This window comes from Corapipo altera, unplaced genomic scaffold (genome assembly GCF_003945725.1).
Source record: "Corapipo altera isolate COAL_440 unplaced genomic scaffold, ASM394572v1 61553, whole genome shotgun sequence".
Taxonomy (NCBI): domain Eukaryota; kingdom Metazoa; phylum Chordata; class Aves; order Passeriformes; family Pipridae; genus Corapipo; species Corapipo altera.
The window spans coordinates 6,918,665-6,988,322 of NW_020884918.1; the positions used below are offsets into that span (position 1 = coordinate 6,918,665).

The 69,658-nt window shown below is 47.9% G+C and overlaps 3 protein-coding genes across 3 annotated transcripts in view; 2 read left to right on the plus strand and 1 right to left on the minus strand.

Moving 5' to 3' along the window:
• The window catches only part of CFAP53 (cilia and flagella associated protein 53), an 18,510-nt gene extending 14,004 nt beyond the window's left edge, over positions 1-4,506 (minus strand). Inside the window, 4 exon segments of the mRNA XM_027656050.1 lie at positions 216-392; positions 2,662-2,891; positions 4,245-4,437; positions 4,439-4,506. Of these exon segments, the coding sequence (XP_027511851.1) occupies positions 216-392; positions 2,662-2,891; positions 4,245-4,437; positions 4,439-4,491 (653 nt within the window). The 5' untranslated portion in view covers positions 4,492-4,506.
• Positions 4,507-15,604: 11,098 nt separating this feature from the next.
• On the plus strand, positions 15,605-34,411 carry LOC113953173 (tetraspanin-36-like). Its single transcript, XM_027656057.1, has 7 exons — positions 15,605-15,736; positions 29,232-29,423; positions 30,009-30,083; positions 30,377-30,472; positions 31,073-31,225; positions 32,157-32,240; positions 32,989-34,411. Exons 1-7 carry the CDS (start codon positions 15,677-15,679, stop codon positions 33,073-33,075), a joined length of 747 nt encoding a protein of 248 aa, XP_027511858.1. The 5' UTR covers positions 15,605-15,676; the 3' UTR covers positions 33,076-34,411.
• A 1,450-nt stretch (positions 34,412-35,861) lies between these two features.
• SKA1 (spindle and kinetochore associated complex subunit 1) lies at positions 35,862-51,135 on the plus strand. Its single transcript, XM_027656055.1, has 7 exons — positions 35,862-36,075; positions 36,769-36,872; positions 37,556-37,680; positions 38,625-38,716; positions 42,231-42,368; positions 46,417-46,586; positions 50,671-51,135. Exons 2-7 carry the CDS (start codon positions 36,773-36,775, stop codon positions 50,817-50,819), a joined length of 774 nt encoding a protein of 257 aa, XP_027511856.1. The 5' UTR covers positions 35,862-36,075; positions 36,769-36,772; the 3' UTR covers positions 50,820-51,135.
• Positions 51,136-69,658: the final 18,523 nt, after the last annotated feature.

Here is a 69,658-nt window from a genome sequence, read left to right on the forward strand (position 1 = left end):
CTGATTTGGCAGGTGAAAGTGCAGGGATGCTCACACGGGACAAGGAGGACACACTAGACTTGCAAGAATTAACTGCTTTAATTTTTTTCTGCCTTGTTGTTTTAATCACATTCGTCTTTCCTTCCTCAGTTTATTACTGCCACGTTCTTGTTAAATTGTCCCTTCATATTTACTTTGGGCAAATTCTCTTTCCTAAGATACTCTTATGGCAGTACCTGAATTGCTGCTCTCGTTTTTCAGCCACCAGTTGTTGTCTTTCTTGTTCCCTCTTCTCTCTCAGTAATTTTGTTTGTTCCTTCATCTTTGCTTCTTTGTCCTGTGCCTCCATTGCTGCAAGTGTGTCCATCTCAGCCAAGTACCTGATCTCCTCTTCCTCCAGAAGCTCACGAAGCCTGTAATGAAAACATTTAAATAAGGGCTAAATAAATCCTTCTGTTGAAGGATAAAGTTTGAGTTTATTTGTTATTAGCGCAAAAAATGGGTACTGGGCTCCTTTCAACACTTCTTGCAAATGCCAAAGAAGGGAACATCAAATTTTAAGTCGGGGATCATTCCAGTTGTGTCCACGGGGGGAATCTTACAGCACACTATGAGTGATTCTGTCCAGGCACAGTTTAAACTCCTTATCTTACAAACCCACTTTGTTGCTTTACAACTTCAGTCCCCCACTAAATAAATTCTTCTCATTTTCAGACTACAGTTGTCACCAGTTAATAACAATTTGATTTTGTAGTACTGTTATCCTTCAGCACAGAATCATGGAATCTCCTGAGTTGGAAGGGACCCACAAGGATCACCAAGTCCAACCCCTGGCCCTGCACAGGACACCCCACCAATCCCACCCTGTCCCACAGTGTGTTGTCCAAACACTCCTTGAGCTCTGTCAACCTTGGGGCTGTGACCACTGCCCTGGGGAGCCTGGTCAGTGCCCCACCACGCTCTGAGGGAAGAGCCTTCTCCCGATATCCCTGCCTTTTCTATGCATCTATAATTGTATCTTCTCTCAAACTACCTCTTGTTATTTTAGCATCACTCCATAAACCGCTTCATCCTGAAATATCCTTCATGAGAAAATTATGTCAAACTGGTGATTTTTAAACGCGCCATCATTCACCTCTCTATTAAACCCAGCAGTGAGAAACCCGGGGCTACAGAATCGAGAGATTACCAATCCCAGCCCAAACGCCACAGTGTCTCTGCAGAAAAGGACTTAGGGGTCCCGGCAGACAAGCTGAGCACAAGCCGGCAATGCACCCTTGTGGCAAAGAAAGCCACTGGCACGTTGGGCTGCGAGAGGAGGAGCTCTGCAAGCAGGGAGGGCATCCTTCCTCTCTGTGCTGCTGAGACCAAATCCGGAGCGTGGGTCCAGTCCTGGGCTGCCCAGCACCAGAAACACGCAGCCCGAGGGGAGGGAGCCCAGTGGAGGCACACTATGGGACAGCAGAATCTCTCCTAAAAAGACAATCTCTTTCTCTCTCCTGAGACGGCTGCGACTGTTCAGCCTGGAGAAGAGAAGGTTCAGGGCGATCTTATCCATGTACATAAATACCTGAAGGGAGGGAATGCAGAAAATACAGCTTCTCCTCAGCAGTGCCCAGTGACAGGACATGAGGCAGTGGGCATGAATTAAACACGTGGAATTCCACATGAACACATGAAAACACTTTTTTTTTTTTTTTCCTTTTTACTGTGAGGGTGGTCAGATACTTGTCAGGTTGCCCAGAGGTAGTGGAATCTCCATGTGTGAAGATAAGCAAAACCCAAAGGGACACACACTCCTGGACAACCTGCTCTAGGTGGCTGTTTGAGCAGGAGGTGGACGAGATAATCTCAGGAGGTTCCATCCAAACTCAGTGTTCTGTGGAATCCATGTACAATTCCTCTGGGGACACATCAGACCAGGACACCAAACTGATGACCTTCATGGCTCCAAAGTAACTTGACATGAAATAGTAACTGAGAAATTAAATCGTATGATTTTTTCCTACGACCAGTACATCATGATTTTGTTGTTTACAGGGCAGTAATATGCCTCACCTTTAATATTTTTGAAAGACTTCTGAAGCATTTTAATTTTTCAGTTGACTGTGCTGCAAAGTGTTACTTGTAGGACCTAAACATCAACTTGATAAGATTGCAACAAAAATCCTCAGTTAAACCCAAAAAATAGAATTTCTGACTCTCTGTTACCTGGAGAAGCTGTGGATGTCCAAGCAGGTGGGTTAGAACTAGATTATCTTTAAGGTCCCTTCCAACCCAAACCACCCTGGGATTCTGTGATTCTGTTCCCCATCCCTGGAAGTGTTTAAGGCCATGTCAGATGGGCTTGGAGCAACCCTGGGCTAGTGGAAGGTGTCCCTGCCCACGGCAGGGGGTGGAATGAGATGAGCTTTAAGATCCCTTCCAACTCAAACCATTCTGTGATTATACCAAGGTACTCTTAATTATCTTTAAAAATCAAGCAATAAAAGTGCTATACTACTAGTTTCATCTTGCATTTGGCAGACAAGGAGGCTCCAAATGCCACCTAAACAGCACTAGTTACTGCGTTTGAACACCTATCACTAGTGCCTGGCTCCCCAGGCACACCCACGCCCTCTGAGCACACGGTGAAGTTGAAAACAGCAAGGCAGCAGCTGGTATTAGCTACTTGTTTGCTACCTGTCTCTTCTCACATCGATCTCCTCCAGATAGTCCCGCATTTTTGCCCGGGCCTTCTCCTCGGCCGCCCGGTGCAACCATTTGTGCTCCCTGCTCTTCTGCCAGTCACAGACGTTTCGGTAGTGCTGGAACACCCGCAACTCACGAGCGTATTCCCGCCGATCCCCCTCCCTCACCCTCTCAGCCAAGATCTCCTCTTCAAGGGTGTTTTTCTTATAAGGTTTGGATATCTGTAAGAGGAAGAAAATGGAGAAAGAGAAAGCGTGGAGACCTCACAGCAACCTTCCAGGATCCAAAGGGGCCTACAGGGGAACCGGGGTGGGGGGGACTCTTGAACAGGAACTGTAATGGTAGGACAAGGGGTAATGGATGCAAACTGAAAGAGGGAAAATTTAGGCTAGATACAGCGAAGAAATTCCTGGCTGTGAGGGTGGTGAGGCCCTGGCACAGGTTGCCCAGAGAATCTGTGGCTGCCTCTAGGTGTGTGTCCAATGCCAGGTTGGCCAGGGCTTGGAGCAACCTGGGATAGTGGAAGAGGGTGGAACGAGATCAGCTTAAAGGTTCCATCCAATCCTTAACATTTTATGGCTCTGTGAAATGTCAGTGGTGAAAATGTAATCAGTCATTCTGGGTGGTTTTTCAGTTGAATTCACAGCACCGGGCTCCCCAGGGCCCCATCCCACGTAGTACTGGGCTCCTCCAAGACCCCTCCACAGCACTGGGGTCCCAGGGATTCCCATCCCGCACAACACCAGGCTCTCGGGGACACCCCCCTTCCCTCCCCCCAGCACCGGGCTCCCAGGGACCACCACACACACAGCACTGGGACCCCCCAGGAGCCCCCCCAGCACCGGGCTCCCCGGGACCCACACACACAGCACTGGGATCCCCCAGGAGCCCCCCCAGCACCAGGCTCCCCGGGACCCACACACACAGCACTAGGATCCCCCAGGAGCCCCCAAAGCACCAGGCTCCCCGGGAGCCACACACACAGCACTGGGATCCCCCAGGAGCCCCCAAAGCACCGGGCTCCCAGGGACCCACACACACAGCACTGGGATCCCCCAGGAGCCCCCCCAGTACCAGGCTCCCCGGGACCCACACACACACAGCACTGGGATCCCCCAGGATCCCCTACAGCACCAGGCTCCCAGGGACCACCACACACACAGCACTGGGATCCCCCAGGAGCCCTGGGACCCCCATCCTGCACATCGGGCTCCCTGGGACCCTACACTGCACTAGGATCCCGAGGACACCCCTACACAACACTGGGCTCCTGGGGACCACCACACACACAGCACTGGGCTCTCTGGGACCCCCATCCCACACAGTACTGGGCTCCCCCAGGACACCCCACAGGCAGCACCGGACTCCCCGGGACCCGCATCCCGCACAACATCGGGCTCCCTCGTTCCCCCATACGCAGAACCGGGCTCCCGGGGACCCCGCTACGCTGCACTGGGCTCCTCCAGGACCCTCCCGGCTGCTCTTAAAGGGTCCCACCCCACCCGACACCGGTCTGGGGCTCTCGCTCCAAAGTTCCCGCAGGTCCTCGGAGCAGCCCCGGCGCGGCCCCTCACCACCGCCACGACGTGCGGCATGGGGCCGGTGACATCCCGGCGTCGCGGGAGATCCGACTGGGGCTGGGGCTGGGGAGCGGGCTGGGAATAGGGCTGGGAGCGGGGCTGGGAACAGGGCTGGGAGCGGGGCTGGGAACAGGGCTGGGAGCGCGGCGGGGCCGGCGCCGCCATGGTGGACAGACGGACGGACGGAGGCGCCGCCACAGCCGTTGCCGAGGGGACGGGCGGGCGGCGGAAGTGGCCTCATGGCGGCGGGGTCTGAGGGGAGGGAGGGGAGCGTCGTGGAACCGCGGGGTCACGGAACCGCCGGGGCTGGAAGGAGGCTCAGAGGTCGTCCAGCCCAACCTTTTAACCCCTGCGCTACCGCTGTAACCCCTGAACCACCGAACCGCGTCACCCCTTGTGGGTGCAGGCGCCTCTGGAGCGCCTCCGGGGGGTGGTGACTCCACCGCCTCCCTGCGCAGCCTGTCATAATGCATGGCCACCCTAACAGTGAAAAATGTTTTTTTCTATTAGCTGCTCAGAATTTCTCCCGTCTCAGGTTGAGGCTAGTCTGAATTTCCCCTGTCTCAGCTTGAGGCCATTTCCTCCTGTGCTCGTACTGCATGCTGGAGGAAGATTCACCCTTCATACCTTTTTAAAAAATCCCATTACTTCCTCACAGCATTTGGGATGTTAATACACTTAGCAGATTTTTTAGCCAAGTAGGCCAATTTCAGTGTAATGAGCTGCATTTTGGTACAGACACTGCCTTCCATCCTAAACAGGCCAAACACTGCTATTATTATTAGTTCTATTTGCCTTACAGACAGCAAAGAAGTACTTGTGCAAGGTTAAAGTGTGTTTCATTCCCCTGGACGATCAGTGACATTTCTGTAATCTAAAATGTGAAGTCCTACATATCCTAGATATGAAACCTGACAGAATAATCTTTTATTCCCATTCTAAGCAACAATTTGCATGAGTGAGCGTTCTCAGGATTAGTTGCATAGTTCAAAAATGTCCAGGGCTTGTTTAGCACAATAGAACAGACCAACCTCCACCTTGCTACAACCTCCTGTCAGGGAGTTGCAGAGAACGGGAAGGTCCCCCCTGAGCTTCCTTTTCTCCAGGCTAAACAAACCCGGCTCCCTCTGCCAACCCTCATAAAACATGTTTTCTAGGGCCTTCACGAGCCTTGTTGCCCTTCTCTGGGCATTGACACTCTCAATGTCTCCAGGGGCTCAGGGGACGGGCGGCTTCCCACAGGATTCCCACATGATTCCCGGAGGGCACCGCGGCCTTTGTTCTCAGCCAGGCCCGGGACACAGCTCAGCTGACTCATTTATATCAATAAATAGTTTTGCTTCGATGACTTTGTCCTCTCTCAGTTTCATCGATAAGGAAGTATTTCACATATGGCTATGGAGAAAGTTGCCAACTCTGTACTATTCTCAAGTAAATACACCTCTTCTGGATGCGATATAACTTTGCCACACACAAAGAAAGCAGACCACGAGGAGCTGTGTGAGTTTAGGACTTATTCCTGTCCATGTCCCGGTGCTTCATGTAAATGGCAAGGCTCTCTGGATGCTGTAATGCCACACCTGGATGCATCAACATAAGTTGATTACAACACTGCAGGGATAAGACAGAGTGTTCCTGGCTACGGATGTCAGTCTTCCTGGTGCTGTGGACTGGGTTATGATGAAGTCTTGTTTTGGCCTCCATTTCTTGTTAGTGTTGGAGAAACAGAAGAAATATGATGGTGTGAGAAACGAAATAATGTTTTGCTTCAGCCATAAGACCTCGTGGACACAAGGGAGAAGGGGAGGGAAGTTAACTTACGTTCATTGCTTAAGTGCAAAGAGGTGTTAGGGCCAGCAGGAGAGGTGAAACTGAAGACCTGCCCTTGTTCTCGTGGGTGACTTTAACCTGGCTGGGAACTCAACACAGCAGAGAAGAGGCAGTCTAGGAGATTCCTAGAGTGTATAGAGGATAATTTCCTGCTCCAGCTGGTAAATGAGCCTACCAGGGGTGGGGCCCCACTAGATCTTCTGTTCACAGAGAGGGGCTGGTGGGAGATGTGGTGGTCAGAGGCTGTCTGGGAAGGGTATCAACGAAACCTCTACCCTGGACTTTTGGAGGGCAGACTTCAGCCTATTCAGGAGGCTGGTTCAGAGAGTACCTTGGGAAACAGCCCTTAGAAAAAAAGGGGTCCAGGAAGGATGGACATATTTCAAGAAAGAGATCTTGAAGGCCCAGGAGCAGGCTGGCACCTGTGTGCCAAAAGGTGAGCCAGCAGGGAAAACTATCAGCCTGGCTGAACAGGGAGATTTTGCAAGAACTTAGGGGGAAAAAAAGAGAGTTTATTGCCTTTGGAAAAAAAGGCAGGCCACTCACCAAGCATTTAAGAATGTCGCTAGGTTATGTAGAAAGAAAATTAGAGAGACAAAAGCAAATTTGAACTTAATCTGGCCACTTGTGTTAAAGATACCAAAAAGTGTTTTTATAAACAGGAAAAGGAAGGGCAAGGAAAACCTCCATTCTTTGTTGGACACAGGTGGTGGTGGGGAAAGCGTAGTTACCAAAGACAAGGAAAAGGCTGAGGTACTTAACACCTTCTTTGCCTCAGTTTTCAAAAATAGACAGGTTGTCCTCAGGACAACTGGCTTCCTGAGCTGGTAGACAGGGACAAGGAACTAAACAGCCCCTCTGTAATCCAAGAGAAAGCAGCTGGTGACCTGCTGAGCCACTTGGATCCTCACAAGTCTATGGGACCAGATAGGATCCATCCTGGGGTGATGAAGGAGCTGGCAGAGAAGAACTGGCAGAGAAGAGCTCACCAAGCTGCTCTCCATCATTTATCACAAGTCCTGCCTCACCGGAGAGGTCCTGGATGACTGAAAGGTGGCCAGTGTGATGCCCACCCACAAGAAAGACTGGAAGGAAGACCTCGGAAACTCCAGGCCTGCCAGCCTGACCTTGGTGCCCGGGCGGTGTTTGGGTTCCGGAGGGGGTTGTTACCCCAGGGGGCACAAAGGGGGTTGTTACCCCAGAGGGTGGACCGACAGACAGGGATTTATACCTGGCTGTGAGGGTGGTGAGGCCCTGGCACAGGTTGCCCAGAGAAGCTGTGGCTGCCCCTGGATCCCTGGAAGAGTCCAAGGCCAGGCTGGATGGGGCTTGGAGCAAGCTGGGCTAGTGGAAGGTGTCCCTGCCCATGGCAGGGGGTTGGAACAAGATGGTCTTGAAGGTCCCTTCAAACCCAGATCATTCTGTGATTCAATTAAATGAAAATTGATTTTAATGACAGGTGATGGAGGTGTGTGAACCCATAGCTTTAGCTCCTGGTCAGGATTGTCACAGAGACCTCCTGCAGTACATGTCCTTCTGATGGACAGACTCCAGAGCTGCCCGGGTTGGAGGAGAATGGGAACTAAAACACTGGCTGTAGATCAGCGATTGCTTCAAGCCCATTGCACACGAAGAAGTCACAGGGAAAAGCTGTTGCTGAAGCTTTGAAGCCCTGAAACACACACACACTGCCAGGAACTTTGCTTTCTTGCACATAATCAGGACTTGGCTGATAAGAAGTTGAAAAAAATTATGCCAGGGAGGAAAGGTCAATGTTTAATGTGGCTGTAAAGCTTGTTCTCTTCCAACTGAAAACTGCACTGCAGTTACATCAGGTGTCAGTTTGATCCTTGCATGATCAAACAAAGCAGTTTAAGAGATGGGATTTAGACACTACAATATATGTTACACCACCATTGTGGTGCTTGAACTGGAATCTCTTCAGTTTATTTCAGTAGAGAGTTGTGCTGTCATTGTATTGTGACTAAGTCTTTGAGATTTTGGGGAGAGGGAAACAACTTTGAGCAGAGAACGGTGCCTTTTCCACTGAAAACTCGTATTTCAGTGGAGGAAGGGATGACTTTCTTGGTATATTATTGTTTTGTCTAGTATTTTATGGGGTGTTTAATGAGAAATGGTGCCTTAGTCTTAACTTCTATACAAAAACAGAGATCAGTTTTATGTACACCAATGTGCAGCACTGCCATCTGTTTGAAATCTAAAAATAAACAGGGCTGTGTGGATCCTCTAAACCCTCTAGTAATGCTTTTTGTGAAGTCCCTCTACCAGCTTTGAAAATATTTCCTCCTGAAAAAGCTGGTTTTAGTCCAAAGACATTAAGGATGTCATGTCACTTTGAGTTATTTTACATTAATGTTATATGAAACAACAGATTCTCCTTAACTTAGATGCCAGAAGGGATCCTGGTCACTGGCTTTCCTCACTGGGGATATGTATAGGATGTAGGATATATGAAGGGGGGGGAATAGGATGTATGTAGGATATGGTCTGTGGTGGCAAAACATTGCAAGGACAGAAGGGCCTTTCTGCTCTTCAAGGAAGTATGAGAAGCTGATTGATATCAACTGATGAACAATTCCCTCTTTGTACAAGAGAAACCTTTAACTTCTCCTAGAAGAAAAATTAACTCGATTTAAGGGAACCAAAGTCCTTCCCGCCCCTCATAAAAGACATTTTTTTTCCTACAGTGGCTGCCTATTCCTTTGGTGTGGGATTGTGGTGGCTGCTTGGTCACACCAAGGCCCCTTCCTTCTGCAGGATCAAACGTCCTCCTGCCCCACATGCCCTGGGCTTCCCATGCCAGGGCTCTCAGACGTTGCCAGTTCCTCTCCGGTTCTGAATTCCCCTGGGGTTTCCTCACTGGTCACACTCCCTCATCTCGGGTTCCTCCAGCCATGCTTTCTTCTGACTCTTCCTCTAGGCAGTCTTCAAAGTACTTGCTCAGGGAAACCACGACTCTTGTTTTTTAGGTCTTTTGGGTACTTTTATTCTGAGGGGTTTTTTTGAAGGATTTGCTGTTTGCTCAGATCCACATGACTGGCTGAGTCAGAAGCAGGAGCAGAGAGTCACAGGAATACGCCTCCAGTGACGTGCTTTGCATGAGTAGCAGAGCTCAGAACTTTTACTAACATGCTTTAAAAATACAAGTTAAATGTAAGTCCTTTCCTTCAGCTGTGAGTCACAGCCAGTACCTGCCAGCTGGCACCATGTCCTGGTACAGAGGCCCAGCTGTGGCACGACTCAGAGAACCCTGGAATGGTTTGGGTGGGAAGGGACCTTAAAGCTCAAGCAGTTCCACCCCCCTGCCATGGGCAGGGACACCTTCCACTAGCCCAGCTTGCTCCAAGCCCCATCCAACCTGGCCTTGGACACTTCCGGAGATTCTGGGGCCTGTGCCAGGGCCTCTCCACCCTCAGAGACAGCAATTCCTTCCCAATAGCCCATCCAACCCTGCCCTCTGGCAGTGGGAAACAATTCCCCCTTGTCCTGTCCCTCCAGCCCTTGTCCCCAGTCCCTCTCCAGCTCTCCTGGAGCCCCTTTAGGCACTGGAAAGGGCTCTCAGGTCTCCCTGGATCCTTCTCTTCTCCAGGTGAACCCCCCCAGCTCTCCCAGCCTGGCTCCAGAGCAGAGGGGCTCCAGCCCTCGGAGCATTTCCAGGGCCTCCTCTGGACTCGCTCCAACAGCTCCATGTCCTTCTGATTCTGGGAGCCCCCAACATAAATGCAGTTTTTGTGCGTCTCGTGAAGTTTCCCCTGAGAAAGCAGCCTCACACCTTGTCTCTCTCACTGTTGTGGTTAATTTAAATTCATTCTGGTACTAAATTCTGCAGCCCAAGAGTCCAACAGATGTCTTATCGTGCAGCTTCAAGCACCGTTCAACTCTCAGCACTCATCGAGGTGTCTGTGATACAGCACATGTTTCTGTTGCACTCCCCCTGGAGTTTAATGGCAGAAAAATGCAAACTTCTATCATTGGCACATAAAATTCAGGTAATTCCTAATATTTATTCAACTCTGAGCTTCACGGGAGGGCTGAGAATTTTGAGTTGGAGGCTGAAAAGAGCTCTGCAGACTTTCTGAGTGAATAAAGGCAGCAGCTGGTGGGACAGGTCTCCTTTGGCCCAGGCTGGCAGTGGTGTCAGCAGCATGCACGGGTCGTGCTGGGTTTTTATGGTCCAGATGTACAAGTGCAAAGGTCAGAGTCCTTCTCCAACCACGTCTGAGCCAGGCGCCACCAGGAAAATGCTCTTTTTATACCCCAAATCCACACAGTGGAAGGGGTGAGAGGGAGGATCAGCTGCTTTTCTCTCTCCACACCCATGGGCAAATAGAGAAGATGCTTTTATCCTTCCTTCCTTCCCTCTGCCTTGAAAGAACAGAGAGTAACCACAAAAAGGGAACAGTGTGATGGAGGGGTGAATAATCCCAGCATGAGGAGATCACGGACAGGGAATCTTAGGGCTGCCCCACTGGTGGATTTACAAAGTTCAGTGGGTCCAGCCACTAAAACTGCATTTATTTCTGTAAAGCTGCCTGTGGTCCTTCCCTACCTTCCTGCCCCAAGAGCTGATCTGCCTCAGCTCTCTTCAGCAAACTTCTCCTTATCTCCCCTGCGTGCTCCAGGTTTCTCTGGGAAGACTCTCTCCACCTGACAGGGCTTGCTGGTACCCAGTGCTGTCAGCACTGCTGTCCTGTAGAGCTGCTGGTTTCAGTCCTGTGCTGGATGCAGCCCCAGAGCCCCATCTCATGTTAAGTGCTGACATCTCTTCTGCCACTGGGATCTGGAAAGCAAACTGTCTTCGAGTTGCTTTGTCTGTATCTTGTAACTACAAGGGGACATCACAGAAAAGCTCACCCACATCCCGCGTGGCTGTTCTCAGTCACCAGCTCACCAAGTGGGTGGGACCAGTGGTGGGGTCTAAACTGCCCTCCCAGCAAATCAGGGTCCGTGTAGCAGAGCGGATCATCAGGCACCAAATCCCTGCCGGCACAGCTGGGGGGGCGGTGCAGGATGACCTGCAGCGCAGTGCTGAGGTGTGTCAGAAATCAAAACTCCGTGGGAGTGCCACAGCAAGGAGCGCTCCAGGGAATGCTGCTGCTGTGGTGGGCTCTCTGCTGGTGTAGGACAAGAGAGCCATGCAGAGTCCTTCCCTTCCTAGTTCAGCTCCGGGCAGGAACGATTTCCCTACGGTAAAAATGAGAGCATGTGAGTATTAGTTGCTGGGAAACACATTTTTTTCACGCCGGGGACAAGAACTGAATGTGTAACCCAGCTGGAATGTTTAAAGAGGAACTGAAAGTATTTGAGTTTTACAAACTTCGCTGTTTGCCAATTTTGTGATGTCAGTAGGAGATTATTTGATGGTTTTAGCTGGAAAGCTATCCCTGCCGACTGTAAGTTTCCCTTCCTGTTATTTTTTACGTGAGTCTTTTCAACAGAAATGGTTCCAAGAAACAAGGTCATGTACTATAAAGATGCCTCTGCATCATCCTCACATGCCAGTCACAGGAGGCTGACTTTCTGTCCCCATTGCGGCACCAGTCACCAAAACGTCTGGCACAATCAGCAGCTGGCACAGCAGAAAGCAGGGATAAAGGGTTAGAGTCAATGGGAGAGTGAGGAAAGGACAGATCACAACGAGGTTTTATAAACTGGTGGTTCTCAAATGAACTTGGTGTGATGGGCTTTATCCCAGAGGACTTAAAAAGTGTTTCCAGCCCTCTCAGAGCTGTTTGCAGCAGGGGTTTTGGGCAGGAGGCGAGGTGGCTGGCAGGCTGAGAAAGAGGGAACACAGAGTCCATTTAAAGAACTAAAAAAAAGAAAAGAAAAAAGGAAAAAAAAAAAAAGAAGGGCTTAGAAATTACAAGCCAATTAACTTCAGTTCCTGATAAACAACATCAAAGGGACCATGGAATGTGTAACTGGGAAATCGTTTGTAAGGAAGGGAGAAGAAAATGCGGAGACAAAAACCAGCCATCGTAAATTTGTCAAGGGCAAATGGTTTCACGTTAAGCTCATTTCCTTCTGTGGGGTGTAAAAGGCCTTGTGGGGAAAGAGGCAGTAAATATCATACGATAAGGCTTTTAAAACACCCCACAGCAGCTTCGCTCCCACAGCAATCTCCATCCTGGGATCTTCTACCCATGGTTTGGTGTCACCTGCGCTGGAGCATCCACCCCTTGTGGGTTTAAATTTCAGCAATAACCTGGAGGAGACAATAGGGAATTTATATCCAGAGAGCATGTGGCAGTAGTGAGGGCTAGGACTGGGATAGGGATGGAGTTTACCAATGATCTTGAGGATTTGGAGGAAAGGGCTGAAAAACTGGATGTGGCACAGAGAGGACAAGGGCCTGGAAGTGACAGGACAAGGGGAAATGGCCTCCCACTGCCAGAGGGCAGGGTTAGATGGGATATTAGGAAGGAATTCTTCGCTGTGAGAGTGGGGAGGCCCTGGCACAGGTTGCCCAGAGAAGCTGTGGCTGCTCCTGGATCCCTGGAAGTGTCCAAGGCCGGGTTGGACAGGGCTTGGAGCAACCTGGTCTAGTGGAAGGTGTCCCTGCCCATGACAGGGGGGGTTTGGAATGAGATGGTCTTTATGGCCCTTTCCAATCCAAAGCATTCCAGGGTTCTGTGATTCCATGACACCAGCAAGGTCACTCGCTCAGGCAGGAATAATTGGGAGAAGGGGAAGGGGAACAGCAGACTCAGAAGCGGTTCCTATGGCAGAAACAGATGATCACAAGCTGGGAGTGAGTCAGCAACACCACAGTGCCAGAGAAGCCAGAGAGCCGTGGTGGCCTCTTTAGCAATCCTCAGGGAACACGCTCCATGTTTTCAGGCACTTCTAGAAAAGTTAAAGGTAGTGGGAGAGAATGAGTTCTGGAAAGTACCAGAGCTGACAAGTTGTTTAGTCCAGCAGGAAGAACACTAAAGAGAGAGATTTTCAGATACGTGGTCATATGTGCAGAAGGCAATTTTATGTTTACGTCGTTGATGTCTGGTGGATAAATGGAAATGTTGCTAAATATGCAATAAAAAAATCAGTGGGAAACCTGTTGTTTTTCCACCGTGTTTCCTAAACCAATTTCAGACTGAAACCCAGCAAACCCAACCAATTTATCCAGGGCAAGACATCCTTTGGCAGACAGCACCTCTGGAAACAGAGCCTCCCTTGAGGCTATCACTTTGTTATTGGGTTAGATAGTTTTAATTTCCTTTTTTTCCCATTTCCCATCTTTGCAAAGCTGACTGTGAAACTTCCAGGTTACTGCTGTTTTAAAATCTCACGTTCAACAGGAATCTCTCGATATTAATATTAATTTGGTGGAGAATGGTGCAGAACATCATAACCAGGGCTGTCTGCGGGCACATCCTTGTTCTGGCAAGTTTCTTTCTAGATCAGCTTTAATAAAATGTCAGCCATCGTTGATTTTAATAACACTTTGTTCTGCAACAGGCAGCATACAGGTGGTAACATTTTGATAAAGAACACCATTTCATTTTCACTGTGAAACTGCCACTCTTTTATTTTAAATTAAAACAGCGAACTAACAAGCGACAAAAGTGGAAACATTATTTGGATATTAAAGAAAGGGGGGGTTTGGCAAGGGATTTTTTTTTTGTGGGGTTTTTGTTTTGTTTTGTTTTGTTTTGTTTTTTTAATTTCCCTTTCATTTTAAATCGAACCTCAGAATTTGCCCTTTCATTTTCATTCGAAGTATTTTCCCCAAAATACCAATCACTCCTACAAAACTAGGAAGATAAGTGGTTTCTAGAAGATTTTTTTCTTCGTTAACACCTCACCAGGAAAAGTGAAAATGCTGGCTTTTTTTTTTTAATTAAGAAATACTCCACAACTATACACTCTGTTAATATTTAGTACTGTAATGGAAATTATGATGGCAAAGACAGGCTTGCAGACAGGAGGAGATGTCAGCCAGTCTTTGAAGGTCTGACTTTATGCTGATCTTTACTCTTAAAGGAATTTAATTTTGGAGGTCAGCTTCACCCCATTTTCTGTGTGGGGATTTCTGTGTTTTCAGCAGCGACACGGGCTGTTCTGGTGCCTTTTGAATCAGCTGTGGCTTAAATTCATGGGCTGCTGGCAGAGGCTGTCCATAATCTCCATTTCCATGATTTCCTGCTGGAGAGCTGCTTCAGCACATCCCCTCCAAAATTCGTCTCCCCCCGAAACAAACTGGCTCTCAGCTATTTTTGCCAGGAAGGGGCAATGACAGGAAATTTGTTATCACTGCATCCTGCAGGCCAGCAGAGAGGTGGGTTCAGCTCAGTTCACGCCGACAAAGGTCAGTGCAAAATAAACCCCTTGCTGCCAGTCCTACACCTTCAGCTCGTTTGTGAAAGCACAAAGCTTGGCTGATGGGAAAAAAAGTGACGTTTGCAGACCTCTGCAGTCGCTAAATTAAAATCCTTCTCCCTGTGGCTATTCAGCCTCACATTCCAGCGGCTGGGATGTGCTGTGGAGTGTCCAGACCAGTGCTGGACAGTGACTGAATACCAGAATGGTTTGGGTTGGAAGAGACCTTAAAGCTCATGCAGTTCCACCTCCCTGCCATGGGCAGGGACACCTTCCACTAGCCCAGCTTGCTCCAAGCCCTGTCCAGCCTGGCCTTGGACACTTCCAGGGATCCAGGGGCAGCCACAGCTGCTCTGGGAAAGCTGTGCCAGGGCCTCACCACCCTCACAGACAGCAACTCCTTCTCAATATCCCATCTAACCCTGCCCTCTGCCAGTGGGAAGCCATTGCCCCTTGTCCTGTCCCTTCAACCCTTGTCCCCAGTCCCTCTCCAGCTCTCCTGGAGCCCCTTTAGGCACTGGAAGGGGCTCTCAGGTCTCCCTGGATCCTTCTCTTCTCCAGGTGAACCCCCCCAGCTCTCCCAGCCTGGCTCCAGAGCAGAGGGGCTCCAGCCCTTGGAGCATCTCAGTGGCCTCCTCTGAACTCTCTCCAGCAGCTCCACGTCCCTGTGCTGTTGTTCCCAGGGCTGGAGGCAGCTCTGCAGGGGGGTCTCACCTGAGGGGGCAGAGGGGCAGAATCCCCCCCTCCCCTGCTGCCCACGTTGTGGGATCAGCCCAGGACATGAGTCCAGTCGTTAACCCAGCATTGCCAAGCCCACCACTTATCCACGTATTCCCTCTGTTCCTGGAGCATGTGATTGAAAGGATGGGCTTCAAACAGAGCCAAAACAGACAGGCTGGGAAGGGCTGGATGAAGGGAGACACTCTGCTGTGGGTTAGCTATCTTGGAAGGCAGATCTGATGGAAGCCTTCACGCTGCTTCACGAAGCTCAGTTTAACCACGCTGAAAAGTCGCAGAAGTTTAGACAAACAAACAAACAAAACAAGACAACAACACTCCACAAAGTCAACAATAATTTGCTTTGACATTTGTTCCTGGCACTCCCCACCCCCCCTGCTTGGAAATGTGCCCTGCTGGCCACGGGGAAACGCGTCCCGTGGGTGGGCAGGGCTGGGGCGGGCGGTGGGACGGGCTGGGGGCGGCCCCGCGGGGGACCCACGGCCGGTGCCGCTCACAGCCCCAGACCTGCTCCCGACATGGACTGCGGAGTCATCACCTCCAAGACCGTGCTGCTGCTGCTCAGCCTCGCCTTCTGGGTACCGCGGGGGTGATGCGGAGGGTGCCCCGGGCGGGGGGTGCGATGGGGGGGGCTCTGGCAGAGGGAGACGGCGCTGCGGGACGTGTCCGTGATCCCGGCGTTTCCAGAGTTAGACGGGCGTTTAGCTTACCTGTGTGCAGGTGACTCGTACTTTTCCGTAGGAAACCTCGCTTACATATTTTTAAATAACAGGAAAATTTAGAGGTTGAAGTTTCTTAAAAGAAAAAAAAAAAGAAACAAACTAGTAGTGTCGGGGGCTTTTTTTTCTCATCTTTTTTCTTTTCTTTGTGAGATGTTTTTATTGTAGTAGTTTTTCTGCTGGTGTTTTTAATTAAAGCAATCTTCAAGCTCGTTTTGTGATCGGGAGCAAGTGGAACCGTGTGGGGCAATGGGATTTACGCAGGGGCTGCGCTCCACGTTTGGGGCGAGGAGCGTTTTGGGGCAGGAAAATGGCTGAGAACTTGGTCCCGACTGTGTTCCTGGCGTACTTACAGCTTTCCGAATCACTTCCTCGATGATTACTTACAATCAGGGCTAAAAACCCGAGGGTGCAGTTGTGTACTTTTGTAGCCTAATCCCCGCTGGTAATTTAGGGGAGGGTCTCGGCACCGGGCGCGGCCACCTCGTGACAGCGACAGCGGGGCTTGGGGTGGGTGGCTGTGCAGAAAAATAGGTGTTTTTTTTTTGGTTATCGGCCTTGGGCTTTTCCCCTCTGTGGGGAAGTTTGGGAAAGCCCCCGCACCACCGCCGCCGTCAGCCGGGGAGTTGAGTGCTGCTGTTGAAGGGCCCCTGTTGAACTTCGTGTGCGTGTCAGTGCCGCGGTTTGGGGGTTCGCATCCGCAATGTACCACCGGAGTGTTTTCCAGACGGCGTTTTGTTCGCATCCGCAATGTAGCACCGGAGTGTTTTCCAAACGGTGTTTTGCCGAGGATGCTTCCAGTGGTAGCCTGGGAGCGAGGGATCGGGAGTTGCTCAGCATGGCAGCACCCCCTGGCTCTGGGTGAAACGGGGAAGGCAGAGGGCTTTTTCTAAAGAAAAAAAAAAAAAGAGAATTAAAGAGAAGAACCGGAGTATTCCCAGACAGAGAAGCTACAGGGAAAAGAGGGGGGGGGGGAAGGGCAAAAGAGGAAAAACTACTTGAATAAAACCCTGAGTGAGGTCTGGTGGGGTGTGGTGCCCTGTTTTGTAAATATGGGACTTGGTGCTGGCTGTCATGAGCAGCTTGTCCCTGGGTCCTGTACCTCCTTTCTGGAGCTCTGCACCATTTATTGCTCTGTGTGCTCCAGGTAACTTTTGTACCACTGGCACGAACAAGCACAGCAGGCTGTGTTTACTGCTGCACGTCAGGGAACATGATCTCACCACGTATATTTGTTTTGTGGTGTGGGGTTTTGTTTTTTTAATAGCCACAGAGAAACACTGGAGCATCACACTCGTTGTATGTGGAAAGCCCCTGAGCTTCAACTCAGGTGAAACTCAGGTTAACATTGTTGTTTGTCTTCTTAAAAATGAAACAACAGCCTTATGTCCTCCTAGGAAAGCCCCTGGTACTTTTTTTTCTGCTACAGGGGAACTCTCAAATCATGATTGAAGCTATTAGGTCATCTGTATCCCTGGACCATCACAATTATCCTTCTGCATGTCTGTAGCATCTGAGTTTGGGGTGACCCAGACCAGCCCTTTGGGTTGTTTTTTAATCCAAGGAAGAGCAAGGCAGCCCCAGAGCTTGTGACATTTAGATGCTGCTGCCACCATTACATGTGGTAGTCACATTCCAGCAGCAGAACAGCCGAACCTGGAATTCAGGTTTTAGGAGGGTGGAGAGGGAGGGACTGATTCTTTTATTTTCCTTCAGAACATTTCTGGCAGTTGGAGCTCTGTAAGTACAAGGTTCCAGATGATTATCAAAACACAAGATTTGCAAAGAACTTGGAACCCTTCTCTAAGGAGTAATTCATGTCCAGGCATTGTATGCTGCAGATCTTGCCCGGCTTGGAAGTGATTATGGAAAATAATTCACCACCTGCGTATTCAGCAGCTGGTGCAGCTCAGGTTCTTTGGCAAAAGTTACTACTTAGGAATATCCTAAAAAGGCAAGAAATCCTCTTTTGGCTTTCTGATCTTAATCGTTGTGCAGGAGTGAGGGAAGTCAGATATTCCAGAATGACAAATAGAAGCTCCCTAAATGAGGTGAAAAAATCAGCTTTTCTCGTTATACCAGGCTCAGCATCCTACTTGCAGGTCATTCCGTTGGTGGAGAGGCTGTAAATGTGCCTAACCCCCAAACAAGGCATTGACTGAAGAGTTTGCTAATTACACAGTTGCCATTGGTGGTGCTTCAAGCTGTGGGAGTTCTGTCGACCTCCAGTTCTGCTTTTTTAGCACCTACTAATTAGGCCCGAGTGCATGGTTGTTTTGGTGTGTGTTTATCTCCTCTAGGTGAAGAGTGGCAACGCTGGTTTAGCTAAAAGAGGGAGAGGAAGGGTCAGAGGAGACTCAGATGTTCTTGGCAATGTCTTTTGAGGGGATTTGGCTGGGTGGGATGTGTTGATGCTTTTTGAAGGAGAGAGGTGAAATGCAGACATTCACTTGCTGGTCCAAGAAAACAAGCTGGGAATGTGGAAACCAGATGGAAAGTTTCATGGTCCAAAATTTCTGTGCCATGTGAACTGAACACCATCCCGGGGTGCTTTCCTTCAACCCCCCTCCTTCAGCCCTAAAGCTGTGCTACTGAACCCAGCACCTGCCCCTGCTCACCTTCAGCTTCATTGTCACTGAACAGACCTCTCTGCCTTCACAGAGGGTTTGGCATCCACTGGAGGTCCTGGGCACTGGGATGTGGACTTCCATGATCCTTCTGGGTCCCTTCCAACTCAGGATATTCCATGATTCATCTCCAGAAGGCTACATGAGCTGTTCCTGCAGTGAAAATCCTGTTTGCCCAGGTTTCCCATTCACTTTTAACCGAGGGTGGGCACATTCCCAGTCCTGCTTCACTTACCTAGCAGCAGGGAGGAAGGTAAAGATAAGTTATTGCCTGGGTGGGTTTAGCAGGACCGGGGAGAGAGCAGAATTTGGTCTGTTGACAGCAACAGACTCCCCAAGGAGAAGCAGCCCAGGAGCTGGATCCTGACAGGGTGTGCTCTCTCCACCTGTGAGCAATGAAGCCAGACTCCTGTTTCCCCAGCTCATCCCGAGGTCCCTCCACACCCACACATCCTTAGGTTGCATTTGACCTGATTACAGGCCATTCAGGAGCTTTATTGACTCTTCAGAAGACACAGCTGGGTTTTGCCTCCTTGCCTCCAAGAGGTCTGAACTACAATTTCTGGGCTGGGATTTGGCTCCCTAACATCACAGAATCACAGAATCACAGAATGGTTTGGGTTGGAAAGGACCTTAAACTCATTGAGTTCCACCTCCCTGCCATGCATAGGAACATCTTCCACTAGACCAGGTTGCTCAAGCAATCACAATATTGCTGTGTTATCACTTTTAAGTAATTTTTAGTCATGGGGAGGGATAAGCTTACCCATAACAAAAAGTTCCTGCGTATATAAATGGTCTGAAATCACTCGTGCCATTGATGAGTGGTTTGGAAATGCTTGCTCTGAAGCCCCAGTCAGAGAGAGGAAAAAAAAATAAAAAAAAAAGGGGGGGGAAGGGAAAGTTTAATCCCTCAATGAGATGAACAATGTAGTGAAAAGCAGAGGTTGTGTTGGAGATTATTAGTGCTTCACCTTCATTGTTAGAGGTGGGGGTATTCTCCAAGGAATCATTAGAGGTCTTGGGTGTCTGTGACCTGTTTCTCACCTTTCTTCCATTTGTTCTTAGGCAAATCCTTAATCCTGCCTGGAGCTGCCTTCTGTACATGACAGTGGGGGACAGGCAGCTCTGCTGGGTTTTAACACTCCCTGTGGTACTGGGAGACCTGTGGGAGCAGTGTCCATGGTGGGAAAAGCTGCTTAACCAAGAACTGTGATGAGGTTGTTTCCTCTTAGTACATCCAGTGAGTGAAACTGGTTTGTTCATTGGCTTCTGAAAGGGCTCAGGACCAAGTTTCCCCTCTAGATTCCTTATTTCTGCTCCTTTGATGGAGCTTCTCCTCAGGGCTGAGGGGCGTGTTTTGACCCAGCACAAGGAGTACTGGGTAGGAAGGGGAAAGCATTGATAGTTGGAACAGGGTGATCTTTAAGGTCCCTTCCAACCCAAACCATTCTATGATTTCTACCTCGTTGCTGAACTGTGGTGGAAGAACAGCCACGTGATCCAGAGTGGTCACAGGACAGGACTGATGTCAGGGCTTTCTTACAGGGTCTGGGCACTTTGGGGTGATCCTCTTGAGTGTGCCTTGAAAGGGTAAAGTTCCTCCTTGTTCTAAAATATTCTGCCCAAAATCAGGAAGCGGAACTGCACTGACTTCCAGGAAAATCTGCTTTGCTGTGCACGTAGGGGCCTCACGGACAAAATGAAAATGAGGAGCTGGTGCTGTGTGGTCAGGACAGGGCAAATGTCAGGATGGGGATGTGGGTTCTGAGGAATTAACTCAGTGGGACTGTCCCCAGCGGTCCCTGAGGCTGTGGAATGACCTGCTGGAGGACACTTTGTTGAGGGGGAACAGAAAGCAGCTCTGGTGTAGATGATATGAACGGAGTACTTCCTTCCTTTTCCCCGAAAGCATTGTCAAGCTTTACCGTGGAGCTGGCAGGGTCCCTTTGCATGAGGAGAATCCCAGCCTGCAGTTTTCCTTAAAGGATGAAGTACACAGCAGCCATGTGGCCCTGCTGTCCTCATCCTTCCCCTCCTAGCTGGATGATAAGCACTATTTTAGGGTGGATTAGAGGCATCTTCCCTGTCACCGGCTCCTAGACGTTTCCCTGGGCTTCAGGATTAGCTCCACTCTGACTTAGGAGCACTTTTGGTTTAGTCATCTGGTGTCTGAGCCTGGAACTGCTGGTTGAGAAACTAGGGTGGTTCTGAGGTTAAATATTGACCTAGAGGGTGTTCTGTGTCCAAACAGGCTGCTAAAATCCAAACCAGCCTGGCACTGGCTGATAAATCTATCCATGCTCCACTGGAGTTACAGCAAGCTTGTGCCTCCACTGTATTTTGGGAGAATACAAGTAAAAAGGGTGGTGCTGCTTTCTCCTTGTCGTAGTCCTGTTGTCCTCAGAGGTGTGTGATGCTCCGTGATGGTGATCAGCAGCAGCATCCTGACCCCAAGGCAGGGATTTAAGCATTAGAAGTTGTAGGATTTTGGGCAGGATTTCCTGCTTTGTAGTGGTGTGCAGTGTCTCCATGAGGACATCCCACCCTTTGTGCTTTGTAGGGTACATACTGGCTTTTAGGGATGGGAAAATAACCCTGAAATTAGGCTTGGGGAACAGAGGAAGATGTGGTAGGACAACTCTTAAGGCGAACATTTATTTAATATAACTTGCAAACAAGCTCACTAAACCCAAAGTCCGCTCCTGAGTGTGTGAGTTTGCAGCATATAAAAACTGCAAGTAAATGTTGGGTTAGGTTTGGAGGTTTTTTCCTCCTGAAAAGGAGGAAAAAAAGGTTGTCAGGACATTTTGACTGCTGCTCATTGTTTTTATTTGAGGAAGAGAAGGGAAAAGCAAACACTTCCCACCATACCCACGGAGCAGCCCCAGGGTGAGTTTTGAAGAAAGGCTGAAACATGTCCCATATGATGAATATTTAGGTATAACATGCTTTGAAGAGTCTCCCGTGGCTTTGTGTCTCAGAACAGTTGCCTTGGTTATGTCCCACCTCTGTATGTCATGTGAGGAGACCGTGGTTTGAAGGTTTTAACTTGTGAGTAAGGACTGGCGCAGGATCAGTGGGAGGTCTCTCCCGGGGCTCTTGGTGCTGCTGGAGATTGAGGGCGGCTTGGGAGGGGCTTGTAGCTTTGGTGCTCTTTGCTCCAATCCAAAGCCAGCTTGCCAAGTGCAGTATTTTTTATTGTTTTGTGAATCAGTGTTTTCACAACTCGAGGGTCTGAGGGAACACAGCAAGTGTGTGTACTACTGTGAGACCCCATCCTGCCTCCAGCCCCAGGGTCCAACATCTCAAGAACGTGGAGCTGCTGGAGCAGGTCCAGAGGAGTCCCCAGAGATGCTCTGAGGGCTGGAGCCCCCTCTGCCCTGGAGCCAGGCTGGGAGAGCTGGGGGTGTTCACCTGGAGAAGAGAAGGATCCAGGGAGACCTGAGAGCCCCTTCCAGTGCCTAAAGGGGCTCCAGGAGAGCTGGAGAGGGACTTGGGACAAGGGCTAGAGTGACAGGACAAGGGGTAATGGCTTCCCACTGCCAGAGGACAGAGTTAAATGGGATATTGGGAAGGAATTGCTGTCTGTGAGGGTGGTGAGGCCCTGGCACAGGTTGCCCAGAGAAGCTTTCCTCCACGGCTATCCTTGCCTAGATGATGCTGTTTCAGCTCTTCTCTCTGGTGCCCAGTGGCAGGACCAGAGGCAGTGGGCACAAACTGAAGTGTGGGAGGGCCCCTCTGGACATCAGCAAACCCTTTTTCATTGTGAGGGTGACCTGAGCAGGGGACACAGGCTGCCCAGAAAGGTGGTGGAGTCTCCATCCTTGGAGATAGCCAGAAGCCATCTGGACCTGGTCCTCAGCAACCAGCTCTGGATGGCCCTGCTGGAGCAGGGCCTTGGACCAGTTCATCACCAGTGGTCTCTGCCACTCCAGCTCTTCTGTGAGCTTGCCCTGCACTGGTGCGTGTCCTGCCTGTCAAGCAGTGTCCGTGAGGGGTGTGTGACCAGGAGCTGCAGCAGGGGTGGGTCCGTCCCCTCCTGGGCAGTGTCTGATGGACACACTCCAGAGCCTGCCTTGTGCAGGTGGAGGGAGGGTCACATGCTGTCCTGGGTGAGGCCAGAGAATACAGGTTTGGCAATAACTGATTGATCATTCAGAGAAACGAATACCATAAGCAGGGTAGGAAATGGTAGCTGAGGCCAGGAGGTGCATTCCAGCTGGCGGAGCGTTAAATCCGGAACGGGAGAAGGGAGAGGAATCTGTGCCAGTGGAATGGGCAGTGCTGAGCTGGGGTTGACCTAATTGCTGGGGAGAAAACAGCTTTGTTTCGGGCCAAGAAAGACCTCCAGGCCTGGGGAGCTGCATGGTCTGTGTGGGCTAAGCGGAGTTTCAAACAGGAGCTGTGAGGTGGTTGAAGTGAGCACAAAGTGAGGAAGGTTTTCTCAGGAGTGCCCAGTACCTTTGTGTTCTCCTGAAGTCAGTCTGTAGAAAACCTGTTGCCTCCGTGGGAAGGGAGTAGTGCAGCAGCCAGGGAGGACTTGAAAATCTGGTGGTGAATGGGGAGAATAAATCTTGTAGCACAACAAAGCGACAAGGGAGCCAGAAAGTAATCCCCCTTGTCATGCAACGTGGCTGTTTGGGTAATAAAATACATTATTTATGGAGGAAATGTACAAACCCTTTCCAGCAGAGGATTTACCTGTCAAGGTAAATAAAAAACGGCTTTTTTTAACCAAAAAAAAAACCCCAAACCCAAAGATATGGAGCGTCTTCTGCAATAAGGAGGGGATGGGGAGCTGTAACTGAGACCAGTGTTGCTGGTATTCAGTTCTTGATATGGTAGGCATGGGAACAGCACAGTAGAAGGAAACACTTGGCAAAGTAATAATTGGAGATGATATCCCATTCTGTCCTGTGGCACATAAAATCTGCTGAAAAGGTGATAGCATCGTAGGTGCTGGATGGGAATGCAAAACATCAGCATCAGATGTTGCGTTGGATGACGTGCCCGTACTCAAATCACTGCTGTGCAATGACACTGCTGAAAATTGTAGTTTTCAAGTCTTAAAATTACCTCAGACACCTCCATGAGCTGACTGTGGAGTGAAGAATTAGAAGGGAGTGGTTTGGAAAGGGTTTTTGTGGATATTCATAGCTCTCCCAGTATGTATGTGTAGCAGTCTGCGGCAGAAGACAACTGGTATTACTGTTTCAGAATAAATGGTAGTATTTATCTTGTCTGGGTTTACCTGTAAAAAGTTAATGACGTGACAAAGTCAAACCAGCCTGAGTCTTGTGCTGGGGCTGACATTAGTGCTGGCCCTGGGAAAGTCCCGTTTGATGTCTGGGGGAAGGTCTCATGGCCTCAAATTTTTACTGTGTAGAGGCTGCATCTTGCTGGACACGCAGGGTGAATTTGGAATTTACGCCGTTCTTAAGCTTCTCCTTTTACCCTTACAGCTTTGTTACTCTGCATTTTTAACTGACCAGTCTTTTAAAAAGGAAATCTTATAGTGGTCCACAGTAACAGACCAAGTCGTAGAATCAAAACTCTGAAATAGGAAGGTGGTGGGAGAAACTTTTAAAAAAAACCCACAAAACCTCCAACCAACAGACACTGCATTTTAGTGTCATGGTTAGTAGTTTGGCCCCTTTGCTGTATTTTATCTGGTTTTGGCAGGGGACAGAGAGACCTGTGCTGATAGCTGCAAACACAAACCTCTGTTCTCAACCATCACATACGTTTGTCTTATTAAAATAAGGGAAAGTGGAAAAATATCTCTTCTGCCTGACTGAGAGATGCAAATTTTATATATAAATATATATAAATATTTTTTCTATTTCAGAGGGAATTTTAAGGGGCCCCTTCTATGGCTGTGACAGTAATAAGGTGTTGCGAAGTATTTGCATGGCCATAAGTCTGTAGAAAGGCAGGTGCTTATGGTCATCAGCATGCAAAAACAGTGGTACACAAAGTAAAAGTCTTGTTGTACTTTAAAAATATATAAAATCTGCTGTTTTCCTATGGCTGTCCTGTTCTGTGTCAGTGAGACAGCCCAGACTTCTCATAACCATCCTGTCCCATTCTGTTTCGTGGGGGAGACTGAACATTCTCAGTGCTGTTTGTGCATTAGGTGGTTGTTGTATATATACCTGTGTGTGCTGGCTGGGTTAAGTATGGAAAAGGTGTGTGAAGTCAGCGTGGCCAGCCCAAGTCCAGCCCAAACACCAGCCTGGGAAAACCTGGTTGTTACAGCTTTGCTTTCTTTTCACTCAGCCCCAAGGAGTCCGTTTTTCTCACTGAAATAGTTTCTCTGCTTTCTGTCAAGGGCATGGAGTATCAGAAATTCTGGCGTTAGGTCGCCAAAGGGTGGGAGCTGTGGTGGGTGAGGCAGCAGGGGTGGCCGCAGCTTTGCCGCTCAGCTGTGGAAAGGGGATTTTTTGCAAAATTTCCACTCGCCCCCTCTCTTCATCTTGTCTCAGGGGAGTCGCCAGCGTTGTAACCAAGCACCAGCAGCGTTTCCGGGCTCCCTGACGAGTCAGCTGGGGCAGTCTGGGGAGGAAGGGGTCAGGTCTGGGTGTCCTGCTGGCCGTTGGTGGACCAGGGGAACTGGTTCTCCCGCACCCGCCCTGTGTCACTCCTTGGCTGCCCTGGGCTGAGCCTCACCCCTGCACTGCGTGATCCTACTCTGAACTCCTCTGAAACACAGCCTCCAAGCAGGACAGTAACAACAATTGTGAAGAGCAATAACAATTTCTAGCGTGAATTTCTTGAAGTAATCATGGCAACCTTGGACATAATTTTGTTTGAAAATGTGTTTGACTAATCATGAAGGAGGAGGTATTTGATCTCTTCCTCCTCAAAAGTAGCTGCTCAAACTGGCCTTTGTGTTTGTGAGATTGTTTGGGTTTTTGGTGGGTTTTTTTTTCTTGAGATCCAACAGAAACCTGTTTAATCTGGTGTACTTTCCTGGGCAGATGCTTAACAATTTTCAGTCAAGGTCTAGCTTCAGCAGCACAATGGACATTTCTTGTTGTACTTCTCTTCTAGAGAAGCTTCTTCTTAGATCTAGGGTTGGGCTGAAGGTTTTGTGATGTTGAGGTGAAAAAACCCTCCACCAGATTTTGAACCTGCCTTAAGTACTGGGAAGGCTTGAGAAGAGAGTTCTGACTTTTGTTCCAACGTATTTTTCATCTTTGCTTTCAAAGTTTGTCTGTGGGACTCATCTGCAAAAATAAGTCAGGGAACAGATCATTATCGGCGATACGTTCCATTCCTGAGTGACCCTGCTCTTCAGAGTTCTTCACTTTGAATTAAAAACCATAGGTGAAGTCGTGGCTGTACCTCAGTTTGTGGGGCAGCTTGCTGTAAGTCAGTCTTCTGCTTTTACCTGAGCCCACTTCCTTTTTCTGCTTGGAAGCAGAAGTTTGGAAAGCAAAATAGACCTCTTGCTGGCTGTGTTTTGTCTCTGGACAGAAACCAGGCAGTCCTGAGTACTGCAATAAAACCTGCTGTGAAAGTGCTTTATGTTTGATGTCCTTGAACTCAACAGTGGACCTCATGATGTTTGATTGCTGTCATGGAGCTTTGCTAGTCCTGGCTTTAGGGGACTTCTGTGAATTGGCTTCACAATCTTTTTTTTTTTTTTTTAAGTTATGGTAGCCCTTTACTTGCAACACGGTTTTTCTTAGTTCCCCACAGTTGGTCTGTGTTTAGCATTTCCTGTGCTGCTTCCTTTGCACTGCGTGTTGAGCACACTGGAAATGGGTAGAAAATGGGGAGTATGAGTGAGAGATGAAGAATGTGTCTGTTGTCTAAATCAGTTGCAGATGGATAATGGAAATACTGGGGGATTATTTTCTGTCAGACACCCTGTAGGAAGATTAAATTATGGAGGAAACTGTCTTTGTAAGTACAAAACTACTTGTGGAGGCCGGGACCAGAGGTTTGCAGAAGAACAGGGCTGTCCATTCTCTGAAGATGAACACTCTAATGTTTACACATTCACTAAGTCAAAAGGCAGTTTAGTTGTACACCTTTTGACATGACATTGCTCCCAAATGCAGATGACTGATTTACTTGCCAAAAACATTGTTTATGCCATTTTGTACTGCAGCTGTTCAGTCTGTGCTGCCTTTCCTGTGATTTTGGGGTACAAGCACAGTGGCTGGAAGCATCACCATGTTGTGTCTGTGATCGTGGTGGAAGAGCTTTGGGGCCCAGGATGTGGAGCTGCTGGAAAGAGTCCAGAGGAGGCCACGGAGATGCTCCAAGGGCTGGAGCCCCTCTGCTCTAGAGCCAGGCTGGGAGAGCTGAGGGTGTTCACCTGGAGAAGGCTCCAGGGAGACCTGAGAGCCCCTTCCAGTGCCTAAAGGGGCTCCAGGAGAGCTGGAGAGGGACTGGGGACAAGGGAGGGAGGGACAGGACACAGGGAATGGCTTCCCACTGGCAAAGGGCAGGGTTAGGTGGGATATTGGGAAGGAATTGTTGTCTGTGAGGGTGGTGAAGCCCTGGCACAGGTTGCCCAGAGAAGCAACTTTGCTTCCTTCTCTGTGGCTGTCCTTGCCCAGATGGTGCTGATTCAGAACAGAGAATAGGTGTATGTGCATCCAGCCTTCCAGGCCAGAAATACAGGATATACTTTGCTCTTTTTGTGCAATTTAAGGCCAAGCAGGATGGAGGTGCTGTGTCCCCAGCCCCAGCTTTAGTGCTGCTGCCACTTTTGAGTTCAGGAACACAGTGTTGGAGGAGGAGAAGCTGAGGCTGCTCCTCCTGGACACCTCGCTCCTCTGGTGAAGTGAGAAGGCAGCGGTGCCTTTTGAGGTAAAATGGTCTCACCCTGTCCCTGCATCCCTGAAAAGGGGTGGGAGGAAGAAGCCTGGGTTGCTCTACACCTGCAGACAGGGAAATGGGAAAGATTTTCCTCAATGAGAGGAAATTTTAGGAACTGCTTTAATCATTAGCACCACTTGAAAACCCAGTGCATGTGGAGAAGAAAAACAAAAACCCCCCGAGAACTGGTGATCCTATTCCTTTTCCTGATATTCTTTGTAGATGACCTGCTGCATGAGCCCCAGCACAGCAGGATCTTCCTGGCATGTACTAAATGTCTCTAAGGGTTAGTTTGTTCCTGTTTTCACCACTTGGTGCATATGATCCCAGTAATTCTGAGGTACAGGCATCACCCAGGAATGCGACAGTTTGGGATGGGAGCTGTCTGAAACAAAGGATGTTCCTGCACTTGGAGTTAATTGAAGGGCAGGCGAGAGACTAGGCTGGAGGGGAAAGAGCTAAACAAGGTAAGGGAATTAGTCCTAGCTCCAGCATGAGGAGTGTTTGATTTAATTAAAAGGTACAGTGCTGGGGAAGTAATGAACTGTTCCAGAGCTGGATGATGAAATCGTAGTGTGGCCTGTTGAAAACAGACTGGTTTCCCTCAAGATTCCAGAATGTGAATATGGACAGTGCTTCATTTTACTTGTGCTGCAGGATTATAGAGGATAGATGAGCTTTCCTAACTCTTGAGAGGTGTTTTTATGCCATTGACGAGGTTTGGCAGGGCATGGCTGAGTCTTTGAGTGTTATTTCCAGGCCTCTGCTGTGGATAAAAGTCTTCAGTCTCCAGGGTGTCACTGGTGTGCATTGGCCTCAATCAGCAAAACATCCTTCTGAGGGAGAGATTAATTTAGAGGCTGCAAAAATCTGTTTCCTGCAGGAAAAGGAGGGACCGTGTTTTGCTGAGACCAGTGGTTTGCCTTAGTGGTTAATGCTGTTGACAGAGTGGGAAGGATGAATTTTTCTCAGGGGGAAAAAAACCCAAAAAAAAAGCCCCAAATCCACAACACATCCCCCTGAAGGTGTCCAAGGAACGCCTGGACGTGGCACTCAGTGGGGCTGGGTGACAGAGTGGGGATCAGGCACAGGTTGGACTCGATGGTCTTGGAAGGCTTTTCCAACCAAAATGATTCCGTGATCCTGTAAGTTGATTCCTGCAAATGCAGCATAGGGTGGGTGACCTTGAGTATAGTAGCAGCTAACCAAGGAAACACCAGCCACCTGGATGATAGAAGAAGAAGAAAATATTAAAGCAAAAATATTGTGGTCCTGAGCGAGCCAGAGCTAAGATTAGTGTATGTGTGAAAAGAATCGCAAGGTCAAGCTGGAAAGCTGCTTGAAGCATGATTGTTCGTTGTGGCTGAAGGCAGCCACGGGAGTGTCTGTATGGTATGTGTGCAGATAAGTAACACCTGGCCTGGCTTGATAGCTCAGACCCTTATTCTGTATAAAAATGGAGTAATAAAGTTACAAGAGAGCTCTGCCTGGACAAAGTCTGTCTCCCATGGATTCACTCTCTGAAAAGGGTGCTGAGTGAGCGACCTTTGCCACACTTGGGTAGCCAGTCTGAGCTTGGCCTTCTGCAGAAACACTGTCTGATGCATGTTGATAGACTCCAGCATTTCAGCTCGGCTAAAGAGGTGCCTTATTAAGTAGAGGAGCAATCCAGTGAATTTTGTCTTCTCTGTGTTCGAGTTTGAATGGGTAGCTAGTTTGGTTAGTAGTTTCAGACGCAGCATTTTTTTTCTTTCTAGCTCTTTGCACACTGTAGTCACTACTTCTAGAGTTGCAATATTAATGCACTATTACAGAACGGTGCGTGTTTACTTTCCTGGGCAGATGCCTAACAGAAAAACAGCTAATAACTTTCTTCCCTCGCGTTTCAGGCGGCAGCAGCGGGTCTGAGCTATGTTGGGGCGTACGTCATTAACACCTACAAGAGCTATGACAACTTCCTTCAGGACAAGTACGCCGTGCTGCCCGCCGTGATCATCATCTGCGTGGCTGTGGTGATGTTCGTCATTGGGCTCATCGGCTGCTGTGCCACGTTCCGGGAGTCTCGAGTTGGTCTGGGGCTGGTGAGTGTTGCACATTCTTGAGTGTCTTCTTCTTCTTCTTCACGCCACTGCGCGGTGTGGGAGGTGCTAGGCTAAACCTTGGGATGCATGAAACAGAAAGTGAAACTTTATTAGGACGTACAGCACTGAAGCACTGCTTGTTTGTGTGAGTTGTGTACTGCTGTGACACACTGACTGATGGTGAGTGAGGCACAGCCTGAATTATTAGTGACACCAATACCCTCTGCCGTGGACAGTCTCATGGCTCTGCCTCTGATGAAGAGGAGTCTGGAAAGCACTAAGTTTTGAGAAGGTTTGGGTTGGAAGGGACCTTAAATATCCTGTTCCACGCCCCCTGCCATGGGCAGGGACACCTTCCACTAGACCAGGTTGCTCCATGCCCCGTCCAACCTGGCCCTGGACACTTCCAGGGATGGGGCAGCAACAGCTTCTTCTGTTCTAAATTATTTTCTGTAAACTACTTTGGTTGTAGAGGCCACAACAGATAACAATAACTTACTGCTATAAATTAATGTGAAGTGTAATATGCAGTTGAATTCAAATGCAGTGGAATTCTTCCTTAAAGTCTCTCTCTTGTATTTGCAGTTCTTGGCCATTATCCTGGTTATCTTTATTGCAGAGGTATCCGCTTTTGTCCTGGGATTTGTTTACAGGGAAAAGGTAAGCAAAGAATTAGCATCTCTCTCTCAACCTAAAAGAAAAGATCTTGCATTGTTGGATCATTTTTAATATATCCAGTTTTCTGGTACTTCATCCCCTATCCTGCAGCTTGTGAAGCAAGTGGAACCAGCAGGGGAGACAAAATATGATTCTGGTTCAGTGTTACCTGAATTTTATCCACATAGCTTGGTATTTGTTTTTGTTGGGACAAAGATCTTTTGCATTTTCTGCCAGATAAAACTCTTATGGCTCATGTTAAAACCATCTGCATATTTTTTTCCTTCTTTAAATAGGTAAAAACTGACGTGCAAGGCACGATGCGCTCGGTCTTTGAGCAGTATGATGGGAAAAACTCAGAGTCTACAGTTGTGGATTACTTGCAGGAACAGGTAAGAAAGTATTTAAATTGTCCTGGGAGTTATTTGGAAAAGAACAGTTGGGTCCTAAAGAAGGAATTTAGGCTGGAAAAGGAGGGGAGGAGATGTCTGTGGTGGTATCCTGGAACTCGGCTCTGTGTTTAGCATCTGGTTCTCCAAGGCAGCTGAGGGTGCTCCCCACTTTGCAGAGGTGGTGTTTTCAGGCTCCTGGTGTGAAGTTCACACGGTGAATGATTGTGTTGACGGAGTGGCATTTGGATCAGACCAAATAAGCAGTACAAATGAGTAACTGCTGCTGAGAACACTGCCCCACGAAACAGAAACGTGACAGAAGACTCTGTCCTGCAACTTGTCGCTTTCATATTGGAGCTTTCACAAAGAGTAAACCATGAAGGATGTAATGATGTATGAAAGGAGGTTGATTTATTGTGTTTGTGATTGTTTTCCTGAAGCACTGCTGCTTGTAAATTTGCTGCATACGAAGGGCACCTCTGGCCCACTATGCCTAAGAGAGGTTTAACTCAACGTGAACCTTCATATATACATATAATATATATGAATAAATATAATACATATATTCATACATGTCTGTAACTGCCCTGTATTTGGCAGCTTCACTGCTGTGGGGTGAAGAACTACAGTGACTGGACGACCACACAGTGGTTTAATTCCACTGGGAACAACAGTGTCCCTCTGAGCTGCTGCCAGCAGGATGTGAAGAACTGCACAGGGCATCTGGATCAGCCACAGGAGCTCAACACCCGGGTGAGGATGAGGGGCTGGGCGTCACTGCTGGGCCATGATCACTCTCAGCCAGCAGGAACCATGGAGGAAAGCACGTCAGGCTTTAGGGATATGCCCACAGCTATCTGGGCCAGGGGAGGAGACTCGTGTAGGATTGACTGTGCTGAATCTGGAGGATGAAGATGCTCCAAGGGCTGGAGTACTTCCGTGGTGGAGGCAGGCTGGGAGAGCAGGGGTTGTTCAGCCTGGAGAAGAGAAAGCTCCAGGGAGACCTTGGAGTCCCTTCCCATGCCTAGGGAATGCTTGTAAAGAAGATGAGATCAAACATTTTAGCAGGGCCTGTTGTGATAGGGCAAGGGGTGATGGTTTTAAACTAAAAGAGGATCAATTTAGATTAGATATAAGGATGAAGTTTTTTACAATGAGGGTGGTGAAACATTGGCACAGGTTTGTCCAGAGAAGCTGTGGCTGCCCCTGGATCCCTGGAAGTGTCCAAGGCCAGGTTGGACAGGGCTTGGAGCAAACTGGTCTAGTGGAAGGTGTCCCTGCCCATGGCAGGGGGTTGGAACAGGATGATCTTTTAAGGTCCCTTCCAACCCAAACCATTCTGTGGTTCCATGAACTCCATAGCAGGTTTTTCAGTCTGGAGAAAAGCCCCTAGGTTGAGTTTTATAGATACCATTCTTGCTCTTCCTGTCTTTGCGTTTTGGGCACTTCCTTAAGTGACCTGAGCTAGAGGAGATTGGGAAGCAGCAAATGTCAGTGGATTGCAATTTGTCAGTGCTTCTCCTCAGGCCGTCAGGTCTGGAAGACAAGAACAGAGTCCCTCAGGTCTGCAGTGGTTGATTAGACAGGCCTTGCTTCCTTTAAGGGGTTGGGGAGGAAAAGAAAGAAAAAAGTCCAGCTGAATTAACATCATTTAATAGGTTTTCACCTGTCTCTTTCCTGGCAGGGCTGTGCAGAGGAGCTGGAGTCTGGGCTGCAGAGCGTTATCAGCTATGCCATGCTCGTGATCCTGGGGTTCGCCATTGTAAAGGTAAACATTTCTGTCTCTTACCTCACGGAAAACAGTACTGCCTGCCCTTTGATCTTGGGGCTTTTTCTTCTGCCATGTCTCATCAGCCTTTTTTCTGGCTCTGAAGTAAGACTCTGTTCCTTACTTGTGTTTCCAATTGTCTCCATTCCATCTGCCTAACAATTGAGGGGAGGGATCCAAAAAGAGAGTAGGGGATTTGGGATGGCAAGTCAATGGAGAATCCATTTCATCATAGTACCATAGAATGGTTTGCATTGGAAGATCTTAAAGATCTTAAAGATCTTCCAGTTCCAGGGACACCTTCCACTAGACTAGGTTGCTCCAAGCCCCATCCAACCTGGCCTTCAACACTTCCAGGGACAGGGCAGCACAGCACAACTGTGCCAGGGCCTCACCACCTTCATAGCCAGGAATTCCTTCCCAATATCCCATCTAACCCTGCCCTCTGGCAGTGGGAAGCCATTCCTCTTTGTGCTGTCATTCCGTGCACTTGTCCAGAAAAACCCCAGGCTTTCACTGAAAGATAACTAGGAATTAAAGTGGATGTATAAATTAACGGGGGAAACCAGGGAGGGAAATGTTGAGCTGGAACTATTACTGGAAATTGATATGCAAAAATGCCGCTTTCTGTAGATGCATTTCTAAGTGTTTTTTCAGTACGATGGAGTCCTCTAATATACAGGTGTTGAGTCTGGTGACTGAAACAACAAACACAGCACTAAATCTCTTGGGCACTCTCTCTTTCCAGTTCTTTGGCATGCTGAGTGTCTGCGTGCTGACTTGCAAGAAAGAAGAAAGTGGATACCAGCCTCTTTACTCAGGGGTGTTTGCTTAATAAACGGCCAAGATCAATTTTTCTTTTGCTTCCTGATGATAAAATAGACTCATGACCATACCACAGCTTGGATTTGTGACTTCAGATAGCACCAGATGGTGTTACAGACTCCAGAAAGAAACGTACTTCTGCCCTTCTTCCCTCTGCCCTGAAAACAGAAATGTGCAGCAGAAACTTTACATTTTTATCACTAGACTGGTGGAGACTGCAGGAGGGGTTTCAGTTATCTGCACAAACCTCAGATCATTCCCCTGGCGAGGTTTAAACAGCAAAAGAAACTTTAGAACGCCAGGCTTAAATATGCTTCATAGACATGGGGATTTTTAATATGTTTTCTCTATATCTGTACAGTTGTGCAGTTTGTTTTTGGGTTTTTTTCCCCTCTTTCTTACGGTCATTTGTTGTAATGCTGTTTACTGCAGAGGCTGTTAATGCAAGACAACCCTGTGTTTAAAGTCTAGAACAGACATTTGGGTTGTTTTTTGAAGCAGCTATCAAATGTGAACAACCCCAGGTTAGGAGGGGATATGTGTTTTGAGCTTCTGGGCTCAGAACATCTCTGTTTGCCTTATTTTTTATCTATTTTTTAATTATCGACATTAAAAAAAATTTTTATCTCCTTTTACTGATGCTGTTATGGTTTGCCTACACAAAGACAGACTGTGTCAGTCCATTTAATGTGGGAGTTGCCAGAGTTAGGGGATGAATCCAGCATGGAAGATGGGAGTCACAGGACATGTTGTCTCCACGTGGTTGTGTAGATGGGACTGTTGCTTTCACTGTCCCATGGAAGCTTTGACCACCTTTCTCCACTAGAAAATGTTTAAAAGATGCATTATTTTACAGAGCAGTTTTAATAACCTGCTGTAGCTCTGCATTCGCACATTTTCCTTTTTCCTTAATTCCACTGGATGCAGTCACTGCGTGGATTTAACATGGTCCTTGCTTTAATGTGTTCCTTCTTTAACTTGTTTCTGTGTTAATCTGTTTATCAGCTTTTCAGAATTTGGGGAGGGCAGGAATTACCAGCTGTTCTGTATCAGGGAATTGTGGAAAAGCAACAAAATTTTTGCCTTTTTTTTTTTTCCCTTGGAGAGATAAGCAGCCTGTCCTTACGAATAAACCTTTATATTTGTAGCTAATTAGAAAAAATTAGTTCGGGGTAAGTCTAAGCTGTTATCTCCATCCCTATCCCGAGAAAGAAAAAAAGCAACAGGTGACGCTGTTCTATGGGAAACAGACCATGTATATGTTGAAAACTGACTTAACTGTTATTGAGGGCCCTCTCTTCTGTTGAATGCCGAAATAAACTGACTTTGTGTAATCAAGTAAAAAATGTGGCGGGTTTCTGTTGGTTCCGGACGGGGGGAGAAGGTCTCTGGGGTGCAACCGGAGCGGGCGCCCGTCACGGCTGCCTAAGCCACGCCGCCTCCCTTCCCTGCTCCCCTCAGCGATCCCGCTCCCTTCCCGCTCCCCTCAGCGATCCCGCCCCCTTCCCGCTCCCCTCAGCGATCCCGCCTTCCCTTCCCTGCTCCCCTCCAGCGATCCCGCTCCCTTCCCTGCTCCCCTCAGCGATCCCGCCTTCCCTCCCTGCTCCCCTCAGCGATCCCGCCTCCCTCCCTGCTCCCCTCAGCGATCCCGCCCTCCCTTCCCGCTCCCCTCAGCGATTCCGCCTTCCCTTCCCTGCTCCCCTCAGCGATCCCGCCTTCCCTTCCCTGCTCCCCTCAGCGATCCCGCCTTCCCTTCCCTGATCCCCTCAGACCTCCCGCCTTCCTTCCCTGCTCCCCTCAGCGATCCCGCCTTCCCTCCCGGCTGCCCTCAGACCTCCCGCCTCCCTTCCCGCTTCCCTTCTCTGCTTCCCTCCGCGATCCCGCCTCCCTTCCCTGCTCCTCTCAGAGCCCCCACCTCCCTCTCCGTTTCCTTCAGTGATCCCGCTGTTCTCTCACTGCTCCCTCAGCGATCCCGCCTCCTTTCTCGCTTCCCTCAGAGTTCCCGCCTTCCCTCCCCTCTCCCTTCAGGGATCTCGCCTCTCGGAGCTCCCGCCTGCCTTTCCCGATTCCCTCAGCGCTCCCGCCTTCCGCCTTTCTCTCCCTGCTCCCTCAGCGCTCCAGCCTTCCGCCCATCCCTTCCCGCCCTCCCGCCCTTTCCTGCTCAGAGCTCCCGCCTTCCCCCCCCTTCCCTCTCCTCCCGCTCCAATCGAGTTGCCTTGTCCCCGGGCTCAATTTCCTCGCCTTTTGCAAACGTAACTAACGGTATCAGGTAAGTTCTGCAACAGCAGTTGCTTAATGAAGGAAAGAACTTATGTGTTTCAAGCAGCGCGCAGGATTACATCATCCAAATAAATATGCATCAGGCAGGCGGAGACTATGTATTAGGAGGGCGTGTTCATGTATTTTTTACTATATAGAAGTAACGTTTTTACGCTTTGGCGGGTTTTGTGGAAACCTCCGCCTTGCACCCCGCGCAAGAATAAACAGTTATTGTCCTTTCCAAACTACACTGCGTGTCTTTAAAGAGCTCCTAACAAGCGCTCCCGCTCCCCTCGAGAGCTCCCGCCTTCCCCTTCGCGCTCCTCCCTCCTCGGGGAGGGCGTCCCGCCCTCCTCCTGCCGCGCATGCGCCCTTCCCGCCCTCCTCCTGCCGCGCATGCGTCCTTCACGCCCCGCCCCCCTGCCGCGCATGCGCCCTTCCCGCCCCCGCCCCACGCCCGCCCGAGCGCGGGCGGATTCGAACGGGACCGGCCGCGGGATCCGCGTCCCGCCGCTCTCCCCTCGTCCCGCCGCTCTCCCCTCGTCCCGCCGCTCTCCCCTCGTCCCGCCGCTCCCCTGCTCCCTCTCCGGCCCCCGCGGCGCCCGGAGCGGGGGTGGCACCGGGAGAAGACTCGCGCTGAGACCCGCGCGTCGTGAGGAGAAACGGCCGCTGCTGCCGCCGCCTGTGGGGGTGATCTCGGTCCCCCCTCAGGGCGTCCTTGATCCTTCCCAGTATTATCGGCTTCCCTCAGGTATGGAGCGTGGTAAAAGCGGCGCGTGTGTCTAATAGCTGGTTTAGTAAAGCGCGGTGGTTCGATAGGGTTGTAAGCGAAAAGAGAAGTAAAAGCTTCGTTTCCCTGTGCGAGCCGCCGGAGGGAGCTGTGTGAGCGCTCAGTGCAGGGCCGCGAGGGTTTTGTCACGTTTTATGACCTTTTTTTATCGATTATTGCCTGTAATAGGGCTAACAATTCTATTACTATAGACTGTAGTCGATATATAATGCTCTTTTTTGTGCCTCTATACTCTGCTAACGCATTTTATTTTTTTTTTTAAGCACACCTTTAAATATTAATCACTTGATGTAATCTCCCCTGAGAGAGACTTACAGAAGTCCTTTGGATAAAGCCGGTATTTCTTGTTTATTTCAGTAAATTTCCAACTCCTTCATTAGTGGGCACTTCGATATAATTCCCGGTTTTATGAGGAGTTGCAGCACTGATATCACACACTGCATTGATCTCCAGAGTTCAGGGAAATTTATTGTCTAATGTCACTCACTTTGTGCTTCCCCTCCTGCCTTCAAAATTCAGTAAGATGAAAGAGAATTACAGCATTTACTGCTTCATTTAAGTTCCCTTTCCTTCTCTGGCAGATCGGAGTCCTTCTGAAAACTCTGCTTCTGTGCATAGTCTTAAATTACTGCCTTTGTTTTTGTTCCCCTTCAGCGTGATGGCGGAGGATATGGCATCCACAATGATGGAAGATCTCTGCTTGCACATCAACTCGAAGATTTCAAATATTAAAAAGTCCTTTCAATTAAAAAAATTAGGTAAATGAGATTAACAGTGGGGGTCGGTTTGCACCCCCACTTCAAGAAAAACGTTGAGGGGCTGTAGAATGGAATGGAGCTGGGGAAGGGTCTGGAGCAGCAGGAGCAGCTGAGGGAGCTGGGGGGGGCTCATCCTGGAGAAAAGGAGGCTCAGGGGGGACCTTCTGGCTCTGCAACCCCCTGACAGGAGCCGGGGGGGGGGGTGTTGGGTTCTGCTGCCAGGGAACAAGGGACAGGAAAAGGGGAAATGGCCTCAGATTGTGCCAGGGGGGCTTAGGTTGCATATTGGGGAAAAACTGTTTCATGGAAAGGGTTGTCCAGCCCTGGCACGAGCTGCTCGGGGCAGTGTTGGAGTCCCCATCCCAGGAGGGAGTTAAAAGCTGTGTGGATAATGCACTTTGGGACATGGATTAGTGGTGGCCTTGGCAGTGCTGGGGAATGTTTGGGCTCCGTGATCTTTAGAGGGCTTTTCCAAATTAAATGATTCCATGAGCTCTGTTGGCTGTGTGGAGCACGACAGTTTGACTTGCTGCTTCTACTGGGTGGGAGGATATGGTGATTGGGGAGTGTAGAGTTAGTAGGTAATCACTGCTCGTGGAGGGGAGGGAAATGGGATTTGGGGTTTGGGTTTTTTTGTTTGTTTTTGTTGGAGATTTTGTGGCTTAACATTCTCTCTTTGACAGGTGAAGAAAAATGCCTCAAACCTTATGTCCGTAAAATAGGAAAAGACATGATCCTCTTGAATGATCTCCTGGATAAAATGGAAAATGAAGTTAATCAGCAAGAAAAACTGAAGAATTTGCTACAAGTAATATTTTTTGTTGTTTTTTATAAAATACTAAAAGATTCAAAGGAATCTTTGATAAGTGTGTAGTTGGTTTTCTTCCAGATCCTCGGTGATATGTTTGGATGCACGTTCTTAGAAGAGAAACTGGGGTTTGAAACAGCCTTACTGATGGCATATTAAGCAGTTCTCCAGCTAATGAACATTAAAAATTTTATTTTTCAAGGTTTATACATGGAATCATAGAATCACAGAATGGTTTGGGTTGGAAGAGACCTTAAAGCTTATCTTTTCCCAACCTCTTGTCATGGGGCAGGGACACGTTCTGCTATCCCAGGTTGCTCCAAGCCCCATCCAAAACCTGGACACTTCCAGGGATCCAGGGGCAGCCACAGCTACTCTGGGCAACCTGTGCCAGGGCCTCACCACCCTCACAGGGAGGAATTTCTTTCTAATATTTAATCTAAACCTTCCCTCCTTCAGCTGGAGGCCATTAGAAGCATGTCTTTATCACTGACCTTGAGAACATGTTATACATCTTTCCAAGAGCTACAAAAATCTGTTTAATTGGAATATTTATCTATTCTAGTGTGTGTCTGCAGTGCCTTCATGTGTTAAGTCTTTGGGGAATGGGTGGTTTGGGGAATGTAGGTGAATGTGCTGTGGCATCTCTTCGTCACTACCACCGTTCCCCTGCCCAGACCTTGCTAGTTGTGTATTGTTAAAGATTTGCATTTGCCTGCTCAAACTTCTCTGGCACTCTGAGGGCAAGGGCAGACACCCCTCGCTCTGTTTCTCTGAGCTTTACTACTTTCTTCTGGGAAATGATGGGGTAAAGAGGCAAGATGACAGGGAGAGAGCAAAAGGACACCTCTTAATAAAGCTGAAAATTAACTTAAATTGCCCTAATTTTACATGCTTGACGTCGGTAGGTTCAGATTTCTGATGAAGTCTCACATCAATTTCAGGAGCTCCAGCAGGCTGGTGAGAGAGATCTAAATGAAGCACAGCACCTCCTTGAACACGTTCCTCCCCACCTGCCTAAGCCAACTCAGAGCTGGTATGTGGTACATGAGCATGGGGGTGTCAGGCTGCTCCTGGCAGTGTCTGGGTGCAGCATTGTGCAGCTCTGCTCCTTTCACGCTACGCTGACTCTGAAATTTTGGGAGCCAAGGTTGTATCTATCGATTCTGGATTTTGCTCTTGTCCAGGCTCGTGCTACCACCCTAAAAAATCCATCAGGTGAAGTCCATAAAATGGCAAGTTGTTCCAATGGAAGCTTCCAGTGGCAGGTGTGATGCAGTAGAAAGCAAGGGCTTCTATGTATGTAAACAGTCCTTGCTTTAAAATCACAAACACACCGATTTTATAACTGTAGTGCCTGTGGGTTGAAGGGCGGGTAAATGATCCCAATGCTAGGTCATTAGAACTGAAGTTCACCCCTGGCCTTCCAAACATAATTAAAAAAAAAAAAATCCTCCGACTTGATCGTCTTTCTGAGGGGCTTTGAATTATCACTGGGGGGTTTTTATTCTCCTTTCCCTGCAGCAACCTGACATTTATTTCATGACATCCCCTGCCTTGGAGAGGGCTGTGGTAAGAAGCTGTTCAGAATCAAGTAGCTCAAGTGTGAGAATGGCACACAAGTACGTGAGACAGTGTTATTCAGAAGGCTTCTAAGACATTGTAGCTCTGACTGAGTTTCTCAGCTCTTTCTCTGGCCTCTTGGAATTGCTTTTTATTTGTGAGTGATGTTAGTGTATGCCAGGTGGGGGTTTCTTCCAGAGTCTTAATATCTGGGGATCCCAGGCCTTGTTTCTAGCCTTGTACCTTGTAAACTGCCTGATAATGGCAGTTTATCAGTCTGTTTGAATTCAGTGTTTCCAATATGTGCCCTCAATATCTCAGCTTTATACCTTGGCCTGGTTCCTGACACCAGACAAGCCTCAGGCTGAAAACACTTCAGGTGTATTTCAGCAAAGCAAAAGGTTAAGTGTGTGGAAATAGGGTTCCAGAAGAGAAAAGTTAGGTGTAATTTTAGTTGGCATGTAGCAATATTCTCATTGGTGTAGGTACTGCTTTTATTGAAACTTAGATTAGTCTTAGACTTTTGCAGGAGCTTTTTCTGATTGCAATTCTTTAGACACGAGCCCTCAGTTTAGGAAACAGTCTCTCAAAATGTGTCTGGGGGTGTCTTGTTCCTTTTCAATTTAAATGTTACTTTTTGTGTGTGTGTGAGAGAATCAAAGTCCTTCAGAAATTACCGCTGGGGTTCTGCCTTTCTTGTCATAACCTACTTTCTTAATTTAGGAAACCCTTTGCCCTAAGTTTGTGTCAGCTCCTGGAAATTGTTTAGATGCAAATGAGGCTTGTTTAGTGATTGTGCCACCTCTGATATCAAAAAAATTCTTTGGGAAGTTGGTTTCCCATCCAGTCTTGTCCTGCTTGTGATCAAGAAGTTAATTGTGATATGACTTTAGCTGGTGCTTCCCTGTTCTGGACAGAACCACATATGTAAAACCAGCCAAGCTTTTCTGATAATTTTCTACAGACTGTGCTCTGCCAGCTCACAGCTGCTGTTCCATCAGTGTCAGTTTGTTGTTGGTTTCTCCTGGGGAATAACACATTTTATGTTAATGCCATTTGTCAAAGCATGCTTTCTCCTTTTTGTCCTCATCTTGTCAGTTCTTGATGTTCACCGTGTTGTGCAGTGGAGGGTCAAGGAAGTGCAAGACAGGACATAATTGATCAGAATCCACCGTATCACTGCTGATAATGTTTTCATTCCTCTTCTCCAAACCTTCCTCCACTGACCTCCTCCATCTCTGTTCCCTTATGTCCCCACATGTGTGGAGATGGGGGTACTAATGGACTGCTGAGTGACTGTCATGAGATAATGCAGAAAGCAGAGCCAGCACTTGAAGGCTGGTGAGACAGGCCTTGAAATCCCCAGGAGAGTGAAAACACCCACGCAGATGAATTGAACGATTCGTGGCTTTAGCTGTTGTTTCTCTCCTGCGTTCTTGGGGTTTTCTTTTCTTGTTTACCAGAGGAATCTCACTGAAATAAAAAGCAACTTCAGCGTCTCTCAAAGCCCTTGTATCCCAGGTGTTTACTGAGAGCAGTTTATCACTATGCCAAGGCTAGATTTTGTAAACAAGCGTCAGTTCTTTCTTCTCGTCCTCCAGGTCACGGTGAACTGTGTCTATACCACGTCACTGCAGCAGTACAGGGTCAAGGGATTGGGTGGAAACACAAAGCAAAAGCACCTGGGGATGAGGAACCGTGTAGAACCATTGTTGCAGTAGGATGGGTGCCAGGAGACTGGAGCGTGGGAGGAGTGAAGTTTCAAGATGTGAACTCTCTTCCCTTTGTCCTTGTTTTTATCCTTCCATTCCAAACCTACCTCCAATACCACCCAGAATCCCCCCTGCTTCCCTTTCCCTCCTCTTTGTTGACATTCCCTGCTACCTCCAAGGATGCCAGGATTCGTTTTGCTGTTGTTGTTCTGATGTAAACAGATGTTTTTCAGATGTTTACATCGGAGTAGGTTTAGCTGTTGGTGCCTGGGGTTTCAGAAGGGCTCTGGGTTGTGTCAGGCTGCTCCTGTCACTGGCCAGGCCGTTTGAGAGTCCAGCAGGTGGCACTCCCTGTCCTCTCCGTGGCACTTGCCTTTCCTGGGATTGGGACACTGATCTTGGGTGTGTCACATCAAGTGACACCTCAAATCCCAGCCCCGGGTCAGCAGAGTGGGCACTGCTGAGCCGTTCGCTGGCTGTGAGGCCCCACGTCAAAAAAGAATCTCTTATGGGAAGGTCAGATCAAAGTGGAGGATCAGTTTCTTGTGCCAGGTCAGCTCTCTACTGCTTTAGTTAATTTTGTTGTACATCCCAATAATGTCCTTATGCTCCAAGAGCCAAATGCACCCTCTTTGCTGTCCTCATGCCAAGGAGCCTCTAGGTGGGTGGCTGGGAAATCACTCTGGGTTTGAGGCTCTAAGCTGAGCCTTTAGAGGAAAAATAATGCTCTAATAACCACTCAGAGCAGGAAATTCTTTGACTTTGGGGATCTTGCAAAAAAAAAAAAAAAGAAAATATTTAAAAAATCACAGTCTGCTGGATGTTGTTGAATTTCTTTACTTCAAAAGACTAATGGATGAGTCAGGCTTTCCAAGACTTGAACTTGTTTCAAAGAGCTCTGAAGTATTTCAGATCTGCAGCTCTGTGCTGTGGCTCATCTGATAAAAAGCCAGGCCTGGTGTTCTGTGAAATGTAATGGTACATTGAATTCTGAGCTGCGCCGTGCTGTGCTTGGACTGCTTCCAGCTCACCTGCTAGCAGTCTTTGTAGCAGAGAAACCAAGAGCTGTAATGCAGTCACCTGAAGGATGCAGTCTGAGATGGGAGTAGGCTTGCTTTATTTATTCCTGTTTTGCGGAATACCATTAATTCTGTTCATCCAGCTTAACAGATGGATTAGGATTTACATCCGTGAGTAAGCAGACTCCATAATGTAATGGAATTCTCCTTACTACTTATCTGCTGTTTGTACACTTAATATTCATTCATTTCACAGCGTCACCGTGCCAACTGTGAAACACGAAGAACAAACAAAAGTGGGAGAACCTGAACCTGCTCAGAAACCTGCAAAAGAGAAAAGAGTCGTTAAAGAAATACCGTTAATAATGGCGGAAGAATTTGAAGCTGTTCCTGCGTAAGTAAGCGTGGCTTTCCTTACACCCCGCCACGTCAATTCGGGTGGCAAACACAGGTTTGGGAAAGTGACCTCCTGCAGAACTGGGACTGACAGAGATGGCTTGAAACTTTAAATATTCCGCAGGGTGAGGCATCATGATAACAGCTCCAAATAGTTGAAATGCAGCACTGGCAAGCCTGAAAATGAAATTAATAGAGTCTTCCCTTTTATTGGGAAGATCAGAACTGATCAGTTAAAACCCAAACCTCTTATTGCAAAAGTCACTGTAATTGTATGAACAGAAATTTATTAGATAACAGGTGAATTCTCTTCTTGTTTTGAGGACTTACAGGGAAAAAAAAAAAAAAAAAGAGCCGTGATCTCATAAGATGAAAGGTTTGTTTACAGCTAGAAGGAAAAATAATCATAAATGCTGGTTTTATTTGAGCCAGTTATTGGTTTCTGGAACTTCAGTTCTTGACTAATCAATCTGTTTTCAAACAGCGAAGGAAATCAAACTTGTTTCAAGGAGAAAACGCTTTGCACTGAAATCCCCAGATTTCTTCAGTAGAAAGCTGTGGGTATTTTTCCCTAACATCGGGACCTGATTAATGGATATCCTTGTCTGAAGTCTGTCATGTAGGAATAACTTTTTTCAAATGGCTTTTTGGGGGCAAGGATAAATATTTCTGCAAAAAAGGAGAAATTTCTCTAAGGCTAAACCTTTGTTGAGGCTCTAGATTCGGTGTGTTCCCTGACAATACCCGTTTCAATATGAAATATGTTTTTGAGTCTGTATTTTGCTTGAGGCTTTCCAGTAATTTTTCCTGCAGCTTTCAGAATTTTCGGGTGAGTCGTGTCCGTTTTCTTTCTTATCCTGAATGTTGAGCTAATGATAAAGGACTTCTGGTTACCTCTTAAAAGAGCATGCACCTGGTACTTTTTATTCTGCAGATCACCTCTAGTATTTTTTGTATTTACTCCCTTAGGTAGTTCTCTCCTGATAAAATTGTGGAAGGGTAAAGCCGGGGCATGGGAGTCTTTGGTGTTTGTCTCTGCTCTGGCAAGAGAAGTAGACACAGACCATTCCAAGCAGACATTATTTTAACTTCCAGTTAAAGCTATGATCTTCCACATCACAGGACAGGTAGTTGTGGCACTTGGGGGGACGTGGGTTAGTGGTGGCCTTGGCAGTGCTGGGGAAAGGGTTGGACTTGATGATCTCAGAGGGCTTTTCCAGCCTACAGGATTCTGTGATCATCCTTGAAAACAGAAGGTTTTCCTCTGCTGTTCACGGACACAGAGGATGGGGACAGAGGCCAGATGGATCCTTTTCCTGCTCATTGCAGGCTTATAGAGAGGTTACATCTTAGACTGTGCTGGTGGAGCTCTAGAAATAATTTTATTCATCTGGGAAAAGCATGTTTGTTCTGTGGAGGAAGATTTACATGAATTTACATAGATCTATTAATCTACCAGTATTACTGTTGCCTGGCAATGTTGTAGTACAAGATTGAGGGAGAACTTGTGATTTCACGTACTGTTTGATCAAATCTAAGCAGCAAATATTTGTGACCCAAATTTTCTTGCACCAAACATATTCCCTTGGATGAACGAGGATTGGGTTCAGATCCCAGTTCTCCAGGTCAGCACTGGTTCTGACCTAGGATCACAGTTGGACTCTATGATCTTAAAGGTTCTTTCCAACCCAAACAATTGTGTGATTCTGTTCTGTGGTCAGAGACTTGCAAATTATCTTACCCTTCACATCTGTTCCAGAAAGGCATTTTTTTGAGGAAGAGAAAGGAAATTTCTTGGTATCTGTCTCAGTTAACACTGAGTTCAAGGCAAAGGAAGAAGCTTTCTTTATTCTGTGTCTAAAATTCTTGCTGCTTTCTAAAATGTTTACTGCTTAAAATATTTTAGAATCTGCACATTCATTATAACTCTCGAGTTTCAGAAGATGGTAACTTGAGGGAATATGTTTCTTTTAGCCTAAGCATTTTTTTAGGGAGCAGGTGGTGGCCATTAAGAGGTTTATCTCTTTTAGTGTGGTATATATGTGATACACTGATGCTCTTCTTTTCTCTGAGGAGCACATCACTGTGCTTTGGTTTTCGTACCTATGGAAAAAAATGCTTCGAAAAAGGGCTTCTGTGGATCAAAAAAAGAAATTGGGTCACTTGTTTTGTTTTGGTTTTTTTTTTTCTAAAGGAAGATTTCCGAGTTTTGCTGTTTTTGGAATAGTGATGGGGATTTTAAAGTTATTTTAAATCTAAATTAAATGGCTGGATGTGGAACTTCTCAACTTCGTGTTTTTATGTCAGTGTATGTATGGACTGAAATAAATGTCAGCATTTACAGGTTTTCCAGCCGTGGTTGGGTAGAAACATGAGAGGGCTATGAAACAGCTGGGGTTTTTATGATCCTTAGTTATGCACAGAATAAAAATTCCTCTTGGTTTTGACAGAGTTTAATTTCAGACTAAAGCATCTTGGATGCCCGAGGGCCTTCTCAGAGCCCTTGTTTCTTAGGTTTAGGCAACCCAATCCTGCTTGTCTGTTTCAGCCTCAGGATGGGTTGAGGTGCTCCCTTGGCTTTATTAAGTGTGTTCACTGAGTGTCTATTGATAGTGGGAGCACAGGAATTTAGATTCAGGTATTTTATACCTCTGGGCTTAGCCTTCATAGCTCTCCACGTTCCCCCGTGCCTAAGGGAGGCAGACAGAGCAACAAATAGCAGTTAATGCATACAGGCAAAGCCTTCCTGTGGTTGTAGGATGTGTTGTTTATGCTGTGGCTGCATCTCAGGGGTGGTAAGTGCTGGTTTTACTTCTGTGAAAAGTAGATCGTTTTTATAATTACGAAGCGGCTGCACATCCAACTTTGGTTTAATCGAAGAAGTATCAATAAAGTTGAAAGCTGGCTGCCAGTAACTTCGTGGCAACTGAGTTTCAAACTCAGTCTGAGCTAAGAGCAGTTACTTTGAATTCGGGAGGTTTTACACACCTCGTTTGGACCTGGCAGCAGGGACTGGCTGTTATTGAAACCTACAGCAAACACTTTTAGTAGGTAAAAAAAATCCTGCCCACGTTCTCGTTTGGAATATTGAACTTGTAGTTGATTAGCTACTTCCTCTTTAAATTCTCTGTATGTTTTCCAAAGACCTTTGGTTTGCTGTAGCAACTGAATGATGGTCACAGGATAATTCAGGTTGGCCTGGCTCTTACTGCCATGTTTTCTGGGGGGTCGTGTTGTTATTTCAGCTTCAGATTTCATTTTTATATAATGGCTTCTCGGTTTGCAGCACTGTTCCTTTCCCTTAAAGGCATGCCTTTACATCTATAAATACTGAATAGCCTCACTTGCAGATTATCCCAGTGTTCTAGTTTTTTCCACATCACTTTGGTTTTATCTTCTGTGCTTCCTGTACCTCTAGGCTGTTATCAACAGATCTTATTCTCCTAGTACTGGTTTTATGAAATGCTCTGAAAGTTCAAAAGTGGACCTTACTGGTGCAGAATGGTGCCTGCACAGCTCAGTAGGCTGCACAATGAAATGCAGAAGACAACACAGAACTGGTAGTTCTTCAAAAAAAGCCCACCAAATAAAAGGATGTGAGATCAAACACAGGTTATTTGTGGTGATAATATGAACCAAGCTGTGCTCTTAGGCAAACGGATTTCATTTCATGCGATGTTTTCTGCGAAGTCACTTGATTTTTCTGTGTTTGTAGTTTAAGTGGCACGCTATAAAAGCAACTTTTATTCCACTCTGAAAGACTTTTTACAACTTCGACACTGGATATATTTTACTTCATTTAGGTTTCTAGTATTTCGTTTTTCTCGTTTGGAATTTGTCGTGGCTTTTTTTTTTACCTTCAAGACTGTTAAACAATCAAGGAAATGAACGGAATTAACTGCTGCATTTATTCATTAACACAAAGCGGAGGAAACTGCCTCTGACTAGGAATGGCTCGTTCAGTTAAGGCTGACGAAAGAGAAAAATAAACAAGGAACTTTGCGGCTTTCTGGTTACTGATTTTTTATTTTTATTTTTATTTGTAGGTATCTGAAAGGTCGTTTAGCGTATGATCAGATTAATGCAGTTGTTCAAGAGATTAACAAGGCTGTCGTGGAGAAGTACAAGATCATGCATCGGCCTTTGAAATCTATGTGTTTTGCAGTCAGAAATCTCTACAACAGGTTCATGGAAGAAGAAACTAAAGATACTAAAGGTATTTCTTTTTTTTTTTTTTTTTTCCCTTTTTTTAGTGTCTAATTCGTAACACTTGGATGTTGCAGCACAAGTATAATAATACTGGACTTTTTTTAAACCAGTATTTGTGACTGAAGAGTTATCCCACAACTGATTTGGTCACTTTTTGTATGTTTTCACTGAAAACATGTCATTTCTGTGTCGTGTCATGGCAGAAACTTTGAGTGCACGAAGATTTAGTTTGGAATCATTGCAAGTTCTGGAAACTCCCAGCTTGATAAACAAAACATATGAACTGTGTTTTCAGTTTTTAAGCTAGAATGGACATAAACTATTGAAAATTTGTTCTGAAGCTGGGATGTCTGACTAATCAATTGTCCTGCAGTGGCTTTGTGGGAGAGACAGGTCCACCTGACAATCTTAAGAAGTTTTCTTCTCTTAAAAGCATAGAGGGAGTGAAAATCAACCAAAATACCTTTCCCTCCATTGAAAAGAAAGTTTTGCTTGCAGGTTAGTTTTTCGAAAAATATGTAGCATGGTAAATCTCTGTTATTAAAATCCCCTTTTTGACATTCCTTCTGAGAACAAGTATGTAATTATTCCTGGAGGGGTGTACTGCACATGTCAAGCTTGGCCATGTCCTTAGAATGCCCTCATGCTTCCGAGTTCAGACATAAAGAGTGGAGCAAACTCTCTTCTGTCACACAGAAAAAGAACTTTCTCTGAGAACACCTTGGCACCCACCTCCCTGTTTTTGGCCTGGACAGAATGTGAGAACATTCTGCCCTGAGCACTCACTGTGTACTCAGGAGGCACTTCATGACAAACTGCAACTTGTTCTTGCTTTGGTTTTGTTGCTGTTCAAGACCCTCAGTGTTACAGTATGGTGATTACATCACTCACTTCTGGATTCTAAACGCAGCTTTTCTGCAGGGAAGGATTGTGATCTAATGGACCTGCCTGTCACTTTATTTTGAGACCTATAGGATAAGCATAGGATCATGGATTAGTTTGGGTTGGAAGGGACCTTCAAGAAGATCGTCTCATTCCACCCCCCTGCCATGGGCAGGGACACCTTCCACTAGCCCAAGTTGCTCCAAACCACGTCCAACCTGGTCTTGGACACTTCCAAGGATCCAGGGGCAGCCACAGCTGCTCTGGAGAACCTGTGCCAGGGCCTCTCCACCCTCACAGACAGTAATTCCTTCCCAATATCCCACCTAACCCTGCCCTCTGCCAGTGGGAAGCCATTGCCCCTTGTCCTGTCCCTCCATCCCTTGTCCCCAGTCCCTCTCCAGCTCTCCTGGGGCCCCTTTAGGCACTGCAAGGGGCTCTCAGGTCTCCCTGGATCCTTCTCTTCTCCAGGTGAACCCCCCCAGCTCTCCCAGCCTGGCTCCAGAGCAGAGGGGCTCCAGCCCTTGGAGCATCTCCGTGGCCTCCTCTGGACTGGCTCCAGCAGCTCTGTATCTTTCTTACATTGGGTTCCCAGGGCTGGACACAGGACTCCAGGTGGGGTCTCAGGTGTCATACAGAGGTCAGTGTTTTAAAGGGCTTTATTGAAATCATACTAAACACATGCAGCTGGATAACTTCATGTGACTGGCTTCTGATTTGGGCTTCAATGGTTTGGTTTCTCTAGACATGTTTTGCCTCAGTCTAACAACAGCTTATATTAATCTGGGATTTCTTAAAATACTTGCTTCATCACCCTTAATTTACAGCATATTTTTGGTTTAACTGTTTCTGTCCTAAGAACTATAGTAAGGAGTTTGAGCCCGTGGTTACTGGGACAGGCTAAACACTAGGAAGGTCCTCCTAGGCCTGGGATGCTGCTCCATGATCCACAGGAGCGTTGACTGCAGTGAAGAAACCTTTCTAGCAACTTGACAAAGCTACAGGTAGTCAGAGAGAAATTTCTGCCAGAAATTTGGGGGTTTTAAATCTGAAAGATTGAGGTGTTTCGTTTCTTCAAGCACCCGAGAGACAGCCTTATTTTCTTGTTTGTGTTAGAAAGTTGGACATTCAGCATCTGATAGAATGTGTGTGTTTGTGTGGTAGGTTGTTTTGTTTAGGGTTTTTTTTTGTGACTAATCATCCAGAAAGTCCAGAGAAAAGGTCTGGCAGGCTGTCAGACAGTTCTTATCTGGCCAGCACAAAATGATTAAATGTCTTTATCCATTGCATTTTTCGGGATGAGTTGTGCATTCATTGATTTGTTTGCTTAAATCTCTACTGTGAGTGACCCTCTACTTAGAATTCCCAGAGTTTCCCAGCCTGGGCTGATTGCCAGCTGACCTGTTCTCTGATTTCAAGATGAGAAAAGATGCTGCCTGATTTATCAGGGTAAATTCCAGCCACTAAGGTGATTCAGGGAGTTCAGCTGGTTGTTTAGTGCATGGACCAAACCACCACCCTTCATCCAGCTCTGGCTTCTTCCTAAAAAAGATCCTGCTATGCTCAATGTTGCTGCCCTGACTTCTGGGCAAATATAAGAAGAAATCTTGCCAAAATTCAGGACATTCTGGTGTTCCCCTGATATAACAGACTAACCAGTATGCAGGTTATCCCTGGGCTCCTAACACTTTGGGTTTAATGCCCTGTTACCAGAACTTGTAAATGGTCTCTATCCAATGGTGCTCGTATTTTAAGCAGTTGTGCAGGTTTTCTTCTTTTCCTGGTAAACAAACTTCACACCTCTTATCTGTATGGGAATTCAGTGGTGTTACAAGCTCAGAGATTACAGCATAGTTTCCTGTTTGGGAGAGATCTAGATTTGGACAGTTATTGTCTCTGAAAGATTCTACTTTCTATTAGACGTGTGTCACCAACTCTCAAAGTGGACCAGTCTGTGAGAAAACACTACCTGTTATTCTTCTGCTCTGGCTAAAGAATATTTTGGGGAACATTATGCTTATAAATACTCTGGGACCTTAATCCTTTACTGGCAGCTTCAGCTTTCCAGCTTGGATCAGCTGTATTCTCTCCAGTTAAACTGGAAGGACCTTCTAATATCTTTAATGGAGCATCTCTTCTTTGTGTTGTCTTAAATGTCACTGCCTCTGCCTTAAAGGATAAATTGAGGAGGGAGAATGCTATCTTATTTTTCCAAGCTGAAACACCCCCACTCCTGTGTCTTCCTTCTCATTAAACTTGGGAGTCGCTTCCTTCTACCTCCCCTCCTTAAAGATAATTGGACATTTCCTTATTATACCTCAATTAGCACATCCCTGGTTTCAGATTGCTTTTCTTTCTTACAGTTTTGTGGAGATACATGGTTAAAGCCTTGTGCCATGTTACAGGAAGCATTAAATATACAGTCTTTTTACTAGGTCTGTAATTATCTCCTATCTGAGCGGTGGAAAAAGACTTTCTGAGTATGAAATCACAGCCATGGGAATATAGCTACGGAGTGCTTAAAATTGTGGAGTCATTTAGGCTGGAACAGGCCTCTAAAAGATCACAAATTCCAACCACCATCCCAGCGCCATGTTCACCACTAAAACATGTCCTCAGTTGCCACATCCTCACATTTTTTGAACACTTCCAGGGATGGTGCCTGGGCAGCCTGAATTGTAATGAGGATTTCCTTATGGAATCAGTTAATCAGCTACAAGAAGGCATGAGCTGCCAGCTCTGTCTGATGCAGGACCCTCCCGTGCCATTTTCTTGGAGGCTGCAGGGAGGATGCTGTTTGTGTGGTTAGTCTTTTTCTTGCATTTCCTTAAGCAGTGAAGAACTACTCTTTTCCAAATCAGATGGAGGTCAAAGGAATGGTGGGCTGCATGGCTCTGATGTATGCAGGGCTCTCTCCTCCTTTTTGCAAAGAGCCAATTCCAGAACTTGAGTTCCTGCCGGGAGACAGAGCTCACTGAGTGGGGCCTGAGGATGATGCAGGGTGTCTGAACATCATGGGAAGGCTGGTAGTTCTCTTTCTGATGACAAATTTATAAAGTAGAACGAAGCTCCTGAGATAGCGTGCGGCCTTCCTACTGCTGATGGTAGCTTTTCCGTCAGAATTGTTAGGGAAAGGTGGCATTCTCACTTGTGAAACGTTAAAAGTGCATCCTGTCCTTTCTCTGGCAAAATCACTATTTGTTTTCCAGGTGAATTTTTTATTGTGGAGGCTGATATCAAGGAGTTCACCCAGCTGAAGCTGGACAAGCGCTTCCACAACATCCTGAACATCCTGAGGCACTGCCACAGAGTGAGAGAAGTTCGTGGCTCAAACCTGGTCCGCTACATCATCTGCTAACAAGCTTCCCATGGTCTGCCTGCCTGTCTGTGTGCACTCCTCTCCATCTCTCTTGTTTTCTGGAAGGCAGGAGTGAGGAAAGAGGGGCAGTATCAAACGGCCTTGAGGTTATTTGAGTTTTGTTTCGAAAAGTTGAGGGGAACTACTCTCTTTTGGTAAGTTACAAATTCAAACCAGAAAGGCAACTGGTTACAGGCAGCTTTAGTCACATTTTAATGTCAGCACATGAAAGTTGAATGCTCTGCATGTTAATAATTTTCTTTTTGCTTTTATGAGTTGGAGATTGTATTAAAGACTCTGGGGCTACTCAAAGGAAGCATTTGTGGTTTTTTTTTTCTTAATGCCTCTAACCAATTTCCTTTTTTTTAATATTTCTTATTATTATTCTAGTTGTATGTTTTGGAGTTTTCTGCGTCAGCAGGTTGACTTTTCTTCCTGTGCCATTTACTTTGAGATTTATGTAGGTTTAACTTTGAAAGTTGTAGGGAAGAAGCAAGAAGAGCCTCGACCAGGCCCAGAGAAACCACGTCCACATGAAAAGTGAGCACTTTGTAAGGAGAGGTCCCACATGTGGAACAGTTATGGCAGCCTTGAAAAGGAACTTGATGGGCAAACAAGACTGAGAGACAGGTGTCTAATGTTTTAATTAGTAGTATAATTGGGGAAGATGATCAAGGCCATGTTGGACAGGGCTTGGAGCAACCTCGTCTAATGAAAGGTGTTCCTGTCCATGGCAGGAGGTGAAATGAGATGGGCTTTAAGGTCTCTTCCAACCCAAGCCATTCTGGGATTCTGTGAGACCTATTCCTAATGATTGAAACTTGCTGTTCTCAAAACATTTGATTCCTTGCAGAAAAAAGATGAAATTATATGATGGCGTTCACCCAGTGGGTGGTTGCCACTGACAGTGGTTTTTTTATACTTAAGTGGAGGCTGGGATCCTTGGGATTGCCTTTTCCTTCTGTTGGATATTAAAACCCAAAACCTTATACTATACAACATAACCTTGGTTTTGCCTATTCACTGTAAAGTCCTGAGAGTTTCATCAAAAGTTTTTTTTCTGTTCAGGTATCACAGAACAGTTTTGTTTTTTTTTTTAATTTTTATTTTCCTAGTACTTGTTTTGGTCTGGGTAAGCTTGATTGCTGCATGACTTTTTTTTTTTTTTACCTCCTTCTTATGTTTTGTTGCAAGGATTGCAGTTTGTGCTTAACTAGGTGTTGGTTAACAGCTTTCAGTCTGCTGCTATGGAGTTTTTAATTTTCTAAACTATTTTCCCTCAGGCATATCCTCGCAAATGTGCTCGTTATTTTTAATTCCCTACCCTAACAGTACGTTTTCTTTTGTTTTACTTCTGAGGAAGTCTGGATTGTGGTCACTTACTGTGCCTTTCCACCTTCCTTCCTCCAAAAGTCCGTGCTGACTTGCGAGCTGGGAAAGAGCCCTTCCCAGCCATCCCAGGGGCTCAGTGAGCTCCTGTCTCCTCTCTTGAAAGGAGTTTTTTGGCGTTCCCAAAGCGTTTGGGGGGGGGGGAAACGTTCTCCTCCAGGAGTTGCCTCAAAATAGGGCTGTTTTCTGCTGTATGTTTACTTACTTCTCCCTGGCCAGTGCTCCCCGTGTCCTTCACCAGCAGACCGTGGGCAATGGCACTGGGTGCCTGTAGGTGTTTGGGGCAGCCCTGCCAGATGGTTTAACGTAATATTCCTCCCAAATACAGCCAACGTGCAGCTTCCCAGTGCTGGCTCATGCTCTGCCAGCTGTCAGCTTTGCTGCTATTTCAGCTTCTGGAAACTGAGATGGAGCGGAGGCAACACAAGAAAGGGATTGTCTTCCCACAGCCTTAATCTACTCTCCTTGGGACACAGCTCAGTTCATGATTTCACACCCCTGTTGCTCTCTACCCCCTGGACAGCAGGAGCTGTGAAGAACAGGAGGAGTGGCTGATGAATATGTATCTAGTGAGCAAGGTTACCTCCCGGCCTGGCCTAGATGAAACAGGGAACCCAATGTCGGCAATAATTTGATGTGGTAAATGCCTTGGGCAGAGATGAAAGAAGTGTCTGTTGAGTTTGGCCTTGGTCAGAAATCAAAGTGACTCCTGTTGCCTTGTGTGCATGGTGTGAAGGTCGGGGAGTGGGGGAGATGCTGTTTGACAGTGAGAAAGCAACGTTGCACAAGCCTGGCCAGCAGCAGGACTGATGAGCCACCGGACTGTGCTGCTCGGGAGAGGAAAGGCCTCACACATCCCAGGGGAGCTGGGTTTTCTGCCTGTCAGAGACCCACGCCTCTGCAAAACTGAGCCAAAACCAAGCTGCTTTTTTAAGATGCTCTTTGTTCCTGCTGCTTTGCTGGTTTGTTGGTTAAAAATTAAAACAAAAAGAAAAAGGCTTTTTTTTTTGTTCTCCTTAATTCTTCTTTTGAAGAGGCACTAATGGAAATAATTATCTGTTGAAATCAATGCTCAGAGCACTGGCACCCCTGAGTATTTAGCACTGCTGTTGTTTCAGGAGGCAGTGATTTCCATCTGTGAGAGCACATGTTCCCTTTCATAGTAGCCATGAGGAGGAAGAGAAAAGGAGCATTTCCTGTCATTCACGGGTCTTTTCTTACAAGGAGCTGATACTGAGCAGGGCTGTTGAGTAACTGTGTAAGGGAACTGGGTGGTAAAGAAAGTGATTGATGTCGAGGTCTTTGACGGAGGAGTCTCCCAGCTGAGAAAGGTTTCTCTCCCATACATGATTTTATCAAATGACCATCTGAATTGTTCTCTTAATTTAAAAATCTTAGAACCTTTTTTCTAGGATGGTGCTTGCTGTGGCTCATGGGACTGAACAATCCAGACAAACCACAGGGATTGCAGTCACAGGTCTGCTTGCCTTCCCTAGCCTGTGAAATTTGGAGTCTTTGTGTGTCACAAACAAGATGATATATATTTAAGCAGCTTAATTATAATCATAACTAGCTTTAAATCCTAACCCTTTTCCACGGCAAAGTACAGAAACAATGATGCTTGCTAATTAAAAGGTTGATTTTTTAATTATTTTTTTTTCTGTCACACAGAATTTTCTGGGAATTGGGATGCAATTAAAATGCAGGAAAACTTGTTTAAACAGAACAGCTTTAAAAATGATTGGGTTTGTTTATAGGCAGAGGCAATTAAGCATTTTATATGTACAGACAGAAACGTGGAACAAGTTTATCCCTACATGTGTTGCTTTCAAAGCTGAATGAAACTCAGCATTTTGGAAAGATTTGGTTGAAACCAGATAATTGTGTTTGCAGTTGGATGTATCAGGTGGTAGCCTCAGCTTCCTCAGATGGAGAACTGCACTAGAAAACTGGTTTTCCCATTTCCTCAATTCTTTGTGGATTTACTCAACGCAGATAAACCAGTGGAATATCATCCATTCTCTCAGGATCATCATGTCATAGGGTGGAATAGCAACACAGTGGCTTTAATTATTTTTCTATCCCAGTTCAGTGGTGCATCTTATTTAATTGATGTGAGATTAATAAGTGATGATGAGTCCAGGCCTTTACATCACTTTGTGAACCGAAGCTGCCTGGGCTCTCCTGGCATTAATTTAAGGCTGTTTCACTATCAGCAGAAGTTTTGTGGATTGGTCCGTTCTGAGGTTTGCCTTTTTCACTTTCCTTTTTCCCAGATTTCAGGGGGAATTTGTTCCCACCTACCTCTTTGTGCTGGCCAGCCTCAACTTACTCCCCCCTGCAGATGCAGCTTCTCTTGCCCTGTTCAATTATGAACTAATGTTTTACATTTGATATTTATGCAGCAGCTGAGAAACCTAAATAATTAAATTTCCCTGTGGCCCGAGCAGGCCAGGAGTTGGATGAGCTTCTTCATGGATGTGAGCTGTGCTGGCTTGAAGGATTTTTCTGGTGTAGTGGTCCCTACCTGTGGGCTCATTCCTCGATAGAACCTGTCCCACTACTCATCAATAATTCAGCTGTGGCTCAGCACATCAGATTAACCTTTGGGAACGCTCTGAGGTTGCTGCTCCCTGCAACCTTTGATTTTAAAGCAGCAAAATTATTAGTTCAGAGAACAACCTTGCTTCTGGAGAGTTAATTTTGGGGCGACGGCGGTGACTTAGCATGGCTTGGTTGTTGTGCAAGTCTGAGATTTATTCAAACTATTCAAATGTTTGATTTAATAATCCCTATTTTCCTATTTGTTTTAACAGTCTGGTTCTTTTGTGATGCCTTCAGCCACGGCACAGCTGTGTGGGGATGTCAGGAATAGTGACAGAGTTGCTACAATACCCACCATGGCAGCATAAGGGCATTAAATCCCTGTCTAGTTACTCATGGATGATATCTGGGTGTCCCTTTCTTCCCAGTTACAGCTGGATGTGATGAATTATCCAGAATTTCAAGATGCTGTGTTGGTGAATTTTGTTAAAATCCAATTTCCAGATGTCCCTGATTCCCCACCTCATGCATCTAAACGCTGCCTCCCCTTCTCTTCGTGCCAGTCCTGGGATGATGACAGGCAGAGATAATCCATGGAAGCAGACACTGGGGAAGGTTGGGAATGAGCTGGCCAGCAGTGGTAGGTCATAGGAGACCTGCTGGTCACAGCAGAGCGCAGATTAAAGTAGGAATCCATTCTTGAAGCTATTGCAAAGTAAGCCAATGAATATATATAAACACTGAGTTTACCAAGCTCTTACGCTAGAAATGGAAAGCAGTCGGTCAACCTCCAGACAGCACGTGTGGACTCAGCTTGGAGCCTTTCTCTGTGAGGTCCTGGTTGCCTGTTAGGGCTGATTAAAGAGAAGCCAGAAGCTGGAAGTGAGGATGGCTTCAAAGGTGTGATGAAAGGGAAAAGTGAGGAATTTGGGTTACTTAATGTAGAAGGAGATGTGGAACCGTTAATGGCGGGTTCAGGTTTATCCTCGTGGGAGCTTGAGGGTGATAAAACATGGGAATGATGCACAACCACTGGAGTCGGCTGTGCTCGAGCCCGGAGCGAGACCTCAAAGAAGTCATCATCCATCCTCTCAGACATATGATCTCAGAGTCTGCTAGTTCAGGCTGATTGTTCCTTGAATGGGCTTGTTCCTCCTTTGTAGTGGCAGCAGCATTCTGGACGTCCTGCCCTTCCCTCTGCGAGATCTCGGGAATAATTGCGAAGGGAGAGAAGGACCCATTAACCTTTACCGTCTGCCTCTTCTCGGTGTGATCCAGTTGGTGTTTGCCTTGATGGCGATAATTACACAGAAGTATGTAATTGCAAGACAAATGTTTAATTAAGAGCAGGTTTGTTGCTTGTCTCTTGTCTGCTTCCATCTGGGAAGAGTGTGGTTGTGCCGGTCGTCTTGGCAGCCTGGATCGGACAGGGGCCTGACAGGCCCATCCTGCACCCTTGCAAAAAGAGTCAGGGAATAAATGCAATTAAAAGGCTAATGGGAGACTTCGTTCCCTGCTGCTGCCATGAGAGCTTCTAATTTCTAAGTAACACTTTGCCCAAGACCCCACACCTTTTGATGACACCCACTGTGGACAAACCAGGTTTATTTTATTAAAATACATAATTTGTGATGGTGTGTCCTCACGGGTCAGGTGCCTTGTAAGGAAAACTGCTCTTCCAGATGATGTAGTTATCTGCCTCCAGATGAGCTTAAATCAAAATTACATTTTCTAGCTCTTCAGCAGTGCCCAGTAATGTATTCCTGCAATATCCTAGGAGTCAGGAAGCTTTTAAACCCAAAAAACCTTAGGTTGCAAAGGCTTGATGTTTAAGCATGTCTGAATAAATTGGTTGTAAATTCTCAGCCTGTGCTGCCTCTTGGGAAGACTCATCAAGGTGAAGGTGGCCCTGTAACCTGACTGCACAGGGAATTGGCATTAAAATATTCCTCTTCTCATTGCTGTCAAGTGCAGGGGGTGTTGGGGGCAGAGCTGCCTCCCTGCCTTTCAGTAACAGCAGCAAGCATCAGCTGCTGAAATAATTTAAATATCTTTTCCCTCCGGGAAATCACATTGATCTTAATAAGGTTTTTTAATTAAATAATATGCTGACTCTTACAAGCTGGGAATGTGTTGATTTTTTTTGTGTTTATTATTTGCAGCAGCGTTTCCTTCTGGTTGTCTCTCAGTTTGCTTAAGGAGACAAAGGCTCAGGATTGATTCCGACTGGGAAACAGCCCTGGGACCTGCCCACAGGCTGCACCCGGGAGGATGGGATGTGGGAATATGTATATGAGCCGCTGCAGAAGTGTTAACCCCGCAGTGAATTGCTGGAAGGTCTCGTTGCAGGATACATCCCAAACCCAGTGCCAGCGCTCTCCTGGTGAACCAGCTCCACTTGAGCTCCTCACTTCTTCCCTCCAGGCAACTGGGAAATTTGGGGATGGCTGGAGTTTCACCGTTCCTTTCCCCCCGCTGATAATGAAGTGGGTAATTAGGCAGAACTGCAGCGATTTCACTGATTCTTTAGAAGCTGATGAACATAAAAACGGCCTGTTTCGCCCCGCGCTGGTGAATCCCAGCTGTGAAAACCCCCCCCACGCTCCAGGGCAGGGCTGAACGCTGGTGCTTTGGGGCAGAGGCTGGGAGGTGCCATGGCAACGTCTCAGGCAGGAGCTGGTTGGGTATGAACCTACATGCACGTGCCAATTAAAATTTAAACAGCCTCCCATGCGAGGAGTGAGCCCGTGCGGTGGGACCCGGGTGTATGAATAAAATATAAGAGTGTTGAAGGGTTGTCTGTGCTGGTGGGCACCCGGCTCCGAGGCTCCTCCATCCCTGCCTGGCTCCGTGGCTGCTTGTCCTTCCCTCCTTGGGACGGGTTTGGAGGTTTTGAGATGCTCTGGCTGCTGCATCACCTGTGATGTCGTGCTCATGGGGCTTCTACCTGCTTTGGGATGAGCTGAGCTCCCTGACAAGCACCTGCATGAGACCCTCAGCGTTTCCCACCCCCAAATTGCCACAGTTGACTTTAGTTATCAATATTTTGTGCTGCAACGTGAACGAGGAGGGGTTCTCTTGTGGTTATGCCTTAGTGATAATGTCTGGAGCGGTTCCTAAGCATGGCTTAGTAGTGTTATCCCTATTGTACAGAAGAAAGATGAGTTGTCAGGGCACTGAAGTACCTCCCACAGCCACACTGCAAGCTGATGGTTAAGACTGCAGCACAAAGTGCTTCATCCCTGTCTGCCACCTTCCCGTGCTCCCACGAGTTTTCACCTGGCAAATCCCTTTCTGAGGAGTGATGCTTTTTGCTCAGTGACTTGTCAAGCTCCGCATTAAAACCACTCAGCTTCACCTTTGCCCCTTCAACTTAGGAATTCCCGATGTTTCCACCTTAACAGAAGGAAAACCTCCCCCAATATCCAGCTTAAATCCAGCCATGGATGAGAAAAACCTCTTGTCCTCGTGCCTGGCCTTGGAGGCTGCTTAGTGCGAGCTCAGGCCCCACTTTTCTCCTTCTTCTCTAAGCCAGTCCTGCTCTCCTTCCTTGCCTTGTCTCCTCAGCCAGGGATGCTGCTGGCAGAAATTGTCAGGAGTCTACCTTCTCACTTTGTTTGTGGGATTTGGTGGCCCCATTTGTAGGACCAAGCATTACAAACCTAACTCGTGGTCAAGGACACCACGCTGAGAGTGAATCTTCCACCGCCGTTGTTCGGTTACCAGCGGTTTGCGTTGTTTGATTTGGGTCCTTATCTGAGCACACAGGACGTGCATTTTCTGCGATTCTGGGTTTTTCTGAGTGTTTGGACACTTTTCCTGGTAATGGTTCACTAGGGCTTTGAGGTGCTTGTGGCCAGAAATGGGGAAGAAATGGGACACAGGGAGAAGGTGAGAAATTTCACCGTCTCTGTGACTCCCTTCCTCCACATCCTGTGAAGATACTGCTGCAGGGGCTCTTCCCCATGTGTGGCCACATCTGTGTTTCTCCCATCTGCGCTTCAGATTTGCTCCCTTGCATGTTGTTTTTTAGCCTGATAATAACTTATTTTTTTATCGACCTTGGGAAGCTCACCTGGAAACAGAACACAGGAGAGGTGGTCTGCAGAATGTTATCAGAAGCGTAAGAAAACAGCAGAACAGCCTTTTGCTCAAAGCTGGAAGCACGCAGTGCAGAGGCGGGGGGAGATGCAATTCTGCAGGCCTTTGTAAAGCCAACTTTTGGAGCAGATCAAGCTTAAAATGCAGGTTTTGGAAAGGCTTTGCTCAGCTCACCGTTGCCATGAGCTGTTTTGATGCTGGTTTCAACATCTCCCTTCATCTGCCTTCAGCTGGGATGTTTTCATCCAGTCAAAGGCAGAGGTCAAGGCTTCCCAGCAGTGCAGGGAGAGAAGCCAGGCTGCCTTGCATGAAGGATGGGGAGCCCACGCAGGGAATTCTTCTCTTGGTGGCTGGGGGAGGTAATTCCTATTTTTTCCACCTCTACAAAACACCACTTCAAGACACAAAGAGCACAGAGGGAGGTCACAAAGATGGCTCAAGCAGCACTTCTTGTACTTTGCTTTCCCCCGGCTTCATCTCCAATCATCTAACCCTGGTGGGGGGTGATACGAAAGATCTACCACGTGTTTTTTCACCCCAAAAGCAGCGAGGAAAGGGTTTGAAACTGGCTCCTCTCTGCACCCGCATCTGGGGGATGATGCCTGGGAGGGGCCCTGGGTGGTGGTGGCAGTGCTGGCTGCAGGGGAGGTTCTTACAAAGATGGTGAATCCCAATTATTCCTGTTGTCTGACCTCAGATGCAGGCACTGAATTTTCAGTGATCACAAAAAGGGTGCTTAGAAGTCTCCTGCTTCATTTCAATGCACCATTGCATCAAAGTTTTTTCCCCAGGTCCAGCTACTTAAGGGTCTTTCTTGCTTGTTATGGTCACCAAATCCGCCGTGCTCCGACCCACAAGTGTGTCCTGGGCTTCCAGGCCCTCAGTTCCTCCAGGTTTTTGGCTCCTCATGTGCCCACAGCAGCCGTCAGAAATCTGGCCTGTATTTCAAGGAATCTTTATTCTCTAAAGCCTTAATTAATTTTCTTTAGTCTTGCTGGGGCTAATATCTCTTGAATGGCTTGCTTACATGAACTAGCTTGATTAACAGCAGCACCCAGACACAAAGCTCCTCCACTTGTTCATCTTTTCCATGGGAGCATTTCCTGTCTTTTATAGTCCTTTGCTGAGGCCAGGCTTTAATCTGAGATGGTGGAAGCAACAATGCACACATAGACAATACACCAGTAACTCATGGGGTTCCTCGGATGACGGGATAAAATTTCCCTGGCTGAAAACATCAGATTACAGGTTAATCTGCTTCACACAGAGGTCTCTCAAATCCTGCAGAGCCTTCCTCCCCCTCCTCATGCCTTGTCGTTGATACTGTGGCCTTTAGTGACAGCGATGCTGAGATTTGGGAATTGCTCTACTGGGGAGCCTCATGAATCCTCCTTGGAGCCACCAAGACTCTTGCCCAGAGCAGGTTTTGCCTCTGGCCTGGCAGAGATCGAGCATCATCTGCTGCTGCTGCCCTGCCCAGGCTCCACTTGCTGTGAAAGGACTGGCTCCAGCAGAAACTCTGGAGGCTGGAGTCTCCTCGAGACCAAAGGCTCTGGTTGGCACCCGTGGCCCAGCTGGTTATTCTGGTTTTGTTCTTCAGCTGGATATGTCTTGCAAGCCTGGGAGGACCGGAGAGGTTAAACCAGCAGCTGGAAAGCCTTCAAGGCTCTGAGGCAAGTCCATGTGAGCTGGGGCTGCTGCTTCCTTCGACACACACACAAACAGCCCTGGCTGACCCCGACCTTTTTCCAGGGATGAACCATGTCCCAGTGAGGTCAAACAGTTCCTTGCCTTTTCCTGGCGACTACCAAGAGGAAAAGCGTGGGCATGGGACCTGCAGGCTAAGGGGTGGAGCCCTAAGATCAACTTTCCCCCCAGGACAGTGAAACCTTTGCCTGCAGCCACCTAAGAAAGGAGAGGATGGGAGAAACAGTCCACACGTCCCACTCAGCAGTGGCATTCCTACTATGACCCCCTGCTCAGTGAGGACACAGGGCTCGTTGGCTTATTCCAGGCACAAAAGCACTGTCTGGAGCCCGCCTGGAGTTGTGGGCAGGGGGAGTGAGCAGTTGTCCCTGTGTCCCTTTTGGGCAACTCCTCCAGCAAAATCCACCTCCAGGGACCTGCGAGGCAGGAGGTGATGGGGACAGCGGAGTGGAGATCCTCAGCTACCCCGCCCTGCCCTCTGCACCGTGCCTGATTTTGGGGCTCAAGCCCTGTCTGCACACCTCCAGTGGTGAGCAGGGCTTGACAGACTTGCCCAGCTCGATGTGGCTGAGGGAGACCTGGCTGGTGGGGAAGGGCAGGCTCACAGCTCTACCATCGTTAGCACCTCGTCAGCAGCCAAATTTTCCCGTGCTGGTGGTGCCCTGGAGCCTGTGATTCCGGTGGTGCCAGCAAGCCACAGCATTGCTTCCCACATCCCATCCCGGGGCTGTGTGGTGTCCCACTCCTAAGGGGAAGGGAGCTCCCAAGATTTGTAGATGCTCGAAAGGTAGAAAGGAACGACAAATGTCAGAGGGTGTGCAAAAACTCACAAAGGTTTATTAGTAAATTACACACCTGGCCTGGAAATCGGTGTATTAGTCCCTGGGCTCCCAGTATAAGCACATGGCAGTGGCTTTGGATAAAGGGGTGGGGTGAAAGGGAAAGGAAAAGAAAGAAAGAAGGAAGGAAAGAAATCACCAGTCCTGGTTCTAGAGCTGGTCCAGCTGACAGCGTATCCAGGGCCCTGGCAGTGCCTCCCAGGCTTCACAGGGACACCTTTTATAGGTAAGTTTTCCTCTCCCTGGAGAGAAGTTTCTCACTTTCTGTGCCAATTAGTTCTCATGCACAGTCTGTTCCTTCAGACCTTTCTGGAAATGGTTCAGAAGCTTTGAGTGTCTTGGGTGGTCTGGATCCCCCTACAGTCCATGCCCGTTTCTCAGCCCCATTTCTGTCCCTGCATTGTGCTGAGCTGTGCTGATCTCCAGGAGCCAGAACAAGCATGTTTGTCACATAAAAGTGCTGCCCTTCCTCCATATGGCCCCTTCTCCAGCCACATCCTGGTCTTCCTCACAGCATGTTATTCCCAAGAGTCCTTGGTTGGCTCCACAGCCACCTGGCTGTTGGTGTTTGGGACAAACACGTCGTCCCCTTCTGGGACTCTACAGTTTGCCCATGGGCTGTTGCTGAGGGCACAGTGGAATCTGGAACATGGCAGCCACTGTGTGATAAGGCAAGTGCTGTTAGAGGGAAGGTTTGAGCAATTTTGGGCTAAACAAGTGTCTTATGAGCTGTTCTCCCCCAAACAGCCATGCTGCTGTCATAAGCACATTAGGTGTAGGGTATTTTCCATCTTCCCAGCTCGGGGTGGAAGAGAGCAGCTCTGCATCGCTGCCAGCCTTGCCCTCGTGAACTCCCAGCTTAAGAGCCTCTAGAAAAGGCACACAAGTATTAATTAAAAGCTCATTTCCCAAAATACCTTGGGCATTATCTCAAATGTGCTCACTGTGTGACATTCACGTGCTGCTCCCAGATAAACTGTGTTGGGCCAGGAGACTTCTCAGCTAGGGGTTTGTCATCAGTGCTGGCTCCTTTGCATTCCCAGCTTTGGGGTGTTTGGGATTGAGTTGTAAATTCAAGTTGGCCCCCTGTTAAAAGGTTAATGCTGATAAATACTGCCCAGCTTCAGTATGTCATGGGATCCGAGAGGCTGGGATGTCAGACAACTTCCATCACTTCCAAAACATGTTTTTAAGCTTAAAAACACTTCAATTAGAGCAGGCAGTGCAGAGAAATGGCCAGCCTTGGGGAGGAGAGGGGGGGAAATTATTTTGCTGTGCACTCGGCCTTGGTGATTTCTCATGTTGGAATATTCCCAAGGTGTTTGATCTAGAGCACAAAAGGCTGGAGGATGCCTCAGCTGGGCTGGTCTCGCAGGAGATAACATCTCCTGGCACAGACAGCACAGCCTTCCCAAACCAGGCTGCTGAAGGTCACGGGAGAACTTCGCTTGCACATGTTCAAACAGCTCCTTCATCATTACCATCCATCAATCCCTCCATCCTAGCCCAGTCCCTTGGACACCCACTGAGCCATCCCACTTAATTGGGACCTCGGGGAAGCAGTTCCCATTCTGAAGCCTGCTCCCTTTTAATTAATGGGTAAAATAATCTATGAATAAATAGGAAGACCATGACTAACTCCCATTTTTATTTCTCTTCTGCTTCCCATGCTTATCCCAGGTAATTTGCAGCAAAGCTTTAAGGAAATCCATGCAAGGGATAACCTGGCTGCTTGTTTTCTGCAGGCTCGGTCCTGCAAAGGAACAGGAATGCAAATGCTGGGAGCTGGGAAAGCACATGAATACCCAGGTGAGCAGGTGAGTTTTTCCTGGGATATTCCTTTGTTAAAGCTGAGCTGGGATCCAGGTATTGCAAAGAATTTGCTCCAAAGGCTGGGGGAACAGCAGTGGTGGTGTTTAATCTGGGCATCACCTGGATTTGGCATGCTGGGGACAGCCCTTGCAAAAGAAAGGCATCTGCTTTTGGCAAAAAAAAAACCCACCAGTTTTGAATAAATTCTGCTTGTTTTCTTTCTTGTGGCTGGATTTCTGCTGTGGGTGCAATGAGGAATCCTGTATCCAAAATTGTGCTGCTGTAGACCCTGTGTGGTGCCCTCCTGGGGTGCTTGGGCTCCCCTTGCCCAGTACAGCTTTGGTGTCTGTGGCTAAAACAACAACACCGGGGGGGGGGGGGGGTATGAGCAGACAGGGGCTGTGCTTTTAATTAGGACCTTTATGAATGATAAATGGCTTGTGTGGCCAGTGGGGAAGGAGGCTGGGCAGGGAAAGGGATGGCACACTGCTGCCAGCACCAGGAAACTGTCTCTGGGGTGGGACAGGAACGGGGGAAGCACCGTGGCAAAATTTGGGCTCTCTGAGTCCTTCCCTGGAGCCTCCAGCACACGGAGCTGGAAGTCACGTCATTGCAGGGGTCTCCTGCCTCTGCTCCTGGATGTTCCCAGTGTTATAGTGCACGTAAAAAATAACAGCATGAGGTGAAAAACAGTGGGAAATGTGGGTGGGCAGAGAATGGCTGCTCCAGCATCATCCCCCTCCTGTGCCAGGGTGCTTCGACAAGCTCATTCCCAAAGGATTTACAGAGGTGGCTGCCTACGAGAGAGACTTCATCTTTTTTCTTTGCCTTGGCAGTTTTAGGTCAGTTCAATAAAACAGAAGGAAAAAGGAAACCTTCAAGGAAGTCGGTGCCAAGTTGGTGACAGTTTGGGAAATCAAAAGCTTTGCTCTTGACTGGTTTTGCTGCCAGTGAGGTGGAAGGAGCAGGCTGGGATCCCTCACAGCTGGTGAATGGCAGCGGTCACTGCTCTTGCCCCATTTTGGTGGTGGGTGGGTGCTGTGACACCTGCATTAGATCGAATGTGATGCAGGAAGATGGATGAAGGAGTGAATAGGCCTATTTCAGGACACAAGGAGGGTGCTGAGGCCTGGGTGCAGCTGTGGGGACAGGCAGAAGAGCAGCAGGGACGGGCTGTGTGGGCTCAAGATGGGGAACAAGCACTTGCAAAAAATAGGAAGTAGGTGGGATGTGCTGCTGGCACCGCTTTCATCACACAGACCCAATCCCAGGAGCTCCATGTCTGGACATCACATCTGCTCACCACTCCACTGTTCTTTGCACCAGCTGCTCCACGCCATCCTCTGCCACATTATCCAGCCCTGGATTTAGCACAGCTCCAAAACGCCTCCAACCCTTCCTCTTCCATGGAACCCTCCATTCCTCGCAGAGCACTGGATTTGCTGGCAGGGCTGAGGGTAATACTTCACCTGTGCCTGACAGATTTGTGCTCTGACATCTCCTCCTTTGAAGCACACTCATTTCCAAGAGGCAGGCCCTATTATAGGCTGTTTCCCTGGTGGACAACTGACTGGTGTGCCTTGGCTGATGTCCTGGTGCTCAGCAATGGCCTTTGCCCAGAGCCAGGGTCTCACCCCTGCTGTGAGCAGGGCAAACAACCTGCTTCATGCACAGCCAGCTTTGCTGCACCAGAATAAAGCAGAGCCAGGGCTGCAGGAGCAGCTCAATCCTTCTGAGACATGAACTCACACCCTTGACCTCTCTTTGGGGTTCTAAAGGCAAGGGAGAAAGAGGAAGGTGTGATGCCTGCACCAAAGAGCCTGTGTTTGGTTGTGATGTCCTCAGGTGCAGTGGGAAGGGGAAGGGCAATGTGCACCAGCAGCGGTGGTGCAGCATCACAACGTGATGGGTGCAGGTGTGGGGGGCTGCTCCATTCCATGCACGTGTCCCCACCAGCCAGGATTTACCTTCCCAGCTGCTTTGTAGACACCAATATTTAAGCACTGATTTGATTTATAACACTTTGGGGAGAAATCAGAGCGTGCATGAAGGATTGAATGGCGCACATGGCGAGACAGAGTGGTTTCATTTCCCCAGACTGACACTCACAGCACTTTCCTGTCCTGCTGTTTTTAATTTCCACTTTATTTTTGTACATTAATACTACTCTGGGGCAGTTGATCACACATTACTGTCACACACTCCCCTGGAGAATTCATCTTTTCCTGATGGCATCAGTGCAAAGGCAGACTAATTTCGGAGGAGTGACTAATCCAGAGCTAATGCAGAAGGACCACTCCAGTGGTGCCTTACACCAATGTGTAAACCACCACTGAGGCTGCACTGGAGCTCTGCTAAGCAATGCAATCTCAGTAACAGGAAGGAAAAGAAAAGTATATGCATTATTAAATGGTATTTTTATTCTGTGTGCTAGAAATATAAACTGACCTTTACAAAGGTTTGAATGGGAAACATGGGCATGGGAGGCTAGTTCTGGTCCAACCATCGATCAGCCTCTCCTCTGTTGGTATTTCTCTACATCCTTTTTTCTGCAAGAAATGTTAGGATGTCAAAGGAGCTTTTTAAATATTTTATACTGTCCTTTCAGGTTTTTTTTCAGCCTCTGTTTAGAGAGCTGTTCACTTAGTACAGTTTGGGGTGAGGCGATGACTAAGGCACATGTTGTACCCGGCTCTCCGGGTAGTTCCGTGCGGCTGCTCGGTTGGGCTGAAATCACAGGAACACAGAATCATTCAGGTTGGAAAAGCCCTCTAAGACCATCAAGTCCAACCATTCCCCCAGCACTGCCAAGGCCACCTCTAACCTGTGTCCCCAAGTGCCACATCCACAGGGCTTTTAAATCCCTGCAGGGACAGGGACTCCACCACTGCCCTGGGCAGCCCGTGCCAATGCCTGACCACTCTTTCCGTGGAGAAATTTTCCCAATATGCAACCTGAACCTCCCCTGGCACAACTTGAGGCCATTTCCTCTCCTCCTGTGCCTTGTTCCCCGGGAGCAGAGCCCAACTCCCCCAGCTCCCCTCTCCTGTCAGGGAGTTGCAGAGCCAGAAGGTCCCCCCTGAGCCTCCTTTTCTCCAGGATGAGCCCCCCCAGCTCCCTCAGCTGCTCCTGCTGCTCCAGACCCTTCCCCAGCTCAGTTCCCTTCTCTGGACACGCTCCAGCCCCTCAATGTCTTTCTTGAAGTGTCAGGGGGTTGGGCTGCTTGGGTTTTTCCATCCCAGTTGAACAGAACAAGTGGGACCTTGGGTGAGAAGCAGGAGAGAGACGATCTCAGTGGTGTGTTTGCTACCCTGCGATCCATAGAGAGCCTGTCTGGACAATCACTCCCCTGATTACCTCAATCTGCTGACAAGGGGGTCCAGCCTGGATGAGGTCATCCTCCATGGGCTCCTGTCTGTCCTGGCCCCAGATCCCCCACAGCTCCCCTTGCTCAGCCGCGCCAGTCGTGCGCTGCTCCCGGAACGCTGGGATTTTGTTTACTACGCACCAATTTATTCTGTTTTCAGTTTGAAATATAAAAAGCACGTGGGCTATGGCAAGATAATTCGCAGCCCGCTGATTAATAATACAGCTGACAGAACGAAACTGGGCTGCAAGCTCAAAGTGCTGAGGGAAGCTGGAATTTGGTGAGCAGCGTGCGCCTGTGGGGTAGGCAGACTGCAGCCAGGAGAGGAGACTGCTGAGGCCAGAAACACTGCTTTCTATTTTGCTGCCTCACACACAAAACCTGACTGTCGCATCACCTTTGCCCTACCCCACCATACGGCCTTCCGTCCTTAGGGATGGTCAGGACTCAGCTGGAAAACTCTGGGAGGGAACTGATCAGAGGAGAGCAATTCCTAAGTGTTCCCCATCTATGCAGAAGGAAGGGCAGCCCACAAAGTGTCAACTTACGAAAGCACAGTTTTTTTCCCCCGTGGGTCCTGTGATGCCCCCAAAGCCCAGCAGCCTGTCTTAGCACCTCTGGAAACGCGGCCAGTTTTACACCAGTTCTTCATTTTATGGAATTAGTTACAAAAAGGAGAGCATTCTCTGCCTGTTGTGTCTGGGCCAGTGAAAGCATTAACGATTCATCCCAGGGCGTGCTGCCGCAGGTCACTTGTAGGACAACCACCGGCACTTCGCACCGTGTTCCAAGGGCTGATAAAATAACGGGGATGTGCCTGGAAAAGCTGGTGTGCTGGGTGTCGAGGAGGATGTGCCGAATGTACCCGCTGGAAAATGACAGCGCTGGGCTGACTCGTGTCACTTCACTGGCGCTGACAAGTTCGGATCTGGCAGGGGATTTCTGAAACTCACTCGTGCTGAGCCACTCAGGTCCTGTCTATTTCAGCAGCCAATGATTAAACTCCCTAAATATGCTGGATAAGTTCTGTAACGGGAGACAGGGTAACGTTATGCAAGACAAACATTTTGCAGTGGGTGTAACAGCATCTTTATGCAAGTGTGGTGAAATCCATCCCCAGACAGGGTATAAGCCCCCCCCCCCCGTACAGTCTGAATGTCACCCCATGCGTTTCGGCTTCTCTCCCTGTCAGGGGGGTGAATTTCAGGCTCCAAATAAAACACCGCATGCTGTGATTAGACAATAAAAATGCTACCTCTGCCAATGATTATTAGTGTGGGAAATGGAGACAGCAGAGAGAAGTACCCTATTCCTGAAGGCATCCAACAGTCCACGCCCGCAGCGGGAAGGCTGAATGACCAGGGTTCAGGCAGGACTAGTGCTACACATCCCCACACTTGTCTCACCTGTGCTTGTGGCTGTCTTGCACAGGGAAAGGAGAGAGCCTGGGTTAAAAACCACAGCGTGCCAGGGTGAAAAGAGATTCTTACAGCTCCCATTACTGGCACACACTGCAGGCACCAGCGCCACCTGCTTTGATCAAGTGCGCCGGGTCCCTCCACACCAATCACCAGGAAATTGATGTAAACACTCGGGCAGGTTTTTGAGAGCTTTGCTTCCCCCCACTTAAAAAGAGACACAATTCCTCATGCTTGAGGGTGCAGCAAGGCCCGTGATTATCAGTTCAGGCTCCATAGTGCTTAATTGAGTTGCTTATCGTGTTATCATCCTGTCTCTCTCCATCCTGCTCAGAATCACACACGTGGCACCCACCACATGCCAGAGGGCAGCAGCTCCCGCCTCCACATGAGTGATGGCACAACTTCCTCATGAGGGAAAGAGCAGGGGCAGGCATTGATCTTTTCTCTTCGTGACCAGTGACAGGATCCCAGGGAATGGCCTGAAGTTGTGTCAGGGGAGGTGTAGGTTGGGTATTAGAAAAAGGTTCTTCCCCCAGAGGGTGGTTGGGCACTGAACAGGCTCCCCAGGGCAGTGGGCACAGCACCAAGGCTGACAGAATTCAAGAATTGTTTGGACAATACCCTCAGGCACATGGTGGGACTCTTGGGGATGGTCCTGTGCAGGGCCTGGAGTCGGACTCCACGATCCTTGCGGGTCCCTTCCAACTCGGCACATTCCGTGATTCTGGGATTCCAAACACTCCCACAGGTGCCAAAACCTGCAGTTTATGGCACAGGTTGAGTCGCACTGACATGATGCTTCACAGTGATGAGGAGCAAACCACAGCACCCTGCAGTTACTGCCTTTAATCATCCTGCTTGCACGGAGCCCCTTTGCCCAGCTGACATTTGGAACTGATCCTGCCACACTTGTCCTGAGCTGGTTGCTAGGCTGGTGTGGGAGACACTCCACAGCGCTGCTCATGGCACTGCCAGAGTTTGTTGTTCATGCTGTACCAGGGACAACTGCCAAGGTCCTGTGAGGTGCTGAGCAGCACCCCGGTTTTATCAAGTGCCAGAAATATCCAGCCTCTTCACCCAAACCAAACTCATATCAACCAAACTGGTGTGCAGCCTTGAAAAGAAAATATAAAAAAATGTGTTTATGTGCTATTATTACTAATTGAAAGAGGGAATCACAGAATCACAGACTGGTTTGGGTTGGAAGGGGACCTCATTCCAAACCCCCTGCCCTGGGCAGGGACACCTTCCCCTAGCCAAGGTTGCTCCAAGCCCCATCCAACCTGGCCTTGGACACTTCCAGGGATCCAGGGGCAGCCACAGCTGCTCTGGGCAACCTGTGCCAGGGCCTCCCCACCCTCACAGGGAGGAATTTTTTTCTAGTATCCAATCTAAACCTACTCTTTCAATTTGAACCATTCCCCCTTGTCCTGTCACTCTTGCATGTGCTCTTGTAAACAGTCTTGCCCCATCTTTCCTGTAAGTTCCCTGCAGGTTACTGGAAAGCCACAATTAGGTCACCCTGAATCCTCTTCTCCAGGCCGAACAATCCCAGTTCTCTCAGCCTTTCCTCCATCCCTCTGATCAACTTGGTGGCCTCCCCTGGACTCGCTCCAGAAATCCCTGGCCTACTTGTTGAAACGTAACAGCGCATGGCAG

Excerpts from the sequence above, each read along its gene's own strand:
- SKA1 (XM_027656055.1), top strand. The coding sequence starts at position 36,773 with ATGGCGGAGGATATGGCATCCACAATGATGGAAGATCTCTGCTTGCAC. Across the intron at positions 37,681-38,624 it reads AACTGAAGAATTTGCTACAA|GAGCTCCAGCAGGCTGGTGA; the intron begins GTAATATTTTTT and ends CATCAATTTCAG. Across the intron at positions 42,369-46,416 it reads GAATTTGAAGCTGTTCCTGC|GTATCTGAAAGGTCGTTTAG; the intron begins GTAAGTAAGCGT and ends TTTTATTTGTAG.
- LOC113953173 (XM_027656057.1), top strand. The coding sequence starts at position 15,677 with ATGGACTGCGGAGTCATCACCTCCAAGACCGTGCTGCTGCTGCTCAGC. Across the intron at positions 30,473-31,072 it reads TGGATTACTTGCAGGAACAG|CTTCACTGCTGTGGGGTGAA; the intron begins GTAAGAAAGTAT and ends TGTATTTGGCAG. Across the intron at positions 31,226-32,156 it reads CACAGGAGCTCAACACCCGG|GGCTGTGCAGAGGAGCTGGA; the intron begins GTGAGGATGAGG and ends CTTTCCTGGCAG.